This window comes from Paroedura picta, chromosome 5 (assembly GCF_049243985.1).
Source record: "Paroedura picta isolate Pp20150507F chromosome 5, Ppicta_v3.0, whole genome shotgun sequence".
Taxonomy (NCBI): domain Eukaryota; kingdom Metazoa; phylum Chordata; class Lepidosauria; order Squamata; family Gekkonidae; genus Paroedura; species Paroedura picta.
Genome location: NC_135373.1, coordinates 17,916,150 through 17,986,127, shown reverse-complemented (window position 1 = coordinate 17,986,127; position 69,978 = coordinate 17,916,150). Strand labels below are relative to the sequence as shown.

The 69,978-nt window shown below is 51.6% G+C and overlaps 2 protein-coding genes across 11 annotated transcripts; one reads left to right on the top strand and one right to left on the bottom strand.

Moving 5' to 3' along the window:
* The first annotated feature begins 2,974 nt into the window (after nt 1-2,974).
* Nucleotides 2,975-8,511, top strand: PAFAH1B3 (platelet activating factor acetylhydrolase 1b catalytic subunit 3). 5 transcript variants are annotated; one of them, XM_077336756.1, is made up of 6 exons: nt 2,975-3,175; nt 4,141-4,238; nt 5,991-6,080; nt 6,195-6,311; nt 7,692-7,814; nt 7,917-8,511. In XM_077336756.1, the coding sequence occupies exons 1-6, from the start codon at nt 3,001-3,003 to the stop codon at nt 8,181-8,183; spliced, it is 870 nt and encodes a 289-aa protein (XP_077192871.1). In that variant the 5' UTR covers nt 2,975-3,000; the 3' UTR covers nt 8,184-8,511. The 5 variants fall into 5 exon arrangements, with proteins under 5 accessions (XP_077192871.1, XP_077192872.1, XP_077192873.1 ...); XM_077336757.1 differs by lacking the exon at nt 2,975-3,175 and adding an exon at nt 3,288-3,345; XM_077336758.1 differs by lacking the exon at nt 2,975-3,175 and adding an exon at nt 3,474-3,622.
* Nucleotides 8,512-12,735: 4,224 nt separating this feature from the next.
* On the bottom strand, nt 12,736-63,711 carry CIC (capicua transcriptional repressor). 6 transcript variants are annotated; one of them, XM_077336749.1, is made up of 21 exons: nt 63,577-63,711; nt 55,951-58,533; nt 38,423-38,572; nt 37,843-38,059; nt 36,355-36,484; nt 35,918-36,103; nt 35,185-35,344; nt 34,911-35,101; nt 33,729-33,948; nt 28,668-28,768; nt 26,689-27,952; nt 24,390-24,610; nt 23,996-24,162; nt 23,681-23,874; nt 23,226-23,495; nt 21,458-21,933; nt 20,287-20,525; nt 17,839-17,993; nt 15,828-15,959; nt 15,405-15,536; nt 12,736-13,950 (listed from the first exon to the last, which is right to left on the bottom strand). In XM_077336749.1, the coding sequence occupies exons 2-21, from the start codon at nt 58,499-58,501 to the stop codon at nt 13,607-13,609; spliced, it is 7,500 nt and encodes a 2,499-aa protein (XP_077192864.1). In that variant the 5' UTR covers nt 58,502-58,533; nt 63,577-63,711; the 3' UTR covers nt 12,736-13,606. The 6 variants fall into 6 exon arrangements, with proteins under 6 accessions (XP_077192864.1, XP_077192867.1, XP_077192868.1 ...); XM_077336752.1 differs by having other exon boundaries at nt 17,839-17,990; XM_077336753.1 differs by having other exon boundaries at nt 35,918-36,100.
* Between the last annotated feature and the right edge of the window lie 6,267 nt (nt 63,712-69,978).

The window sequence follows — 69,978 nt, the reverse complement described above, 5'->3', positions numbered from 1 at the left end:
AGAAGGGGATGTGGGGGAGGGTGGAAACCACCAGTCCTGGTGCTGATGGACTTCATGCCCATTTCCTTTTGGTGCCTGGAGATTAGTGAGTAGGTTGGGGGCCCCGTGTGGCTGATTGAAAGAATGCAGTGCAAGCTCGATTTCAGGAAATTACACAGCTGTGAGTGTGGCTGAGCACTCGTTTTGGGGATAACAGACTTCCCTGTTTACTAGGGGGTGCCAGCTCCAGATCAGAAAATACATGGAAATTTTGGGGGTGGAGCCTGAGGAGGGGAGGGTTCCTATAGAGTCCACCTTCCAATGTGGGCATTTTCATAGTCAGGACATTCCTTTTTGAAAGACTCAGGGCTCTCGAATTCCTCAATTGTCCACCTAGCCGCTATTTTGGCTTCGAACAACCTTGTGGATGGCAAACCAATTTTTTCCCATCCAATGTTACGTATGTTTTTGAAAGGTTTAAAAAACTTGTTTCACCCAGACCTAGTCTGCACACAATAGATAATGCACTTTCAATGCACTTTTGAAGTAGATTTCCCTGTTCCACACAGGAAAATCCAGCTGCCAAAGCACATTGAAAGTGCATTATCCTGTGTGTGCAGACTAGGCCCCAGTTTCCCCTGTGGTCCCTCAATGGGGTTTGTCCCTTGTTTTGAGCCTTTTGAGCCTTTGACAACATCGGATTTGTCTTTTTTGTTGCACAAAGCAGCATTTCTGACTGCAATTACGTTAGCACTTCGGGTGGGGGAACTGGCAGCCATATCTATGGAGCCTCCATTTCTACAAGTGTCCAGAGACAAAGTGATTCTACGTCCTAGCATAGCCTTTCTGCCTAAAGTGGTCTCGAAGTTCCACCTGGGACAGCCCGTGACACTCCCTGTTTTCTTTCCAAGCCCATCTTCACAGTTTGAAAGACAGATGCACACCTAAGATGTTAGACGTTCTATTTTGTTTTATTTGGACAGAACGCAACACTTCAGAAAGGATAAGTCACTTTTTGTATGCTTCAAGGGTGTCAATAAAGGTAAGGCAGCGTCCTCTCAGACACTTTCAGGATGGATTGTTTATTTATTTGTTTAGATTTCTATACCGCCCATTTCTTGGCAGCTCTGGGCGGTTTACACTGAACATTATATAACTTACATGGAACATTATACAGACTATAACATCTAAACAACTTTCAATAAAGCATCAAAAGATTACAAAACCACATTTATAATATAAATAACAATTAACAGTAACATTGGGAGAGACATGGGTGGGCGTCTGGGGGGACCAGCAGGTGTTCTAAGTCGGTCGGCCTCAAGCAAATGCCTGGTGGAAGAGCTCCAGGCAATTTGTGCAGGCAATTTGGGAGGCATATAGACTTTCTAAGCTGAATTGCCCTTTGAAAGTTACCGCTCATTCCACCACAGCCCAAGCAACAGCAGCCGCATTTGCAGCGGGGCTCCCGATGTCTGACATCTGCAGAGCGGCTACCTGGTCGACACGGGGGACCTTTGTCTGACATTATTCCCTGGATGTCGACTCTACGAGAGATGCAACGGTGGGGAAAGCAGTACTACAATCAATACTGTGCATATAGCCCACCCCATCTCCACGGTGAGTGATCTTGCTATTCTCCCATGTGGGACTGCACAGAACCCACGAAGATGAAAACAAGGTTGCATTTACCTGTAGCTGTTGTTCATCGAGTGGTCTTCTGTGCAGTCACACAACCCTCCCTCCATCCCCGCTGGGCCGCTACATATTGATTGTCTTTCAGCAGCAAGGGGAAAGGACTGAGGGGAGATTGCTAGTCCCTCCCACATCACGTGACTTTGGGCGGGAAGGTCATTCTGTGAGGGGAAGTGGCTAGCACTCTTGGGAGTGTTTTGAGCTTTAAGTTAGCTAGTTATTTCTCCGTAGCAGAGTTTAGTACACTCTATAGAAGTGGTTCTCAACCTTCCTAATGCCGCAACCCTTTAATAGAGTTCCTCCTGTTATGGTGACCCCCAACCATAAAATGATGCAAGGGTCCTTTCACAGAAATTAAACCAAAACTGACCAATGGCGTGAAGATCCTTTGTGCATGGTTCTATATCAATTGGTTTTTCCCAAGTTTTTTCAGTTCAGTTCTGCCTCTTGTCCCACCATGTCCATCTTGCTCTTTTCCGCTGCTGCAGATGGATGTTCTATCTCAATCTACCCCGCAAGGCTGTTGTGTAGATGGTTGCCCTGCCGTGACCCCTGTGAGTCATTTGACCCCCAAAGGGGGTCCCCAAGATTGAGAACCACTGCTCTACATTAATCTATAAATACTATTATTTCATTACGTTCCAGGTGCTTTCTCCTTCACCAGAATGATTTTTAAATGCTGGGAGAGATGTCTCACCCAGGCATACATGGCTTTTTCCACCTCCCATTATTTCGGGGGTACAGTATTTTCATTGCAGTAAGCAATGCTCCCTTTGGCATGCACACACACCTGCTGAATTACTGCTGCCTTGTGCGTATATTAAAAGCCTATGAAACTCAATAGCATGGCTGCATTTTTTCTTACCAGAAATTAGCACTCCCAGGGAAATCGGCCAGTTTGAATTTTAAATGCATTTGTGGGGAATGCACCAGGCAGGTACAGCGTCCCAACTACTAATTTTTCCGCTGTCAAGAAGATTATTGGGTCTGATTGTAGTTATAATTTTGCAAGGAAGAACGGAAGGGAAAAGGGGCACGACTTAAATAGATATGCTGTTTCATTAACTATGCTTAGAGGTAATGTTGCATTTCTTTTCTTTTTTTAAGGCGACATTTAAGAGCACACGCAAGCAGACCCGGAACGACTGAAGCCGGTTTCCAGCCTGAAGTTTCTTCAGCTGCCTGGGGAGCGCCGGGAGGGCTCACGGAACAGCCACCTAAAAGGGGAGGGTAGACAGAACAGCCGCCATGGCGTAATCGCGAGACGATGAATGGAACAGCGGATCGAGTAGCCGGTACCATTCCCGCCGCGTCATGGGGGGGTAGATGAGAGAGCGCAGCCTCTTCCCCTCAACTCGCCCTGTCCTTTGGTTCCGTCCAAGCCGCAGCGGTAACCACTTCGAGCGCGGCCGAGACGGACTGCAGTTTGCCAGTGGGGGATCGCGAGAGCTCTTTTCGCCTCCGAGGATCCTCTCCCACCGATTCCTCCGCCCCAACCCCGGTGAGCATTCTCCCCCCCTCCCGTGCAGTGGTACTGGCTTTATACCGAGTAGGCACAAGAGGAGAACAAACCATTGTGTGTGGATAGGGGCGGGGTAGCGAGATAACTGGTTTTCCCTCCCTGGGGGATGCTCAGGCCCACCATTCGACGGGCAGTCGTGGAAAGCGAAGGTGGGAACTCGGCCGCCTCACGCGGCATCTCGGGGAACGCTGTAAATGTCACCCGTTTGCGCCCCCCCCCGTTGTTTGCATTGGTACTGGCCTTACGCATTGGCAGGGTAATTTCTGATCCTTAGAGGGACCCTACCAATAGGCGCGGGATGGAGGACCGGGCAGAACCATTATGACCACAGGAAGGGGGGAGGAGCCATAGAGGCATTGTTCTCTTGCGCTGCTTGGGGCTGCCCGGTATTCCTGACAGCGTTTAGGCCCTTTTCTCTTTAAAAAGGTAAACACCCCCCAATGGTAGATAGCAACCTCTATTTCTGAATAGAGCCCCATTGTGCACTTAGGCACAATGGAAGGTCTTCCCCCCCCCTCCGTATACCTGGAAAGGGATCCCCAGTGGGACGGGCGCGGGCGATCAAAAGAAGGGCGCGGGTGGATCCTGCTCTTCCTCGGATCCCCACCCTCCAGCCTTGCGCGCTTTTGCAAAACAGGCTTTGAAAACCCCGACGCTTCTCGCCTTTCTTTGAGGAGTGGGCCTGCCCGTTCTTTGTGAGGCTGAGAAGGGCTGGATTAAGCCATTCGCCTGAGGTGGGGGTGCGTCAGGAAGGTGAATAGGGGCAGCTTGGCTAGTCGAGATCTTTGCACCCATCGGCCGGCTGCAAAACCCAGATGCACTTCGGCTGCCCTCGTTTCTTTGCGGGACTGCCCGTTTTGCAGCTTGCGAGGTGGAAGAGATAGAGATGTAACTTGTATATATGGTTTGTGTTTTGGTTGTTGTTTTTTTTACCCTTCCTGCAGGAGCCACCAAAGGGACCATGGGTGACGGGGACAAGAACCCAGCCGCCACGCCAACCCCGGTCGTGGATGTCCATGGAGATGGGCGGTGGATGTCCTTGGTGAGATATTGCGCAGGTGGCCACTAAGAGGCCTACTTTGGCAGAAAAGAAGGCCGGGGCTAGAGAGGAGGGGGTCTCAGTCCCCCTTTCTGTCTCTTTTCCCCACACGCTCCCTGCAAAGAGCTGATCAGCAGCAGGGAATAAAGCTCCTGTTACTAGGGCATCTTCCAGCTCTTTTTGACCGCTTAGGTCAGGGGTAGTCAAACTGCGGCCATCCAGATCTCCAGCAATCGCTGGCAGGGGCTCATGGGAATTGTAGTCCATGGAGATCTGGAGGGCCGTAGTTTGATTATCTCTGCCTTAGGTCAATTTAATACAATTGCCACCATGGGCTCAGAACTAGGCTTGGGAGCTTTGGCATCCGAAGCGTCCGTTTGCACCACAGGCTGGTTCGGGTGCGAACAGCCGCTTCGGCCACCGAAGTGCCCAACCCAACTCAGAACTGTCTCTCCCAAACTTACCAAAGTCCCGAGTCCAGAGCCACCTCTGAAACCAACAAAGTTTTATTCAAGGTAGCTCTCATGTGCACATGCTCAGTGCTTCAGATCCACCGAAGAACACTTGGTTGGTCTTAAAGGGGCCACAGGACTCAAACTTTATGGTGCGGCTTCAGATCAACGCAGCAGCCCACCTGAATGTCATAAGAAGGAAGAGAGCAGTAGAAACCACCCTTCCACATCTCGGTCCCACCCGGACCTGGATGGCCCAGGCTAGCCTGATTCAGAAGCTAAGCAGGGCTGGATCGGGTCAGTATTTGGATGGGAGACCACAAAGGAACACCTGGGTCATGATGCAGAAGGGGGCATGCCCTTTATTAGGCTGACATTTCAAAAGCTTGGCGTAGAGGTTAAGGACGGCAGCTTCTAATCTGGCAATCTGGGTTTGAGTTCCTGCTCCTTTTCTACATGCAACCAGGTGGGTGACCTTGGGCTCCTCACAGGCCTGATAGTGCTGTTCTCTCAAGTGCTCACTCAGCACCACCCACCTCACAGGGCGACTGTTGTGGGGAGAGGAAAGGGAAGGCGATTGGAAGCCACTTTGGGAGTCCTTCTGGTAGAGAAAAGCGGCACATAAAAACCAACTCTTCTTATCTTGAACTTTGACAGTTCAGGGGAAGGGAACGTGACTGTATGGAAACACTTTGGGGAAGCAGCATTAATTGATCTAATTTTTTGGTCATTCCTGGCCCCAGGGCCTCGACCAGGGCCAGGGCCTTCTGGGTCCTGGCCATGACCTGGTGGAAGGAGCTCCTGGAGGAGTTGCAGGCCCTGCAGGACCTTCAAAACTGAGCTCTTCCGCCAGGTCTATGGTTGAGGCCGGTGTGGCAAGGAAGATCTGTATGCCCCCCCCCCTTCCAGAATAGAGCGGTTCTACCTGGGCTCCTCTTCCCACCCTCCTGTAGATTTTTATTGGGGGAATGATAGTTGAAAGTTAAAGAGTTTTTCCGCTGTATCTTTTTTTGTTATTGCGATTGGTTGGGTTTGCGTTATGTTTTTATGTCTGGGGGGTTTTACTGGGATTTTATTCAGACAATTGTAACCCGCCACGAGCCGTTTGGGAATGGCAGGTAATAAATCGAAACAATAATAATAATCTGCAAAAAGTTCCAGTTCTGCAGAGTCCACGGGTGCTTTAACCTGGCTGCTCAGGCTGCACCTTGTGTCCAGCCCCTTAGGTGGTTCCCCTCCTTGCCTCCTCTGTGGACATCACTCCCTTGACACCCCCCCCCCCCACTTCTCCCCTGTCCAATAGCACCAGCGCTTCATCGCGGACAGCAAAGACAAGGAGCCCGAGGTGGTGTTCATCGGCGATTCTCTGCTGCAGCTCCTACATCAGTTTGAGGTAAGGGAGCTTTGGGGCGTTTCCACACAAACCCCAGCCACCAGTGGGATGAGGGGGGAGGTAGAACAGGCGAGGGGCCTCCTGGCACCTGACGCTCTGTACTTCTCTTCTCAGATTTGGAGGGAGCTGTTCTCCCCTCTCCACGCCCTCAATTTTGGCATGGCGGGAGATGCGACCCAGAACGTGCTCTGGCGCCTGCAGGACGGGGAATTGCAACACATCCGGCCAAAGGTACGAGGCTGAATGGCAACAGGCAGGGCCAGGGGTGGAAATGATGGATGTCACGGGTAGGCAAAGCCCTGGCAGGATCCACACACCCAACAATGCTCTGGAGACCCCGTCCCCCTGCCCTGTGCTGGTGTCACATCAGGGTTTCCACCTGGGTATGACACTGGCACAGAGAGTGATGATGTCATTTCCGTCTTCTGCATTTCTTCCACTGGCCAAGACACGAGGGCAAGAGGGAAGGGACAGACTGCAGGGAGACTGCCCACCCGAGGAGGGTGAATAGCCTAGGAGGAGGCTTTCATTGCCCCCCCTCCCCCAAAAAAGGGAGACCAACAAAGCCAATGCAACTGTTTAAGGAGGAGGTCTGTTTCTGTTCTGCAGCCAGAGAATCATGCAGATTTGCTTGCAATGGTTTTTCCTCATTTATTCTCCCTCCAGAAATGAGGGGTTTGGGGAGGGGAATTGTTCTTTCCCTTTGGGAAGGGGAAATTTAGGAAATACATCAGTGACAGCTGCGGAGCACTATGACTAGAGCAGGGGTAGTCAAACTGCAACCCCCCCCCCAGATGTACATGGACTACAATTCCCATGAGCCCCTGCCAGCAAGTGCTGACTAGAGTATCTCACCTCCCACCCCGCAAAACAGCCTGAACAAACTAAAATAGCCCTCTGTCAGTTCATCTTGTTTAATTCTGGTTTTGTTCAAGGAGGGGGAGGGGCTGCTCTGCTTGGCACGCAGAAGGTCCCGGGTTCAATCCCTGGCAACTCCAGTAAGGAGGACCAGGTGGTCAATGCTGTGAAAGGTGGCTGCCAGTCTGGGAGCCGGGAGAGCAGCTGCCCGTCTTGAGGAGTCAATACTGACTTGGGTGGACCATTGGTCCAAATGAGTAGAAGGCAGCTGCATGGATGTGAGCTACAAGGAGAAACCGAAATCCTGTTTCACCATTTCCTTTCCCATCATCTAAGGTAGCCCCAGATAGCACTTTCAAACACTCCTGCACAAACCTGGGGCCTAGAGAGCCTGGCTTATGGAAGAAAACCAAAGCTGAGAATTGCCCCCTGGAGCTCTGCACCCGTTGATGTCTGACACTTTCAGAATGGGGTCAGATCCCTTGCTGCTGCTGGACGCCCCTTTGCCTGATTATCTGTGTCTCCTTCTGCAAAGCCTCTTGGGCTTTTAGCCCAAGGACCAATAAGGGGCTTCGAGGGGGAGAATTACTGGTGTAAAACTCAACAGTACATCTTGCACATCTTGGCAGCCCAGCCCAAACCTGCAGAAGGCAGACCATGGCTCTTGCATTAGGGGGATCTTGCACAGGGAAGGGCCGTGCTGAGCTGAGCTCCTAAAAGGTCCCTATTTTGCTTTCTTTCCTCCCCCCTTAGATCGTGGTTGTCTGGGTGGGCACTAACAACCATGGCCACACAGCAGAGCAGGTGGCGGGCGGCATCGAAGCCATCGTGCATCTGATTAATCAGCAGCAGCCGCAGGCCCGAGTGGTCATTGTGGTGAGTGCCCCTTCGGAGGGTGGACGTGGGCCCTCCCAGTGGGCACTGCGATTGTCCCAGTCCTGCCTTAGTCCCACCTTTGTCCCCTCTGCCTTGGTGTAGGGCTTGCTGCCACGGGGCAAGAGCCCCAACCCGCTCCGGGAGAAGAACCAGCGAGTGAACGAACTGCTGGAGGCCAGGGTCCCGCTGTTGCCCAACGCCACCTTCCTCGACGCCGACCCGGGCTTCGTGCACTCGGACGGCACCATCAGCCACCACGACATGTACGACTACCTCCACTTGAGTCGCCATGGCTACGCACGGTTCTGCCCAGCGCTGCATCGGCTACTGTTGAGCTTGCTGGGAGAACGCAACGCCAAGGCTTCTTGACCGCTCCGGTTCCCGCCGTCCAGGGATAGAGGGGCCCCCTCCCCGCTCTGGGCTGTGGGAGGACCAGAGGCACCCATGCGGAAGCTGGTGCAGGGCCTGCCTTCGGTCTTCCACAAGCGCAGGTCATCCAGTTAATTCTTCTCCTTCACCCACTTGACCAAATGGGATACTTTAGCCTGGGCGCTTGGTTCTTGCAACTGTGCAAGCTGCTGGGTGAGAGGGTAATGCCCAGAAGTGCACAGGCTGACAAAACCCCCGGGAGTTGAACGGAGGGCGAGTGAGAGCACGCTTGCTTTTGTTTACTTAATAAAAACGGTGCATATTTCCACTTGCGGTATTTTAAGTACTTCTCCCTGAGCTCCTGCCAAAGGGTTTCTGAGTAGTTAGATGCACATTGATACATGGGTGATCCTTCTGAACTGAATGATGCCTCTCCCTCCAAGGACAGAGGACATCTTGGATTGGGTAAATCTCACCACATACCCAGGGAGGCAGGACTAAAAACTTATTCCTGTTCCTGCCCCCTTTGTGAGTCACCTCCTCAGTTTTTTCTCCTGCCTCACAGGGAATGCAGCTAGTTGAAGGAGTTCTACCTATTTCAAATCAGATTTCCTTTGGACTACATTCTAATACCTACCTCACCCTTGCTACTTTATTCACCTTAATTCAGGCTCTCTTCCTTCTATCAAAAAAAGCCTTCGCCTGGATGGCTGGAGCTGTCAGCCATTTTGCGCCACTGGAAAGTGACACAGATTTTTTAATTAAGTAATTACTGACAGTTTAACGATGGCTGAGAATGCCCCCAGCAACAGCTTTTTATCGGAAGAGGGTTTAGAAGCCCCGATTACAGCCGTGGCTGCTGAGTCGTCAGTGTAAATATTTTACAAGTTTTACATTATTTTTATTGTTCAGCTCAACTTGTGAGTTCCTCCCTGCTGAGTCGTCAGGCCTGGCAAACACAGCCCAGTTGTGGGCTGCACTGCCCAGGAGGAGTGAGGAGGCCCAACTCCCGCTTGATGGGCCAAACCCATTTGGCGGCCTGACACAAAGCTCCGCGGTGCGAGGCAGAGACAGCCTTTGGTGCAAGCGGGCTTTCAGCAGGCGGCAGCCACCGGTCCCACTAAGCCCCCTGCTTCATGACACACAAGGGACTTGGGGGCCCAAGCATCTCTGCCTCCTGAGATTATTTCCATACTGAGACAAACAGTGCGAGAGGAGACCCAAAACCTCTGTAGCAGGAAAGGGGAAACTGATGACAGATACACACACACCCCTCTGCCCAGAAGAAAAAGCAAACAGGCTTTTAAAGGCACCATCCTTCTTGACAGATGTCACCTTGAACACCATAATATTTTCAGGCAGAGCATTGGCTTCAGCTTCCAGGCAAGCATTATGGCTGAGAAGCTCACATCAAGACTATAACAGAGATACTTCTTGGAGAAGCTTCAAATAGCATATTAGTGGAAACTAGATATAAGAGGAGAGTGCTCCCCAAGTATATTAGGAGAGGGGGATAATAGGATGTTCCAAAATTGTTCCTTCTGCACCCAGTGTACACTCCGCAGGTTTAGACAGGAGACCAGAAGGGATCTGGCTCCCAGAGTTTCAAGAGGGGAATCCTTCTTTAGATTCAACACACCAGGCAATGCTGGTCAGGAGAAAACCAACAAGGGCCTAACAGGCCCTGACTATCTTCGGACACTGGGGCGGGGGGGATCATCTTGCCCTTTTTCATGACCCCTGGGCTCAACAAAAAGCAGACCAGTAGGCCATAGATGGTGTAGAACAGGGATACAAGGTAGAATTCCACTCCCTCCCACTGGATCATTTAACAAGATCACCAAAAATCCAGAACCCAGAAAAGACCCGGACATTACTAGCAATGCAGCATGGTCATCTAGGCCAGTGGTCCCCAACCTTTTTATCACCGGGAACAGTCAACACGGAGGAGCCACGGACCGGTCCCAGTCCTCGGACCGGGGGTTGGGGACCACTGATGTAGGCGATAGAACTAGTCCCTACTCTAGAAATTGGTCTGGGAGTTTACTCCACATTCTTTACAGTCCCCAAGCCCAATAGGGACTATAAAGCAATCATAGACTTAACATGTTTAAACTGCCATATGCAGCTTCGGCATTTCCGCATGGAAATCCTCAGATCTATAACAGAGGCCTTGCAAGAAGAAGAGTTCCTCACATTCATAACAGACGCTAATCTGAGCATAAGTGTCATCCTGAACTTCCCCCAAGAAGGTCTCTCCAAGGGTCACCGAGTTGCCACACTTAGGAGACAAGTGGCTGCCCTAGCAACCATTGTTCCACACATCAGAGGGGTCGCAATTTCCAGACACCCCCACTTAGTTAGGTTTTTAAAAGGGGCAGCAGCTAAGGGTCCACCCTAGTCACATCGATTTCCATCCTGAAAACTAAATTGAATCTTGTAAGCTCTTACTAAAGCTCCATTTGGGCCTCTCAAGGACAATTCACAACAGACTCTTAGGATGAGAACATTTCTAGTGGCAATCATTTCAACTGGGAGGGCCTCGGAGCTGGGGGCTCTCTCAATCAGGAAAGAGTTGTGCGTGTTTTATAGAGACAAGGTAATATTGAGATTGGACCTTCCTTTCTGTCCGAAAGTCCAAATGAGATTCTACAGTGCCCAAGAAATTAACCAACCCATTTTTTGCCCAAAACCTAATACTCCAAAAAGAACAGTTATGGCATAATCTAGATGTAAGGAGGGCCCTGAAAGTGTACTTGTCCTGCATGGAAGGATTCAGAAAAACGGACAAGATGTTCACAGAGGTGTTCCCATCAAACATGGGGGGAAAGATGTCTAAGGCAGCTATTGCTACATGTCTGAAAGCCTGCAGCGCAGAAGCCTACAGGGCTCGGGGACAAAAGATTCTGGTGGGCATCATGACACACTCTGTGTACATCAGCCAATAATGCAGCATTTTCTAACCAAAGAGATCTGTAAGGTGGCCACCTTGGCCTCTATGTTTGTGAGACATTAAAATATGGACACGAGTAGTTCAGCAAATGCCACCTTGAGAAGTTTGGAGTTGGGAGACAATAGCCCACCCGGGATTTGATGGATTGCTCTGGGAGGTCCCACTCCAAGATGTCCTCCGTTCTCAGAGGAAGAACAATCTTTGGATACTCACCAAGAAGGGTCCTTCTCCTTTACCCTCCCTTCTGTTGTCACCCTCGTTAATAACTAATTGCAGATTTGTAATGATCACTGTTAGGATATGTTCAGTTATGTAAATTAAGCATTAGAAAGTCATGAGTTCTTATTCTACTATATGCTTACCTGACATATATTATAAGCATGTGTTAAGCAACTTGCTACAGCTTCAGTGTTTCATTCAAACTACCCTCAGCTGGATCCCTCCATGTCTGTTAGGGGTGTGCATCTGGCTCATCTGAGCTGAAAAAATACCTGGACAATAAGATAATTTTGGGGTATTAATTCAGCCAGATACTGATTTTTATTTTTTCTGATTAACGAAAGTATCTAAGCCCCCAAAATTTCAGGATTGCCAGATAGGTCAAGTTTAAAAGCATTTAGAGAGATTGCAGTCTCTTTAAACGCCTTTTACTTGAGTGCATTCCAAACTAAAGTTGCAGCTTGGAGTGGAGAAGGCATTTAAAAGGATCTCTGTCCCTTTGAATGCCTTTTTCCCCCTCCACTCAAATCAATGGAGGATGGGGGCATCTTTTTAGGGGGGCCTTTTTAAAACTGGGAGGAGTTAAGGAGAGACATCAGCAACTATGCTGCAGATTTGGCACCTCTACCTTAAAACACAGCCCCCTCCCCCAGATGGTCTCCCCTATGGCTATAATGGAACAAACAAAAAAAATGGGTTTCCTAAATAGTTACCAAATATAGGGATTCCTGATTAACAGGAAATGCCAACATTTTTTGGGTTCAACATACCCAAATCCAGAAACTACCTGTTTTGTTTTGGGTTTTTTGGCACACCCCTGGAAGATGCCTATTCCTTCTCTAGTGCTCAAAGGCTGCGACACTAGGCCTCCTTTGTGGCCTAAATGCAATCCTGGAAAAGAAACAGGAAGAAAGAAAAATCCAGGAGAGAGGAAAGTGAAAAGGTGATGTTACAATTTGCAGGTAAAAGAAAAAGAAGTCGCAAATACAGCTGTTCTAAATGGTGACAGCCTGGTGCTATACATGTGAGCTTTGAAACCTGTAAAAGTAAGAGGTGCACATATACATTCATTCTGCTGTTGCCAATTTGGGGGGGGACGGACAGATAAGAACTACACAGAACACCCCTGAAGCTGCTGCCCAAGTAGGATTCCTGAGACTCCTGTAGGCATCACCTATTCATCCCTTCAGAGGCACACAGTCTGAGACGATGCCTTTGACCAAACCAAAGCGGAAGAACCAGAACAGTCTTAGGGGGCCAGTTGCTAGCTCTTCTTTCCTCAGCTGGCCCTTGTTGCAGAGCTATACCAAAACTTGTAACCGAAGCAGACTGAGGTATGAGGGTGAAGAACCTGTACCTTTACAACTCTGCAGCCAAAGCGATTGTTAAAGAGCTTTAATAGCATGTGAGGTGGGGCCACCCCAATACAGAAGGGGTTACACATGGTCAACATGTGGCTTCGGCCACCAGCGTGCTCACGCTTGGGGGGGGGGAGCCCCCCGCCTGCTGGCACAGCTCTCCAGCCATATTGTCTCCTGCGCCCAAAGACCGTCTCTGCTCCCGGCTGAATTCGGGCTGTGCGCTGCCAAGTCAGTCTCCTCATCTCCCCAATAACTCTTCTTCACTCCCTGTTTTGACCACACAGGAAAAGTCACCTTCCAAAGCGCTCTCCAACACTGCCTCCTCCTGATCAGGCCTTTCAAACACAGGAATGAAAGCCAATTTCCCATGAAGGAGGCACATCCCCTCCCTCTATGCAGCAGTGGGTGGAAAGACTCGTCCCTCCCCCTCCCCAGTTACTGACACAGAAGCAACGAGTATGCATTGGGGGGGTGGGGTACAGTCTGAGAATATTTAACATTGTTAGAAGGAAGAAGGGGACTAGAATCTGTCACTTTACAGGTATCCGTTTGCCCACAACCTACTGCGCCCCCCACCCCCAGAGATCTCGGGGCCTCTCCGCCTAACGTCCTGGAATGGCTGATATCTCTTTCGCATCACCCTGCCCATCCGTGGGAGGGACCTAAAGGAGCCCACAATCCCCCATCCCACCCCCTAAGCAAAGTAGCCGGGGAAGAGTGTGAGGAGGCCAGGAAGAGTTCACACAGGACAAGGGTCACCAATACCCCCTTTGGGAAAAGGCAAAGTTAGCAGGGGAAGAGCGTGGGAGGGGGACGGGGGGGCAAAGCTCCGGGATCCCTCCCCCCGCAAGGCTGTTTTACATCTTGCTCAGCTGTTCATCACCAGCCATTCATCTGCCGCTGGTGCCACTGCCCTTGCTGCTGGTGCCACCGCCGGGCGAAGGCTGCTGGTTACAGTCCCAGGCACCAGCTGTGGTGGAAGGGGGGGCTGGGGGGGCTGCAGCCTCTGCTCCACCTAGTGCTGAGTCCTGTGCCAGAGCCAGTTCCAGAGGCTGCCCTTCCATGGAGCTGCCGTGGCTGGCGGAGCTGCCGGGCTCCGGTGTGCTGGGCGCCTGCTCCGTAGGGGTGGCCGCCTGCATGATCTTCTGCCGCACCTCTCGGATCTTGAGCTGCAAGCAGACCTTGGTGGGGAAGATGTCGGAGTAGCGGGCCTGGAAAGCTGCAGTGGCTTGAGCTGTGGAAGGAGGACACGCCAACCGTCAGCACCATAGCAGGAGGAGGTGGAAAGCTGGCAGATCACCCTATGGCCCATTATGCACAGCCGCCGAAACAGCGATTTCGGGTCACATATTAAATGCAGAGGGGGAAGACGCGAAGCACACTGGTTATGCATGGGACGGGGCGCAACGGCAGCAAAACCCAGAGTAACCGATTATGCACGTGGCGATCCCGGCGCCACCTCTGGTTGCGCCCCGGTCACCCGGAAGCTGCGCTTTCTTCCGCGTTTCGCTAACGCGGCTTTTTAGGCGGCATGCACCGAAGCTGTGGCCGGTTGCAGCCGGCACCGTGCATTATCGGTGATTTTAGTCATCGCCATTCCACCCCAAATGTGCGTTATTCCCCCCGTGCATAATGGGTCTATGAGCAGCCCCACCCTTTGGGTAGAGAAAAGCGGCATATAAGAACCAACTCTTCTTCTTCTTCAAAAGTGCCAACGGAAGGTGGCATCACTGCCCTTCCACCCCTACCTCTCCAGCTATGTTTCTGTTACAGACTGCCACCCAGAGAGGTGCTCTCAGGCAGTATCCCAGAGTATTACGTATTAGGATCAAGATGGGTAGCCTTGTTAGTCTGTCTGGAGCAGGAGAAAAGAACAAGAGTCTAGTAGTCCCTAATAAAGGCTAACAAAATTTGTGACAGGGAATGAGCTTTTGTGAGTCACTGCTCACCTAAAAAAAGATTCAGGTGGGTAGCTGCGTTGGTCTGAAGCCACAGATCAAAATTTGAATCCGTTTTCCTCCAGCCTCGCATATAGAAAGAGGTTAGTTCCTAGGAAGGGCTAGAGTCAAGATGCATAAATAATTGGGCAATAAATCTAACAAATGTTGTCAGTCTTGAACAGGGGTAGTCAAACTGCGGCCCTCCAGATGTCCATGGACTACAATTCCCAGAAGCCCCTGCCAGCATTTGCTGGCAGGGGCTCCTGGGAATTGTAGTCCATGGACATCTGGAGGGCCGCAGTTTGACTACCCCTGGTCTTAAAGGTGCAACTGCAGTCTTGCTCTATTCAACAACACTTGGAAGCCCCCGCAGTGGGACCAGGGCTGTGGTATAACATCTGGCATCAAGTCTCTGGGCTCTCCTGTAAGAACCATCAGGCAGGAAGCGAGACCCTGGAGAGCTGCAACCAGTCTGAGTTAAAAGCATCCAGTTGTTGGGGACATGAACAGACATCTCTCCCAAATGCGCATCTACTCTGAGAGCTGTTGCCACTGGATAGGCAACGCTGACTTTAGTGGTACAATGGGTTTGAATCAGTGTAAGGCAGCTTCCCGCGTTTGGCTTAGAAGCCTTTTTTAAAAGGTGGGGTGAGGGGAAGGTTGACTAAAAATAAACCACGCATGCCTTGGAATCTGGTTGCAAAAGCCACTCTGGCCCCCAGCCTCCGTCTGAAATCATCCTTCGTACCTGAAGGGAAGAAGCCATGATCCTGAAAGAGCTGCATGACCAAAGCTCTCCTCTGGTCTAAGGTGCGCCGGAGCGACGAGTACGGCACCTTCTCGTACTCCAGCTCTCCGAGTACATCGTCAGCATCAGTGCCTGCAAGAAGACAAGGACTGCTTAGCTGGAGGCTGCTGTAAACAGGAAAGCTCTTGTGAAAAGTCAATTGACTTTTGGTGCTCCAGGGCCACTGGCTGTCCATCTCTCCTCCCAGGACCCTCTGAGCTCACCAGCCTTCCCACATCTTGATACTGGGCAGGTCGTAATTGTTGACCAGGTTCATAATGAGCTCCTTAACAGTCTTGGCAGGCGGGAGGGAACAGCTTAGCTTCCAGTGCAGCCCCCAGTCCTTCCTCCCATCTCTAGACTCGGGCCTCTTTCCTCGCCTACCGGTTTTGTCGAAAGTGAAGATGTCTCCCTCGCACTTGGCACTCTTGGGGGTGTTGGGCTCTGAACTGCAGCTGGAGCGACGGCGCATCTTCCGCTTGGGGGAGATGGGATCCTCGGTGGAGGAGTCAAGGTCTGAAAAGGAACACAAGGCCCTCTCGAGTCAGCAGGCCGCAGAGAGAGAGACAAAGAGAGGCATGCAAACCCTGCGACAAAGGAAAGCCAACAAACATAGCTCCAGATGGGCCTGATGTCACCAATATCTTTCTCTTACGCTCCCCAACAGTCATCCAAAACACATAACCTTTCACTTGTCTTATCACAATGGTAACTCTCTTCCTCTAGGGTGGCATTTTGCAAGGCCACTCAACTTGGCTGAGACAGAACTTGAACTCTGTTCTCTGAGATCTATTCTCAGCCACAAAGTAACTCAGAAAGGTGTTGAATCCACATGGCTTAGTCCAGTCTTGCCCCACTGAGGGCACAAATGTCACTAGTTCAGAAACCTTTCCACGAGCCCACCTGCTTACGCATGACACTGCAGTTCCCTGTGATGCCCACACAAGGTTGATCTTCTGTCAGGTTACCTATCTCCTTTCTCGACTGGTCCTCTGGAGCAGGGGTAGTCAACCTATGGTCCTCCAGATGTTCATGGACTACAATTTCCCATGAACCGCTGCCAGCAAACGTATGGACTACAATTCCCCTGAGCCCCTGCCAACGTTTGCTGGCAGGGGCTCATGGGAATTGTGGACCACAGGTTGACTACCCCTGCTCTGGAGGATATTCTTATTCTAACACAGGCCACCTGCACATGGCTACAGACAGGTCCGGTTGATTCTAAGCAAAACATCCTGTGTTATCCCAGACAGCAGGCACAGAACCTTATAGCCGAACAGGTAAAGAGGCAGAGAAGGACTGCCCTGAGGGATGCAGTTCCAAAAGGACACGCACCCTCTGGCTGAGCCTGGTTTCCATTCCATGGCTAATGCAGTGCCTACACAGAAAAGGGGCTTCAACTGTTACCTAAGAGTGTCGGGAATTCTGATGGAGGACAAGGAGTTTCCCAAGGCCATATATGCTCTGGCAAGGGACTACAGCAACAGCTCTAAGGGCTATCTCACACAACCAATGGGAGCATGCCTTACTTCCAGCTCCACATTATCCCATTAATGTGGAAACGCAAGACTATCCTCACAACATATGAGATCATGTATGCCTTTTTTCTCTTTTTCTGAACTTTTGGTGGCCGACGTTTCTTCACAGCCATGAGGACTAGAGAGCTGGCCTTTTAAGTTCACTCAAGTGGGAAGCCATGTTGGTCTGAAGCAGCAAAACAAATTTAGAGTCAAATTTAGAGTCCGGTGGCACCTCTGAGATCAAGAAAGGCTTATTCAGGGTATGAGCACATGAAAGCTTATACCTTGAATAAACTTTGCTTGGTCTTAATTCACTGTATTTTGATTCAACTTCCCCCCCCCCCATAGGTCCCTCGGTGGGCAATAAAACATTGTAATAATGATCTAAATCAGGGGCAGTCAACCTGTGGTCCTCCAGATGTTCATAGACTACAATTCCCATGAGCCCATGAACATCCCAATTCTCATGAGCCCATGAACATCTGGAGGACCACAGGTTAACTATCCCTGGTCTAAAACACATCACTAAAACCTGTTCAAAGCCACAGATCTCCCTCCCTTGAGGACCAATATCCCATTGCCCGGATCACTCAGCTTCTCCCGCCTTACCACTGTAGACTGGCTCCTCCTGCTGTTTGCCCATCCCTTTGCCCCCTTGCCTCGTAACTGAGCCGAGCCTAGATCTTCCACCTCTCTGTCAATCATGTTTTTATCCAGCCCCTCTCGTCAGAGTTGAACTGAGGTCTCCTGGCTCCCACCACACGTTCTCGTGGGACAGTCCCCAGGACGCTTTCCCCTCCCAGATGGTGCTGGATGTTCCGTGTGGGCTACCCCTCCACCTGCCAGGTCTGCTCAGGTCCAGTGGCTGAGCTCACCAGTTGAGTTCTTGCGTTTCTTGCGGTAGCTGCCCAGGATGGCTCGGGGTGAAGTGGCGAGGGACTGCAGTGTGGGCGAGGGCAACACCTCCTCCGGCTTGAATTCGGGAAGCTCAGCAAACCGCTCCTCGAAATCCACCTCCGACAGAACCCTGCTGGGGAGGGACAGGGAGGGTATGGGTCACAAATGCATCTACCCTGCTTCTCCTGGGCGGGCCCATAAGGCTTACCACCGTAACTGCCTGCTCGGCACTTCGCCCCTTTGAAATGGGGCTGCCCACCTTGCCAGCTCTCAGGTCTGCTCTCCATCAGCGCCACAAAACACTGGATCACTTGACAAATGACACAAGACTGAGCAAAGCAGGCAGGACTTGAAACAGACAATCAAGGAGACTAGCGTGGGTCCAAGAAAAACTGTTATATGTATTGGCTTCTGGAGGCAAGAAAGCAGCACATAGGCACATTAGGGAAGCAGGTGAGGGATTAAGATGAGCAAGATCATGTAGGCATGAGCAGTGCAAGAAAGAGCCATTGTGTTCAGGTCAACAACGTGCCCCTGAAGTCGCTACCAGCCACATGGGTTCAACACCCGACAAAACCTGATTCCTTCAGGTGGGATTCAGGTTACGGGAAGATGTGATTTTGGCCAGTTACCCCTTCCAACTTGCAGACCTCTAACTGGCCCTGTGTGCCATTCTTGGGGGTTTCATGGGGGAGAGGAATTTTTAGCCAGTTCTCCCTTTCATTCCATTCTTGAGGGGTTTCTTGCTGTGCAGGGAGATCAATGGACTGCAGTGGGAGGTGGAGAGGAGGAAAAGTTCTGCTCCACTGATGAAAGCATCTTCCGTCTGCGGAATGTTCAGTCTACGCTGGACCTCCTTTAGTCTTGTAACCATCCTGCTTTCATGGAACCCTTTTTCCACCCTGCCTTGGACAGCAGGACACATACTCACTCATGCAAATTACTGAACAGATATTTATTTTCATTTCAGTTTTGCAGTTTTAGCCCACCCTTCTCTAGAGGCTCAGGGCAGGTTACAACAGAGTTAAAAACATGCAAGCCACATTTATAAAATCACAATCAAATCATAGTTTTCCATTAAAATACATTCTTAAAAATACAACAATCTCGAGTTACCAATCTTAAACTGCTTGCCCTATATTAGTGCTACAATTAAATGAGAGGAGGAGGTGGGGGCAGTGCCTGTCCGTTCCTACATGAAATTGGAAAATGTAGGAATGACTGAAGGATATACAGACAGGGAGATCAGCAGGAATTTTAACGTCCAACAGGCCTCAACCATACGCCTGCTGGAACAGGCCTGTCTTACAGGCCCTGCATTCCCCGGAAAACACTTTGATCTAGTAACACCATAGAATAGAATCATAGAAACATAGAGTTGGAAGGGTCCTCCTGGGTCATCTAGTCCAACCCCCTGCACTATGCAGGACACTCACATCCCTATCGCTCATCCACTGTAACCTGCCACCCCCTTGAGCCTTCACAGAATCAGCCTCACCAATCAACTGAGGATCCTTGGCCCTAAACAAATTCACTTGGCCTCATCCAGAAATTCACTTTCACCTCCTGCCTGGTGGAATAAGCTCCCCAAAGACATCAGAACCCTGACGGAAATTCCTAAGTTCTGCTGTGCCTACAAGTTGGAGCTCTTCCACCAGGCATTTGGTTGAGGCCAACCAAGAAAGCAGATTAGACTGCACATAAACTAGGCCTCCCTCCAACTCCTCTCAATCTAGCTGAATTGCCTATAAAACCATACAGACTGATACAGGCAGCAACTCGTTTAAACTTTTAAATTATTGTTTTATGTACTATTATATTATTAATTGTTGTTTTATGTTCTATCAACTGTTTATTCTTTGTTGTACATGGCCTCGAGAAAGCTAGACTGTGAGGGGTGGTTATAAATCAAATCAAAGTATACATAAATGATAAAAAATAATATCCTACGGAGCCCTGATCTCACCAGGCCACGGTCCACCAGGCGTGGCCTTGGTTGAGACCGCTTTTAATTTCCTCAGGGCCAAGGATCTTAAGCAGGTTTGAGTGGCTTGACCTAAAAATTGTTTGGGAGATGTAATGTTGGGCTGTGACACTGCTCCAGGGTGCAGCCTGCAATTCCCTCTTCCTGCCTGCCTGCCTGCTTGCTGCAGGGATCTTTAAGATACCACTTGCTTAACTCTTCCTTCCATCTGGGGCAGAACAAGGGAACACCAGCAGGAATAAAGGCTTTATGGGTGGAAGGTCCCCAGCTCAACTTGTGACATCGCGAGTTCAGCTGTTGTTAAGGAGGGCCCCAGGAATTGATTGCCCATTGGAGTACAGGGCCAGATGGATCAAGAGCTTGACATGACTCTGCCCCAATAGGGCCCAAGCTCAGGCTGTTTGTCACCAACCAGCCTGCCCCCCAGCTCCCCATCACTCACTTGTCAACAGCATCAAACGTTTTCTTCAGTGGAGGAGGCCGGACTTTCACTTTCTTCCCCACAGGCCCCTCCTTTGGTTCGGGTCCTTCAGGTGCAGGGGCTGCTGCTGCCACGAGTGCTACGGCCACACCTCTGGAGCTCTCCCCAGAGCTCGACAGGCCAGGGCTGTGGGAAGAGGAGCCTGAGGCCTCAGAGCGACCCTCCGCTCTCCAGTCAGGGGAAGTGGGGAATTTCAGAGCCTGCAGAAGAGCAAGGGGAATGCCGTTGAGTGAGACTTGGGAATGGTCCTGGCAAAAACTAGAAGCAAACAGTGAGAGAAAAACTGGAAGGAAACTACTCAGGTAGAATTTGTATTCATAGAGTACAATGGGAGCGGGAAGCACTCGAAAGCTGGGGGGAAACAACTTAATCTGCATTTCAGAGGGTAGCTGTCTAGTTTTAAAAAGCCAAATGTGAGTTTAGTTGCACCTTAGAGACCAGCCCTCTGACAAAGGGAGCTTTGAGTCTTGAATTCAGACCACCTGAAAATCTTGTTGGTCTCTAAGGTCCTTCTGGACATGAATCTTTTGGGGGCAAGAATCAAATGTGGCCAGCTGATTTATGGTAAATCCATAGAGCAGGGGTGGCCGAACTGTAGCTCTCCAGATGTCTATGGACTACAATTCCCATGAGTCCCTCACAGCATGTACTGGGCAAGGCTCATGGGAATTGTAGTCCATGAACCATGGACATCCAAAGACTCACAGTTTGGCCACCCCATGCCCGTAGGGTTCCCAAGGCCAGTGACGTCCAGACGTGGTTTGCCATCGCTTGCCTCTTTGCAGGGAACCTGGATTTCCTTGGTGGTCTCCCATCCAAATACTGACCCTGCTCAGCTTCTGAGATCTGATGAGAGATCAGGCTACCTGGGGCCATCACATCCAACCAAATCGATACCCATGACTCTTGGCCAGCCTAGCCTTGGTGTTAAAAAAGAGACTTCGGTAAGCAAGAGACAAAGTTCTGCAACCAGGGCAGAGGGTGGAGCAACAGGGAGGCCTTTCTGAGTGTGATGCACAGAGAGGACTGCAAAGATGGTGCTCTCGACTGGGATGACTACGTGTAGTGGCTGCTGAGGGGGCAAAGAACAGGGGGGAAAGGCATCCCGGCAACGGCATTGGGGCCGCCTTACCATCTCAGTCCCTTTGCTACTCGGCGGCAAGGCAGGCAGTGGGTCACGGACCACTCTCTCCTCGCTGGACCCAACCGAAGCTTCCCGCTGGTTCCAGGCTTCGGCAGTTGCCATCTCTGTGACCGGCGGCTGCTGGGGAGACGGGGGAGATACTGGCTCCCAGGAATCTCGCTTCAGTTCCGGGGGTTTAGCTGGCTCTGCCGGACTCTGTTCGGCAACCCGAGATGCAGGAGAAGGCGGCGGCTCTTGGGGTCCTGCGTCTCGCAAAACCCGCTCCCCAGTGCCTTCAGCCTCCCGGTGGAAGCGCGTCCCTCCAGGTTCCTGCTGCTGCCCCACAGCGGGGCGAACCAAGCCTGGCGAGGAAGCCGATTCGTAAGAGCCGACGGGGATGCTGGCGATGACGGCCTTCACCTTCTGGGGAGGCTTGAGAGGCGGGCGCTGAGGCCGGGCAGCTAATGAAGGGATGACCTGGGTGGCTGGAGGGAACAAAGGTGGGGGAACGGTCACAGAGAGCCACAGTCAGCCAACATGTCTATCCCATTGGTGTCTGTCCCTACCTCCTACCCACCACATCCAGGAGCTAGGCTTGAGAAGTGGGCTAAACGGAATAAAATGAAATTCAATAGGGACAAATGTAAAGTTCTGCATTTTGGTAGGAAAAAACAAATAAACCAATACAGGATGGGGGAGACTTGTCTGGGCAGTAGTATGTGCAGAAAGGATGTAGGAGTCTTAGTAGACCATACATTGAACATGAGTCAGCAGTGTGGCTAAAAAGGCAAATGGGATTTTTGGGGCTGTATCAAATGGAGTATCGTGTCCAGATCATGGGAGGTGATGGTACCGCTGTACTCTGCTCTGGTTCTGCCTCACTTGGAGGACTGTGTTCAGTTTTGGGCACCCCGGTTGAAGAGGGATGTAGACAAACTGGAGCGTGTACAGAGGGCGGCAACAAAGATGATGAGGGGGTTTGGAGACCAAGACGTATGAGGAAAGGTTGGGGGAGCCTGGTCTGTTTAGCATGGAGAGGAGACGACTGAGAGGGGATCTGGTAACCATCTTCAAGTATTTAAAAGGCTGCCATGTAGAGGATGGAGCAGAGTTGTTCTCTCTTGCCCCAGAGGGACAGACCAGAACCAATGGGATGAAATAAATTCAAAAGAAATTCCGTCTCAACATCCAGAAGAAGTTCCTGACAGAGTGGTTTCTCAGTGGCTTCCTCGGGAGGTGGTGGGTTCTTCATATTTGGAAATTTTTAAACAGAGGCTGGATAGCCATTTGATGGAGAGGCTGATTCTGTGAAGGTTCAAGGGGGTGGCAGGTTAGAGCGGATGAGCTGTGAATGAGTTGTGAGTGTCCTGCATAGTGCACGGGGTTGGACTAGATGACCCAGGAGGTCCCTTCCAACTCTATGATTCTATGACTCTAGATGCACCCTGAGATTACAGACAGGCTCACAAAGCATTCAAAATTCAGCATGGGTTGTCTACAGTGGTCTTTTTATAAAACAAACAAAACCACCCAAGTTTCTAGCCCTTATTGGGCTGCACTGAAATCTCTGGAGCCAGAAAAAGGTACAGCAAGACTTCTAGTGGGTCAGAGGTGCTGTCGCTTCATAATCAGCAAAAACGGAGTCAAGCGAAACAAGCAAGGATCTCTTGGTTGCAGAATGGAGAAACTAACGTGGACCTTTGGTGCCGAGAACACATGATGATAAAACGGAGCTAAAGTGGCTTCCCTGCTGCAGTGGCTTCCCTTTTCCCCATACCTGAGGGGGCAAGGCTCTGGCTGGGACCTCCGGAGCTCTGGGAGCTGCCCCCCTTGGGCAGGATAGCCATTGGTGATGAGACGGTGGCGGTGCTTGTGGCAGCTACCGTGTAGACCATGCTGTGGGTGGGCGGCTGGGCTGGGCTGGTCCCCGTGGGACTGGGGTAGATGGCAGTAATGACTTGCCCCTGTCCGGTGCAGGAAGCCGGCAACTGGGGGCTTTGGAGTGGGGACACTCCCACTTGCCCCGGAGCCAACAGAGGGCTCTGACCTGAGAGGAGGCAGAACAGGAAGACAGAAATCAGATGGATGAGCAGAAATCAAACAGCCACATGGGAGGCCAATTCCATCACCACCAGGTCCAGAACTCCCAAACAGCATCTCCCCCCCCCTCCAATAGATCCACCCAGCCCTGGCCTCTCCACCCCCCACCCCCCGCTGCCTCCCCGGCCTTACCCGAGAGCAGTGGCTGCACAATGGCCTGCCCATTTGGCCCAATCGTCGTGAAACCCAGTGCCATGGGGGCAGGGCCCACCGAGGACTGAACGTAGGGGGTGGCAGGTGCAGCCGGGGGGGCGCTGGGCTGTGTGTGGGAGGCCGAGGTGCCCAGGGACAGGGGGTGCCCGGCCGCTGACTGCACGTAGGTGATCCTGGGGGCAGAGAGAGGGAGCGGGGGGAGATTTAAATGGTTTTGGCTGCTGAAACAGCACGAGAACACCCCCCCGCATGGTCCCAGAACTGGGTATGGCAGCTGGTGCAGCCAACACGTACCTGGTGGAGGAGGGCAACAGGACCTTCTGGGCTTGGCTTGGAGAGCCCACAACGGCTGTGGCTACCGTGCCCTGGAGAGCAGCAGGGCTGAGCGGGGGCACCAGAGCAGTGTTGTTTTGCGAAGAGGGCTGCGGCTGAACCACAGGCACCGGCGTGAGCTGGATGATCTAGGGGACAGAAGAAGAGACAACGTCAGCACCCAGCGAGACAGACTGGAAAGACACCCAACTGGTTAGGCATTTACTAGTTTAGTCAAGCTGCCCTCAAACACAAACTCTAGACAGGTCATAAAATTTGGGATCACCAGTCTGCACCTAAATGGGATGGCTCCCATCAGCTCCTCCCCTCTCTCCCCTCTGAGCAGTTCTCTGCCCCGCTGCCCACTCCCACTCACCTTACTTGTGGGCTGGCTGCCGTTCTGCACCGGCACAGGGAATGGTGGGGTCACCAGAGGCAGCTGGGCAGCTGTGGTGGTCCGCACAGTCACCTGGGGGGCTGCCATGGGCACCAGGACCTTGCCTTGCACCTGGAGGCCAGCGGAAGGGACCACCTGCCCAGGCCTGAGGTGGGCTGAACTTCCAGGAGATGGGGCTTGTACTGGAGACACAGACTGGACTGCAGCAGGAAGAGAGGCAGAGAAAAGACAGGGTTGGCTGGCGAATAGCTGAATCAGCAACACTTCATTCTAGCAACAGCCAACATGTATGAATGTATGTCTTATGCTATCTGCTCATTACGTTTCAAGGTTTGGGTTTTAACCTTTAAGGCCTCATGTTACAATATGGGTTTTCTGGGCCCTGCATCTATGAGGGACTGCCTCTCTTAATGTGTTCCCCAAAAAGCTCTTCAACTGAGCAATGCCAATCAGCTAAGGACCCCTGGCCCTAAGGAGATACATTTGGCCCTGGGCCCTGCCTGGTGGAATTTGCTCCCAAGAGAAATCAGGGCCCTGCCTGAATTTTCTGAGTTCCGCAGGGCCTGTAAGATGGAACTCTTCCACCCAACCTATGGTGGAGGCCAATTATAATCACACCTAAATCTCAGACCTCCCTCCCACCTCTTCTGCCCTCCCTTCCTCTTCCAACACATCCTAGTACCCAACACCTGGCTAGTTATAAACGATCAGTCCAGTACTCTCGACTGCTGCTACTGTGCCTACATTGTGGTTCAAAATTTTAATCTGTATTATATTGTTTTCTATGAATACGCTGCTTTTATTCAATTTTAGTTTCCGTTAGCCCCTCCAAGATGGTATGTCCGAGAGGGGCAGTATATAAATTCCAAAATAAATAAGTAAATTTTTGACTGAATCAGCCCAATTGGTCCATCAAGACCAGCAGTGGCTCTCCAGGGTCTCTAAAATCACCTGCGACCAGATCCTTTGGCTGGAGATGCCGGGGATCGAACTGGCAACCTTCTGCGTACCGAGCAGAGGCCCTGCCACCAAGTCACAGCCCTTCCCCATATTTTCAGAGGACAGTCTTCTCCAGAACAGTAGCTTGAGGTTTAGAGCAGGGGTAGTCAACCTGTGGTCCTCCAGATGTTTGTGGACTACAATTCCCATGAGCCCCTGCCAGTGTTTGCTGGCAGGGGCTCATGGGAATTGTAGTCCATGAACATCTGGAGGACCACAGGTTGACTACCCCTGGTTTAGATGACAGTTTTGCCCACACCGGGTTAGTATTATTTATTTATTGTCTCACCTGCACCAGGTTACAAGCAACCACCTTGAACAGGTATTCCAAGTTGCAGGATGCCTAAAGAGTTTCTATATTACCCAGGGCGTGCCAAAATTGAGGAAACATGTTACAATATGGGTTTTCTTTTGGAATTCAAAAACATCCTTGTTTCCCCTTGGGAGCAGAAAAACTCCAGGCTGGTTTTATCCAGTTCACAGCAAGATCTGGCAGATCTGGCAGTTGCAACTGCCCAGGCAAACTTCCTTCACCGGCCGGATCTCACCGGCAGGCCGGTACTAGAATGAGAAACCGCCCAGCCACTCTGTGCAACAGCAGCTCCAGGGGCTTCTGACAGTAAAGCCCCAGCCTGTGTTTCCTAACCAATAGTGCCAATAGTTCCTAACCAATAACACACAGATAGGAAGGGGGAGTCATCAGACCGGTGAAAGGGAAATAGGGCTGCAGTGGGGAGACCCACTCTGCTTAATGCCTTCTCCTATACATGCCATGCAAGGGTTTTGCCATTTCTGAAGCATGGCGCTAAGTCGATTTTGCTCTGCCAAACCGGCTGCCCCTGCTTAAAAGACACCCACGCGGGTCTTTCTCCAGGACCGGTTTCCCACCTCTAGGGCGAGGCAGTCAAAATGATCTGGCGAGCCCCTCAAAATGTGTGCATTGGCAACTCATATATTCTGCATGGGGCCAGAGCTTCTTGAGGCCCTCCTGCCCAATCTTAGGAACTGTACTGGGACACAGGGAAGGAGGCAGTGGGCCTCTAAGACTGACAGCTGCTCTCCAGGGTCTCAGGCAGAGGCGTTTCCCACCACCTACTGCTCAGTTCTTTTAAGTGGAGGTGCTGGGGATTGAACTGGGGACCTTCTGCATGCAAAGCAGAGGGTCTGCCGCTGAGCCACAGCCTCCTCCAGCAGACTTTTGTGGGATGCTAATCAAAGATGCACAGGATCAGCCCGCCAGGCGCAGAAAAGCTCCAAGCCCTGAAAACATCACACCTACCTTTAGGTGCTGAAGACACGACTGTGACACTGTTATTGCTGCTTCCCGGTGCAGGTTGGATGATGGGGATTGCCTGGGGAGCAGTGATGACCTTTCCGTTGGCCGGGGGTAGGGTGAAATGAATGCTGGTGGCTCCGGGGCCACCTGCCCCAGCCGGCACCTTCCCTCCGGCTACTTGCAGCTGCTGAGGCAAGGTGGGCAAGATGTACTGCACCTGGGTGATGCTGCCTGCCTTGCCCGCTGTCCCAGAGAGGATCCCTTGGGGCTGCAAGATGCTGAGGGGCATTGGACCATTCTGGCCCGGCCCAGGAGGATTCTGGGTAATGAACTGTACCGAGGGCTGATGGGTAATGGCAGCCCCAGGTGGCAAGACTGTCACTGGGATGCCAGCCCCTCCAGTGCTACATGGCTGCCCATAGCCCTGCGTCCCCACTAGAAGGTTGGTCACGACACTGCCCTGGCTTGGAGGGCCTTTGCCCACAGCAGCCAAGCCTTGCCCGATGAGTGGCCCGGCCACTAAATGAGGAGACGTGGCTTGGATTCCAGGCATCGCGGACGGCTGCGAATACTTCTTGTCGGCATGCATAAGTCCGATGCGCCCCATGGAAACCCCTTCTGGTTTGCCGCCACCATCTGAGGGGGGAGGGCTGAGCAACGGCGGACCCTCCCCTGAGCCACGTGGGAAGGGTTTGCTGGCAATGGGCACAGGTGTGCTGCTCACTGGCTTGACCACGTTCGTGACCACTGTGGAAGCTGTTCGGACCAGGCTGGGCGCCCCACTGTAGCCAATCACCCCCATGCCGGGAGCGCTCATGGAAGGAGCCGTCACCAGCACTGAGCCAGAGGTCAAGCGGGGGGCATCGGGCAGCAGCACAGCCTGAACCATGCTGCTGGGCGGGGAGATGACCGAATGTGGAGGCGCAGCCGGGAGCGGTGTCCCAGAGTCCGCAGCTGTTTGGGGGCCACCGGCGCTGTCTGCCCGCTTCCGCCTGTAGGGGGCCGCCGTGGGGTCGAAGCGCGGCTCCGGATGCTTTGCTGGGCTGCTGTGGGAACAGAGCCCACCTCGGGAGTCTTGGCTCTTGAAGGTGCTGGGCGTCATCTGAAAGGAACTGTAGGACTTGGAAGAGGGCTGCTGCTCGGGGCCGTGAGACGGAGGGGGCTCTAGGTCCGGAGGTGGGGGTGGACGACAGGGGGCAAAGGCACCGGAGGAGGGGGTCAGGGCTGCCGATCGTATCACTGGGGAGAACAGCTTACGCTCAAAGTCCTGCAAGGAGAAGTTTTACATTACAGATTACATATTTATTTCCTTACCTCGCACCCCACTTTCTCTTCCATGGAGACCCAGGGTGGCTTACATAATTCTCCTATACTCCATTTTATGCTCACAACAAACCTGCGAAGTAGGTTAGGCTGAGAGCGTGTGACTGGCCCCCGCAGGGTTCCACTGCAAAATGAGGACTCAAACTCAGTCCTCCCAGATCCCAGTCTGACACTCTAAACTACCACTCCCTACTTGGAGTAGTTACTGGACTACTGCAATGCGCTCTACTTTAGACTACTCTCGAAGAGTGTTTTGGCACTAACCTAGTGCAGGATGCTGCAGCTGGGAGGCTGGCTGGGGTCAGCTATCGGGAGCTCAGGACCCCAATATTACAGCAATTACAACGGCTATCGATCCATTCCAAATCCCAATTCAAGGGCTTGGTTTTGACATGCCAAGCCACACAGGGCTTGAAACAGTAATATCTAAAGCAGGGGTAGTCAACCCGTGGTCCTCCAGATGTCCATGGACTACAATTCCCATGAGCCCCTGACAGCATTTGCTGGCTCTTACTGAATGTCTTCTGAACACCTGAAACATCTCAAAGCACCACAGTAAATATTACTTCTTCGTTTCAATGTCCTCTTTCCTTCACTCTGTATGGTTCTGATCTCCCCACAGCTGCTGCCATTTTGCCCTAACTTCTGAGCCCCCTCACCTTGTTGTCCGCTTCGTCCCCCAAGGACCCCTCGCTGTCACTGTCCGTCACGCGCTCCTTGCATTTCAGGTCAACGTCAGCTGGGTTGAACCCGTCTTCAGCTGCAGGGAATAGAGCGACACAAGTCAGCAGGACACCCTGGCGCCCCCCCATCCCCCACCCGAAACTCTGCAGAGGAGAGAGAGGCTATTATCCCAGAGATCAAATTACTGCAGACCTGCAAGTGTATTTAATGCAAGCATAAGCATTAACACAGCAGAACGACAGCCGCAACTCACTGGGAGGTCTCTAGAAGATGGCCCTTGGTACAGAAAAGCAGCTGAGCAAACTGGGAGCCAGGAAGGTGCCACAACAGTGGCAGAGAATTTAACCAGGACACAAGGAAACATGGAGAGAAAGCAATAGCCAGAACGCAGACCACAGGGGGGCCTTTTTCCCAACCTGTGTCACAAGAACTTGGCTCATGCGAGGATTTCTGCCAACTCACCACCGGGCTGTGTGTTTTTTAACCAATAGTGCAAGCACGTGTATTGGGAGGGGGAAAGTCATCAGAAGAGTTGAAAAGAACATGCAGAGGAAGGGACTTGATGGAGAGGCGATAGCCACTTTACTAACTCCCTTCTCCCACCCATTTCTCTGTGGGAGGGCGAGGGAGGAGTTTTGCCACTTTTGAAGTGTGAAGTACATTATCCTCTGCCAATCACTGCTGCTGAAAAGACGCTCACGCTGCTCTTTCCCCAGAATTGGTTTCCCACTTCCAGGAGGACTGGGCAGTCAGAATGGCTCTTGTGGTGCTTCCAGAGCATGATCAGGTTAGGAGGTCTGGCAAGCCCCTCAGAATACCTGTGTGGGCACTTAAATATTTATTTATTATTTGATTTATTATTTGATTTCAGGAGGTGGCAAACAGTGATGCAGATGTTGATATAAATGGGTGGGGAGCCCAGCAGAAATTGGCAATAATTCCTGGCCTCAACCACAGGCCTGGCAGAACAGCTCTTTCCACAAACGATGCAAAACAGAACTCTTCAGGAGGGCTTTCTGCACAGGCAACAGGGCCATGCTGTAATAGCAGGTTCAAAAATGGCATTGGCAAAATGACTATGGCTTGTATCAATATTTCCCAGCCTAGTGATCGCGCCCCCAAAGTGGGTCGTGAAACTTCTGAAAATGGGTCCTGGGACAGCCTTCCCTAATGGCCCTTTGCATCATTCTTTCTCTCCACATCTTCCGAGTCTTGCCTTCTACCACCCTCTGGGATAAAGAGTGGGAAAAATCTACCCAGCATTTAAGAACTTTACAGTGGCAGCTGGAAGGAAGGGGGCAGGAGAGGCCTCTTGTCTGAGAGCAGCTGCACCCTTTGCACAATGTCTGTTGGCCACTGTAGAAAATGCAGTCCTGGACTAGAATTGGGTCGCCATTGTACTTGGGGGTCACTACACCCAAAAGGTTGCAAAATACTGGCAGTTATGATTGCATTGCTACCTAGCCCTGAGTATATTCCAGACTGGGTAGTTTCTACACTGTTTAACGTACCATGTTTAAAAATTCATGGTATGTTTCACCTGTTTGAGATTTCAGTTTTGTTTTCAGACATCTGTAGCCCCAACCCTATTACACTACTCGTGAGATATTCCATCCTCTGACTTGCGCTAGGTAATCCACCTTGAATCTTAGGGAGAAAAGGAGAGTATAAATAATCTAAATAAATATATAAATGGCAGCGAGGGGCAGAGTTGTGACTTCAGCAAAAACAAACAAACTTGCAGCACTGGAAGGGGGGGGGGGCTGAAAACACAGGACAAAATAAGAAGGGGAGAGAACTGCCTGAGCGCATTGGTCAGATTCCACCTGGAGTACTGTGTGTAGTTCAGGAGGCATCACTTCAAAAAGGATGTGCACAAAATAGAGAGGGTGCAGAGGACAGCGCCAGGGATGATCCAGGGCCTGGGGACCAAGCCCTAGGAGGAAAGGCTGAGGAACTTGGGAAAGTTCAGCCTGGAGAAGAGGCCATCGAAAGGTAATATGACTGCTATCTTAAAGTATTTGAAAGGTTGTCACACAGAGAAGGGCAGTGAAAGGTTCCTGTTGGCAGTATAGTACAGTACCCGCAGTAATGGGTTTAAACTATGTGTAGAATGATGTTGACCAGACATTAGGAGGAAAAATGTTCACAGTCAGTGTAGTTCAGCAGTGAATTTGTCTGGGTAAGGAAGTGGTGGGCTCCCCCTTACTGCTAGTCTTCAAGCAGAGGCTGGACGGATACTTTTCATCAATGCTATAGGCTGATCCTGCATTGAGCAGGGAGTCTAGTCCATGGCTTCTATGGCCCCTTCCAACTCTGTGTTTCTGTGATTCTAAAGGGAATCCTCTTGATTACTAAGTCACCTTATCGAGCTGTCCTATGAGTCTTACTGGAATGTTCCAGGACAGGCTGGAGGCATCGTGCGCTTGGCTTCCTACACAGGTATATAACATCAGGTGCTTAACAAGAGGCAGCCAAAAGAAAAAGGAAAAAAAGAGCAGTCCTATAAAAATTTCATGACCCCTTGACGACTCTAACCTATGGGTCAAAGGCCAATCATTGATGTAGGAAAAACATTGCTTTATATTTGCTTCGGATAAGCAAAAGCAGCATACAGGCTGTGAGAGCCCTAATCTGGATAGCACAGGCTAGCCCGATCTCATCAGGTTTCTGAAGCTAAGTAGGCTTGGCCACGATATTTAGATGGGAGACCCACCAAGGCAGTTCAGCATTGCTATAAAGAGGCAGGCAGTGGCAAACCATCTCTGAATGTCTCTTGCCTTGAACACTCCACAGGGACACCAGAAGTCAGGAAAAAAAATTAAAAGCATGACATTCCTGAAATCCCCAAATATTTTTAGAGTATAAGGCATCTGTGGGGTGGCTCCACTGGGAATGATGAGAGACTTTTCTGCTCTTCTAAGCTCCCTGCCAGTCCTAGATTTCTGCTCCTCTGCTTCTACCTTCCAGCCTGCCAATATCTCATGGGCAGCACACTCCTCCCACCCCCACCTAGCTTGATGCTGCCCTACTTAGAATGGACATCAGTAGACTCCCATCTCCGGCAGGAGGGAAAAAAGATGTTACTTCTTCCCACTGCTGCTAAACTGAGTTTGTGTGTCTAGAAAAGGAAATTCCATTCATTTATTAAGCGTAATAAAATGTGCAGCGTTAGGCTTCCAAGGAACAAGCGTAACTTGGCACTGTAAGCCAAGATGGGATGGGGATTCTTATCAATTACAGTCTCCGACTGCTGGCAGGGCTACATCAAACTTAAAAAAAAAATCTAATATAATTCTGCAGCTAACATCAATTCTACAAATACATTTGCTTATTTTTATTCTGCTTCTGGCAGTCAGGCACTGGAAAAGGAGCTAGGAAAGGAATGAGAAACCAGTTTTCTTTAAATCTGGCCATCTTTGTCTACTCTCTAGGGCAGGGGTAGTCAAACTGCAGCCCTCCATATGTCCATGGACTACAATTCCCAGGAGCCCCCTGCCAGCATTCGCTGGCAGGGGGCTCCTGGGAATTGTAGTCCATGGACATCTGGAGGGCCGCAGTTTGACTACCCCTGCTCTAGGCCAGGGGTAGTCAAACTGTGGCCTTCCAGATGTCCATGGACTACTATTCCCATATTCCCCTGCAGCATGGACATCTGGAAGGCCACAGTTTGACTACCCCTGCCCTAGGGCTTTCACTGAGCTATCTGGACATTGCTCACATTTCCTTGTTTGCAAATCCTAAAAATGCTTCTATTCTCAAGATGCTAAAACGACTGTCAGTGTTTTCCTGGTCTGTATATCTCCATCTTTAATCCAGCAGGACACCTGGGGACATCTTAGCTGAGGTCTCCCCCAACCTTCCCCTAACCATCAGACATGAAATGAGTTCGGAAGGAGTTGGAAGGCCAGCCGATGAACAACTTTTGTTTCCTGCTCCTGAAGAGCTCCATGAAAATCTGCCTTCCCTCGGTTTATTGTGATTTATGAGATCTAATAAAATATGCCAGTTACTCAATTTATTTAGCAAGAACAACGGGAGAGATATGCAGGGGCAGAGGCCCAACCACCTCAGGAAGTAGCTTTTATCCCTGGCCAGCTTGGTCTCTGGAGGCAGGACTTAACCCAATACTGAATGACCTTTTGTTCATGTGAAAAGAACAACCAGGTAACCAAGCTACAGTTCAGAAAGTATTCAAGAACTGCACAGGTCTTCTCACGAAACAAGAACAGTCCAACTTCAAGCAATAAATGGAAATGTTTGAGGCAATTTCAATTCTGCACTAAGGGGAGGGACTGTGGGTCAATGGTGGAACATCTGTTTGGCATGCAGAAGGGCCCAGGTTCAATACACGGCAAACCCAGTTAGTAGTGACCAGGTAGTAGTGATGTGAAAGACCTCAGCCTGAGACTCCGGAGAGTAGATGCCAGTCTGAGTAGACCAGGCTTTCAACCAACATCTTGTGAAACTTGCGGGGTTCTTGATGGCTCTGGAAGGATTTCCTGAATGGGTGGGAATTAATGTTTAATGTATTTTTAAATGTGTTAAACATTTATTGGGTGGTATAACCATATATGGTCATGTTTGACCTGACCCGCCCCTCCCAAAATGGCCAATGATGGCCCTGGAGGGGAAGGGGAGGGGCCCCAGGTGGGTTTGTCCACAGCTCTGCTTCCCAACCATATTCTGCATGATTGTGCCACTTCTGGGGTTTCTCAAAGCCTGAAGAATGTTTCAGGGGCTTCTCAATGGTCAAAAAGTGGAGAACGGCTGGAGTAGACAATACTGACCCTGATGGTCCGATTCGGTCTAAAGCAGCACCGTGTGTTCATGTGTTCTTGCATGTCCTTGCATGTGCCCTGTTAGAAATCAAAGTGTTTTATCTACTCTCAACTTCTAGCAGGGTTAAGAAAGGGCATAATCTGGAAGCGGAAGGCCATACTGTTTGTAGGAAAAGCTAACACTTCAGTCGGATAAGCTGTGATCTCTCCTAGTGTTTTTGATGGGGTGGGCAGCAGGGGGTTGAGTCTCCTTACCAATTACATCGTCGTCGCCCTCCTCTTCGCAAATCACCATGCGCTCTTCATCGCTGGTCATGTCCTCACTGGTAGTGCGCTGAGATCGGGAGGTGCGGGAGGGGTGTGGGAGCAGGGGAGGGCGGGGTCCTTCACCTGGGGTGGCGAAGGGGGACCCCGAGGGGCCCAGCCCCCCGTACTGCCCCTTACCGCTGACATACGGAGACTGCCCTGAGCACATCTGGAATAGAACACAAGTTACTCCTTAGGCCTGCTCTGCATCATCAGGTGGGAACAACCCCGGCTGACACCGTCTGCATCCCAAGCACGACCACCCATCTATGGCCAAACAAACACAAAGAGCTTTTTTGTACCCTGCTTTTTACTACCCAAAGGAGTCTTAGAGCGGCTTACAATTGCCTTCCATTACTCTCCCCACAACAGACATCCGGTGAGGTAGGTGGGGCTGAGAGAGCTCTGAGAGAACCATGACTGACCCAAGATCACCCAGCTGGCTGCACGTGGAGGAGGAGTGGGAAATCAGACCCTACTCTTACACCGACCCTACTACTACACCGAGCTGGCTCTCTGCACAAGACACTTTTCTCATATCCTCCCCACATGAACCTAGCAGAAACAAGGTCTACAGTGAATAGATTCCTTCCTTCACTGAGATAAAGAGGCCCCCTCCACCCAACTTCACTCCATATTACTTAGATTCGAACTGTGTTCAGAACCTGCACCTCTCAAACCCTCTGGACAGGTCCTTGCTTCTAGAAGCCCACTTGCTGACATATTACAAGGAAACGTTTACAAGGACTGTCTCCTCCCATATGTTCTTGTGCACAAATGACAGGCATCAGGCAGCCATCTGTCAGCTATCCCACTTAGGGTGTCCTGTCTGGCCTCAAAGAGTGCTCAGACCTCTTCCATCAAGGCTAGGCTTTGTGGAACAGGTTCCCTGACAAGGTGGTGGGGAGCCCTCTGTGCAGATCTTTAGGAGGCACTGCAAGGCCTGTTGGTTTGCCAGGGCTACTGAGAAGGTTGGAATTGGCAGACTTAGTTTAAGACGACTTGGACAGATTTAGGAATTTGCAATTTTACTTTTCATATTAAAATAAAAATGCTTTAAACGATTATCACGGGCTGCCTTGAACCGTGAGGCAATGTATAAATGTTTTCATTAATAAACTAAATACATACCTGAGTGAGCTCCTGCAGCACCTGGCTGTCGTGGTCGCTCTCCAGCCCATGCACCCCGCTATGGGAGAAGGCCCGTGGCCGTTGAGCACCAGGCCCGGACACAGGCAGGATCCGTTCCCCATGGCCATGCCCAGATCCCACGACCCCCGCTTTACCCTCAGGCCCAAGCAATGCCTGCATCTCCGAAGGGCCTGTGAGAAAGGAGAAAGAGAGGTGAGAAGAGAAAGGAGGAGGGGCTTCTGAGAGACATCCCAGTAAAGAGGAGGGTACTTACCTCCCGGCACAGCAGCAGTGCCTGTCTCTGACATGCTACGTTCTCGCATCTCCTTGGTGCATCCCCCTGGACCTGCGGGCTTCACATCTGAGCTGGATTTTTTCCTGTCTTTGTTACACCACTTCCAGTCGGGGTGTGCTTTGAAATGGGCTTCTTTCACCTGCAATGTGAAGGAGATGAGGGCAAAGAGAGGCAGGGAGGAAAAAAAGGAGAAATTGCTGAGCAAACTGGGAACAGCTATCCCCAATGCTGTGCATATGAACACTGAAAAGTTAAAAACCTTTTGTGCCAAAGCGAACACAGTCCTTCAACAACGAAAGCTGAATAATGGAACTGCATTTATTACGTAAATAAGAGTAAGATGTACACTTGGTTCTAAGTTTAATCAGCATCGCAAAGGGGACACAAGGAATTACGCAAAGCGATGCAGCCCTATCTCTGGCTCCAGGAAAAATCATCAAGTGTCCCTCTGGCTTTTAAAATTTCACCCTTTTCTGCCATAAGGGTTGTATTTCTTAGAAATATTAAGCAAAGGCCAGTGTTCCTAAAAAACTCAGCTCTAGAAGCAATACTATATTATGTGAAGCTTCCAGACAGCCCCGGGTCTGTTATCACACCTCACTTACAAGCACACGATCTGCTCACACGGATGGCATACAGCACACCAAAGCAGGCAATGGCACTCCTAAAGTGAATTCAGACTCTCAGGGACTTAAATCTGGAGGGACTGTACCTGGAAGGCTAGGTCGTGGTATTTCTGCTTCTCCTTGGGCCCCAGCGCGTACCACCACTCTCCCAGGATCTTGCTGACAGTACGGTTGTCCTGGTTGGGATGCCGCTGATGCACCAGAGCCCGATGCCTCTTGCTAAAGATCATGAAAGCGTTCATGGGCCGCCGAATATGATCTTTCTCTCGCTGCTAGGGGGGGAAAGGGTGATGTTTATTATGCCATAGCCAGTACCAATCTTAGCTATTCTCTGGGAGATACCACCAGCATACATGCATGAATACATTCATTTTTAATATTGCCCTTCCAAAGGGCTCAGGACGGTTTACATCACGACACAACAACAGAAGGATCGATGGACTGTCTGGCAGAGCATTCCATAAAGAGGAAGGAGGACCATCCTGGAACATGAAGGCGGTGGCAGGAAAAGAATGGCACCTACCTTATTAGGACTGCGTCCATCCTTCTCGGAGGAGGAATCCCGGTCCTTGGGCAGGGCGCTTAACGACTGAGTACGACGCTTCCCAGGAGGCAGAGGGAGTTGGATCTCAGGAGATACAACAGACAGGAACCTACAGAGTAGATTTGAGGGATGGGGTTGGATCACTGTCTGCTAGCCAATTCCCAATAGCTCAAGAAGTCCTCATATCATCCAGCTGCTCCCAACATCATTGTTTCTGCCCCCACTTCAACTATTTTATTTATTGATGATTTATTTAAAGCATTTTCTGCTGCCTTTCTACCCAATCAAGGTCCTCAAGGAGGCAAACACGGAAACGTCTGAACAATTAGAAAAAAAAATTAAAATCAGAAAATAATCCAAATAAAACACATAAACAAACAACACTGAAAAGGGGAGGAAAGCCAATAACTGTTTCTGAAGGTGTGCCAAATAAACAATAAAATCTCCACCCGCTGGTGGCAGACACCAGTAGAAGGAAACAGACATATGTCTTTGAGGAGGAAGTTCCAAATTCTGGGAGCCACAACCATGACCTTTCTTGGGTGCCATGCATCTAATTTCAGGTGAAGGGGACAACCGAAGCTAGGCTTCCCAAGGTGACCAGAGTGAATGACTAGGGTTGTGAACACGGTCCTTAAAGTATGTAGACCCTAGGCTACATAAACATCAGTACCAGCACTTTTTATCGGTCCAGACAAAAATTAGGAAATGGGCCAAGACTGGACTGATATGGTCCCTACAACCCACTCCAATCCACATCCTGACTGCAGAATTCTGTACCACCTACAGCAGGGGCTCATGGGAATTGTAGTCCATGGACATCTGGAGGCCCGCAGTTTGACTACCCCTGACCTACAGTGTTTCCTCCCAGCTGTGCTGGTGAGTGGCTGCTCATGAACGCAGGAAACCCCATTCAGCAGCAAGCTGGAGCCGTGAAGGGCCTTGCACTGCCACCCCTTGAAGATTACAGCAGTTCTATTCAGCTCCAGATGTGAACTGCCTCACTCAGGGGAGGAGGAATTAGAGAGAACATTGATCACCTGTCCTTTCTGAATATTTTTCAAAGGCAGACTCATATAGAGTTTGTGGAAGTAAGCTCACCTAGATGTAACAAGGGCACGCACCACGTAACCAGAGCACGCACTACATACCAACACCTTGAACTGACCCAAGAAGCAGGCTGCCACATTCACCCCCAGCCTGGGTTCTCTCCTGGCTACTGCACTTCCAACCCAAGTCTTTGCTGGCCTTGCACCGCCAGCTACTCAAGTGTGAGTCAGTGTGAGACAGCAGGTCCCAACACTGCCATGGACTTACTGCACGGTCCTGGGCAAGTCATCCTCTCTCTGACCCATTTTCCCATCCATAAAACAGGAGCCATTGCAGCCTCCTCTGTGAGCACAGGCAAAACAAAAGCCAACAGATACAACAAAAATGGAAAGACAGAGGATGTGTTGCGGTGCTTACGCATCATCATGATCGCTCTCCGTCTCACTGTCCAGACGTGGGTGCCCGGGAACATCGTCGTCATGCTGCGGGGGCCCACTGCCCCCTCCTGGCGTCACTGTCAAGGGTTGGGGAACTGGGGCTGGGCTGTCGGGGTGAGAGGTGTTCGGCCTTCCCATCTCAGCCCCTGAAGACGCACCAGGAAGCTCATGAGCCACTGCTGCAGACTCTGGAGGCTCTGAGAAAGCACACGTCAGGAAGAGATTGAATGAACGACAGAAGAGCAGCAAGAGGACATGCATGCTAAGGAATCCCATATTGAGGAGGGCATCCATGGCTTAGTAGCAGAGCATCCGCTCAGTATAAAAAAGGCCCCAGATTCAATTCCCATCATCTCCAGCTAGAAAGATCCGGTAGCAGGTGATGTGAAAGAGGACTTGGAAAGCTAGTGCCAGTGCAAGTAGACAAGACTGATCCCAGATAAAGCAGATTTGCATGTTTATATTCCTCTATTGTCCTAGTCAGTTGGCTCATTTCCTAAGGTGACACCCTAGTGGGAATTAAGCACCTGCACCCTGCCCTCTTACACTCAGAGCCTTACCTTTGTTCTGATTGGATGTGGAGGGGTGACTGACAGGCTGCTGGCCTTCACTGGGCTGTACAGAGGAATCCGGTTGGCTGGGAGCCAGAAAGGGGACCAGGGAGTGCCAGGGGAAGACAGCCACAGACCGTGGCTCCACATTTGTCCACACTAGAAAGTGAGAAAAGGAACAAAATGAGTCAGGCTTAGTGGTGTGGGATTCAATACAGAACAAAGGGGGGGGGGGTTAGACCAGGAATCCAGACACACACTCTCTCTCTGCACATACACACACGCGCACACACCAACACTCTTCTTCTTTCTAACATTATCCTTCCATTCATAGGCAAGATGTTCTTTTTCTGGTGATGTTCCCCTCCAGTTGCAATCTGTGTCATGCCTTATCGCTAGTCATTTCAGTCCCTGGGGAGGGAGGGGGCAGTAGGGAAATTTTCTGCTCCGCCTGCCAGGAAGCAACCCCGGCCTCCCCCACCCTTCCCAGCTGGAAGCCAGGCAAAGGAATTTTACAGCTGCAGGAGGGGAAAGGGGGGGGGCTGAGGGGCCCAGCTCACTCAGACTCCCACGCTTGCCGAGGACAGCCAAGCTCCTTGGCTTCATCCCAGCCAGGGTGCCTGTGAGCATCCCCAGGAGTTCAGCCTGCACAGGACAAGAGTACACTAACACACACAAACACACAGAAGGGCAGCTCCGCCCCTTTGAAAATTCTCTGTGAATAGGGAGAGAGGTCCACATCTAGGCACTGCTTGCAATTCACTTACCTATTACATGGAGCAGACTAAGAAACCGTTACTTCCTGTGCCCTCCCCCACCTGAGCAAGTATAATTTCCTTCTCGGGGTATCCAGGAAGTACAGAGAAACAATGAAGACAGCGTAGCAGCCCCTGCTGCACAGACAGCCTATGAAACACCTGGGTCCTCTAGTTTTGTGAACCCCCACCCTACACCGTATCAGATGTACGATGCCCAGTCCGATAAATCCCCATGGAGGCATTTCACTCACATTGCAGCACTGACAACTTTTCAGTCCACAGTCCTGACAGGAATTAAAGACGGCAACCAGGAGGAACAAACCACAAGGCTGCGCTATCTCAAGAGATCGCCAATGGTGTGGCGCCATCAAAAGGCGAGTTGCATACATACACGCTCACAAGGCACCGAGGGCTCCTACAGCTAAGCAGCACTGGACCCCCGCTGCAGATCAACAACACTTTCGCTTTTACCCCGACTGCCAACACAGCAAATTAAATTGGGAAGAAAACATGCACCCCTAAACAGCTTTGGCCGCAGAGCTCAGTTCGACAAAGTGTGCTAAACTTGCAGCCAACAGCCTGGTGGGAGGGGGGGAGACGTAGCTCACGCGTCCGCCCTCCTGCATGAAGTCACTGCTCCCCGTAACGTGCGTGTCCTTGGGACACTCAGTACAACAACAACTGAGCAGCCAGAGTTGCCATTTATCATCCTTTTTCTCAGGACATGGCTGAACAGCTTCTTTGACTGTTGTTTTACTGAAAATTCCGTCAGGGAGGTTTGTCTATCAACTTGTTCGAAAAACGAGGTATTAAAATCATGGAAATAAAAGATTAATTGTGTGCATGGGGGGGGGGGAGATCTTTGCTTCTTCCAAGAAGCAGCCCACTCCAAAAGAAACACTTACCTACCTTTGGATACAATGTCCCTTCCCTATCAGACTCTCCCCACCTTTTGCACTCCTGGATGATCAGCCGCTCTCCCCCCCTCCCTCCTTCCCGACCCCCCCCCCCCGCAAAGTTAACTCAATTATTAAAAGCCCTGAGTGCATCGTGGTCAGAGCTCTGCCGGGAAAGGCTGGCTCAGTGGCTTCCTGTTCTCCGGCGGGTGACCACATCCCTGTGCAGGGGGGGGGGGGAAGGATGGGAAGGAAAGGGAGACAGCTAAAGCAAGGGCATGAAACATTAAGACCTCCCTCCCCCTTGCCCATGCTGTTGTCTGCATTTGTGAGGAACAAAGGTTCTTGAAGAACCAGAACTGGGAGGTCACACACTCCAAACACAAATTACCAAGTTGAATCCCATCAGCACCATCAGCAAAGCAAAACTACACAAGACGTGTGTCAAAGAAAGCACAGAGGCGGTGTGGGGGGGGATGAGGTCCCAGGCTGAAGCCGGCACAGTGAGTCCAAGACAAAACCCAAGAGTCTTAACATCCTGCACTGGCCATCAAATGGCAAGGAGACAGAAGTTCTGAGCTCAGATATTGGCAAAAGGACTGACCAACCTTTGCAAAAGGACTGACCAACCCTCTGTCAGCTTCAGCGATGGGTCTGAGTAAGAAAGTGAATCAATCTGACAGGGTGGCCGAAATGCAGGTAAGAAGATCTAATCTTTTTCTCTGTGCAAAATCAGAGTTCTATAAAAATTTTGTACAACAAACAGCAACTGCGGGGACTCTTTCACAGGCCACTTCTTCCCTGCACAACACAACTGCAAAACACGCACCCTGGCCATTCAGGCATCTTCCAATAAAGAGTGAATGTCACGGCAGTGGCCACAAGACAGCTTTGGTAAAATACTATATGCCCAAGTCCCCACCCTACCGGCACGACAACCTCAATTTTTAGAAACTAGATTCTGCTCCCAAGTTTTTCACAGTATCCCTGATACCCAGAAATGTAGTAGCCGCCTATTGTGGTGCCAAGAACGTCACCTGCTAAGTTTGCATATCTCAGGCCGCTGCTGAAGACACACAGATTCCCAACCAATAAAAACGTGGCAATCTCAAACCCAACACTTGCTCTTTGTTTTAAGGCAGAGCTGCCCAGAGAGAAGTAGGAAGGCAGCGCTGAAGCCCCTCCTTCAGCCAACCAGCCTCCTAAAAATCTAAGAGGACCAAAGCTGACATTGTTGAGAGCGTAGGATCCAAGACACTCTACTCCCTCCTCTCCTTGCAATCACGCAAAATGCAAAACCCAGCAAAGTCAACAGAGTCTTGAACCACAGACCCCCCCTCAAAGTCTTGACACAGAATAGGTGAAAGGACATAAAAATCCTGTTGCACACTCCGAAATCACGTCAGGTGAGGACACCTGCATCCCACATGTCTACATACACGCACGCATCTTTCAATTACTACCATAAACACATTCAACAACTCAGTCCACTGACCAAACATGCCCAGCCCCCTGTGTGGCAAAGAAGGCAACGACGCCGGGGGTCTTTCTGTGGAGAACATCCCGAGCGAGGAGCGTTGAGCCGTTGTCTTGACGACAGATCAGACTGCTTCTGGATATCTTCTCAGAGGCCTTGTGTGGAGAACATGCTCCCCTCTCTTCACCCCAGCCCACCCCAGGATGGAGGAGTGAAGGCAGCTCTCCCAACAGGCCGGCAGAGGAGTCCACAGCTTCAGGTGCAGGCAGGTCGGCTGCAGGTCGGCAAAACAGCTCCCCCCTTGGAGTTAGGGCAGGAGATGCCACACCAGAGACCACCACAGATGGATGTCAAACAAGCCACCACGTGTGAGAGCAACAGGAGGGGGGGGAGATAGGGGAGAGGACTCTCTGCTCTGCTCCTCCCTACAGGGGGAGCGTCACTCGGGAAGCAAGCATGGGAGAAAGCTAGGCAAGCATCTTCGGGGGTGGGGAGAGGCGAAAGGAGGCAGAGGGGCTTGGCACGCATGCAAAGAGAAAGGCGAGACCCATGGCTCTAGTTTGCAGGACCGCTGGCCTCAGAGGAGCGTGGATCGGCGGCGGCTGCGGCGCAAGAGTGGCCCGAGCGAAGTAGGCGAGAGAGACACAGAGGAGGCAGGGGAGGAGGGGGGAGCTGTCCAGCACCCCGCCTTGGGATCCAGCTGGAGCGCGGTGTGGGGGGAGGGACTTCCCGAGGGGGCGAGGAGCAGCTTCTCCCGGCCGCCAGCGACTGGAGCTCGGCAGGATTACAGTGAGCGCGCATGGAAGCAGCGGCGAGACGAGGGGCTCGCCGTGATAGGGCGGGCGGAGGGGGGGGGGTTGTCCGGCTGTTCCGCCTTCCCGGTCGCCCGCCCTCCCTCCTCCTTAGGGGGGTTGTCGCTGGTGTCGGCGACAGGAGGAGGCTCGCTGGCTGTCGCGGCGCCTCTTGGCGAGGGAGGAGGAGGAGGTGGGGAAGGGGAGGGTTGAGGGGGGCGAGTTGTCGCTGCTGCTGCTGCTGCCGACGACGACCCCCTCCCCGCCTGTCGCGCCGCCGTCCTACTCCTCCTCCTCCTCCTGCTGCTGCTGCTGCTGCCCGGTTTGTAACCAAACACCATTCACTCCCGCCCTTTGCTTTCCCCTCAGCCGCTCGGGGCTACGAACAAGGGCGGCCCCCTCCGCCCGAGCCTCCTTCCCTCCCGCTCCCCTCAGAGCGCCGTCACGCATGCCCAATTAGCCTGCGACGCGCCATTGGCTGCCGCCACGCCGGGTCATTCACATGCAAATGAAGGTGGGGCGCCTTCCCCCTTTCGCCGTCCCCCTCCCCGGCCGCGCGCGCTCTCTCTCTCACACACACAGCGAGAGATCAAACAGACACCGCCGCCTCCCATTGGCCGCCTCAGGAATGTCAGTCATATGCAAATCAGGGCCCGCTGAGCGCGAGAGGGGAAGGAGGGGGGCCAAGCGGGGAAGGGCCGGGAGCGCGGGATCACGAGGGAGAGGTCGCCCGGGATTGGCCGCCGTTTACTCCAGTCTTGGCTCCTCCTCCCTTCTCCTTCTTTACTCCACCGCCTCGAGGCCGAGAGGGAGGGAGACCACGCCCGAGAAGGGAGGGGGGAAGGAAGGGGCGAACGCCAGACTGGGAGGAGCGTTCGGGAGGGGGAAGGGATGAAGGGGGGGATTTAATCTCAGCTCGCCAAGAAGGGAGGGGGCAAGGAAGGGGGAATGCAGCGGAGGGAAGGAAGGAGGGGGGAGGCAAAGGAGGGGCCGAAGGGGGTGAGAAGCCGAGGAGGAAAAGTTGCAAGGAGAGCGGACCGGGGGGGGGGCAAGGAAAGCGAAGTGCGTGCTTGCGGGAGGAGGGGGGGGGACTACAATGTCCGTTTTGGGGGTCCCTCGATGGCGCGGCTAGTTGCCTGCGGTTGCCAACTCCTGTTCTGGACATTAATGAAGATTTGGGGAAGGAGCCTTGGGAAAGCGAAGGAGAAACGGGCGGGGGAGGGGGGCCCAGTGCCCACCCTCCGTTTAACTCCAGAGGACCGGGATGGCTACCATGGGGAGCCGTTGCTGCCCCCCCCCCACCTTCCCTCTACCCACACTGTATCTGTACATTCTTCCTGACCAATGTAGTTCTCTCCCCCAACCCTGCCCCGTTCTACCCACTCATCTTCATGACCACCTTCAATGTGCACGCACACACACACACACGAAACCTTGGCACATACATGCGAAGGTGAGTGCAGCATTTAATCATGTGCACATCAGTGTACATCTCCCTAGGTACATCCTGACAACCCAGTATACCCAGGGAAGTGGTGAGCGCACAGAGCTTTGGGAGGGGGGAGATTGAGATGGGTACCGTTTGTCAGGTGCTCATGTATGTGCGGGCCTGTCCTTTCACTCGCACATGTGTGTGTGCAGCCACCGGAGCGGCTGCAGCTGGCAGGCAGCCCAGTACGGCTAGGGATTAAGAGCTTGCAGCACAGATGCATTCCAGGGATGATCCATGCTTCTTGGGGCAGAGTTGTGGGAAAGTGGGGAGGGGAAGTGAAGAAAAGACAGTGAAGGTCCCTGCGCTACAGGGTACCCCCTTGCCTCCTCTTCTAAGGCCTGCCTCCTTCCCCTCAGCTCCCCATGACTCATTCTCTTCCCCTCCCTCCCCACCAAGCAGCCTGACTCAATGCTGCCCCTGCTCACAGCTGGGGGTGGGTGGGACGCAGTCAGCCTTCTTCCCACTACTGGCAGCCAATAAACTGGGAGGTGAAGTGAGGAGACGCACAGGAACACCCCCACACAGCCGCATACAGGACTCTGGGCACAAGGCCAAGGTTGGGCGTGGATCCCATTGTTGAGGGAAAGGGAGGGGGAGAGAAAGAGGGCACAAATATGCCACTCCCAGCACGCACCGCACTACACCATGGGCATGTGTATACAACTGCGCACAAAAGCACTGCCCACACGGCCCACAAACGTACACCCACTTGCGAGCGTACGCCTGTGCGCCTACTTCTCTCCGCTCAGGGATGCTTCCCCTTGTTTCACGCACAAGGCGGAAGTCCACAAGAGGCAATTTAACCTGTGTGTGACCACATATGCTGTGCGCACATTTGGGACTTGCTGCTTACCCAGCCAGGCTTGCTGCAAACACACATCTCCCCAGTGATAGCAGAGTAAAATAGAGAGTGTGTGTGTGTGTTGTGGGGGAGAAACCCAACAGTATTCAGCCATGTGCTTCCGTTTCAAAAAGCAGGAAGTTCGCGGGAACAATGATGTGGCGCCACCATGCGCATCATGCTCAAGTTCACAGACCCAAGAGAGACAGCTACAATGTTTATTGCAATGTCTGTGCTCCATAAGAGGCATTAGGGGAAGAGTAGCTCAAAGTGGCTTAAGAAGCCATCGCTGGAAAAGACAGAAATGCTATGCAGAGAGGAAGACCCTAAGCGAGATGGACTAACTCAGTCAAGAAAGCCATGGCCTTTGGCTTGCAAGACCTGAAATAACCTGTTAATGGTTGGGCCATCTGGAGGTCATCAACACATAGAGCAGAAGAGGCTGAGCTGTGGCTCTCCAGAAGTCTATGTACTACAATTCCCATGAGCCCTTACCAACATGCAGGCAGGGGTTCATGGCAATTGTAGTCCATAGACCTCTGGAGAGCCACAGCTTAGCCACCCATCACAGAGTCACCAAAAGTCAGAGGCAATTTGATAGCAGTTCACACACATACACCAAGAAGTAGTAGTAGAAGGAGGAGGAGTTGGTTCTTATATGCCGCTTTTCTCTACCTGAAGGAGTCTCAAAGCAGCTTATATTCGCCTCCCCTTTCCTTTCCCCAAAACAGACGTCCTGTGAGGGAGATGGAGCTGAGAGAGCCCCGATATTACTGAAGAAGGCTGGTTCCCATATGCCACTTTTCTCTACCCGAAGGAGTCTCAAAGCGGCTTACATTTGATTTCCCCTTCCTCTCCCCACAACGGATACCCTGTGAGGGAGGTGAGGCTGAGAGAGCCCTGACATTTCTGCTCAGTCAGAACAGCTTCATCAGTGATGGGGTGAGCCCAAGGTCCCCCAGCTGGCTGCACGTGGGGGAGTGTAGTATCAAACCCATCTCGCCAGATTAGAAGTCCGCACTCCTAACCACGACACCAAACGGGCCAAGTCTGCCCAGATCTTCGATGTACAAATCCAGCTTCAGCCTTTTGTTGCTCAGCCCTCAAGCGCAATATTTTCCCTGGAGTGATATCCAAGAGCTGTGCATAGTATGGACAGACATATTATGAAGTTGCTGTTCTGGATTTTTTAAGAAACTTGTGGCATTAGATAATATGGTGGCGGATGAATGATTAGGAACCCCCTGCTCCAGCTGATCCTAGCTAAAAAGCAGAAGTGGATTCAGATGATGTTGGGGGAAAAAACACCTGAGGGGCTTAGCCCCCCACCACCACCACCACAGGAGGTGAGCAAGGGGGACCATCCCCGTTCATTTGCCACTTCCACCCAGAACTTGCCTTCTGCCCTCCCTCCCACCAGGGATAGCCCAAAGAACCCAGCTCTTCTGAGCACCATTCTTAAGGACACTGAGGGTAGTTAATGCAGACACCCTCAGGTCACTCCCGCAACATGAACATACAGTTTAGGTAGCACTACCGCAATGTGGTGGGAAGTGTGGCAAACTGAGGCTCTGGCCAACCTCGGTTCAAATCACCACTTCCACCTTGGAAGCTTGCTGAGTGGGACACAGGGCCCAGTGCTAACTCAGCCTGGCCTGCCTCGGGGGATTGTTCTGAGGAGCAATGTTCTAAAGCAGGGGTAGTCAAACTGCGGCCCTCCAGATGTCCATGGACTACAATTCCCAGGAGCCCCTGCCAGCAAATGCTGGCAGGGGCTCCTGGGAATTGTAGTCCATGGACATCTGGAGGGCCGCAGTTTGACTACCCCTGTTCTAAAGGGAAGGGAAGGGCAATGTTTTAAAAGCCACTTTGAATCCCAACTGGGAAGAAATCTGGGATATGAATAAACAAGTGCAACACAAATGCGCAAGTTCCCCATCCTATCCATGAGCTCATGTTCAAGCAAGTCACTGGAAGATATCCCAAGGCTCTCCCAGTATCAGGGGACCTATCGGGGCTGTAGCCTCTGCTTGGCATGCAGAAGTTCATCAGTTCAATCCCCAGCATTTCCAATCAAAAGGACCAGGCAGGAAGTGACATGAAAGACATTAGCCTGAAACCCTCTAGAGCCCCTGCCAGTCTGAGCTGGCAATCCTGACCTCAGTATAAGGCAGGTCCATGTGTATTCATGTGTATGTGTATTTTCTGCTTTCTAGAGGAGAGGCAATAGTAAACATGGGTACTCTGTGAAGATGTGCAGTAGGCCCTCTTGAAATGTTCAGGCATACGGGTACATGCTCTGCCTTACTCTGTTTTCATTCTGCTTTTCCTGCAGCCTGTTTAAACTGTCTTGTAAAAGAAAATTCCCTGCTCAGAGTCATGACTGAAAAGCCTGAACCCTGAGGGGTAGTTTTCTATGTGCAGGGATTTCTTTTTAAAAAGGGGGGGAAGTATTTAGTCTTATGAGTCCTTGCACATGTAAACCATCTGTGTGAGGATAACACTGGAGTTAAACCGCTTTACAAACCTTTTAAAATGAAAGCAACTCTTCTTACAAATGTTATACAAATTCCTACCAGGAAGGCAGTGGCGTCCCTGTGCATATACACAGTTGCCTGATTCCTTATGCTGTTGTGGAGAGGTTAGTGCAACGTCATGATCCACACCCACTGGGGCTGCTCCACAGGGATGGTGCTCCACCACCAAATATGGCCACAAGCCTCTGGCATGAAATGCACTTGCCAGGAGGCTCTGTGGACTATACCAGGGGTCTCCAACCTTTCTGAGCCTGTGGGCTCCTTTGGAGTTCTGAAACAAACCGAAGAAGGGCACCATCCTAAAACAGCTTTTGCAGCAGGCGGGGCCAGCTGACAAACATCAGGGAGCGAAATTATGCATAACTCTCCTGCCAAGTCTTCCACCTTTGTGTTAAAAGGAGGCCTTTTCACCTGTCAATCAGCCAGTCAGAAGTCCTGCCGGGAAAGAGCCCCACCCACATGGCAGGCACAAGGAAAGGTGTTGGCAGGGGATACCTGCACTATGCAAAGCTCAAGTAAATGGGATATTTATCAAATGATTTACGCGCAATGTTTCTGCATGGCACTGGTTCCAGGAAAAAATTGCATCTATGCAGTATGCTCTAAATCAGGGGTAGTCAAACTGCGGCCCTCCAGATGTCCATGGACTACAATTCCCAGGAGCCCCTGCCAGCATTTGCTGGCAGGGGCTCCTGGGAATTGTAGTCCATGGACATCTGGAGGGCTGCAGTTTGACTACCCCTGCTCTAAATTCACTTTATGCAACCATCCTTATGCATGGGTCGGCTGCTGTCAAATGCAAAGGAAAAACATCTTCCCCCCCCCCAAAAAAAACAAGCCAACTACAAAACACGACACACTCAGGGAAATTGGCTGAACCCATGCCAAAGAGCTCCTTGGTTCATGCGTGTCTACTGCGTGTTGAGAGAGACACACCTCATTCATGTATCACAGATTGATCGTGATTCAAATGGGTCGCCGTGTTGGCCTGAAGTAGCACAATAAAATCAGAGTCCAGTAGCACCTTTAAGACCAACAAAGATTTATTCTAGGCATGAATACATCTTTGTTGGTCTTAAAGGTACCACTGGACTCTGATTTTGTGTAGATGGGTCATGGTGAGAATTGGCAAAACTCAGCTGCCAAAGAAAGCATGAAAGCACCTGTTGCCTCCCCCTCATTGGAGCAGTAAAAACGGTGCAATGTGGGAGGTGGCCCAGAGCCAGCTTGCCCCATCTCAAAAGGGGACGCCATGCGAGAACACATGCACGGTGCCCCACCACAGAACCCAACCAAATCTATGAGGGACATGAGCCCTTGACCCACAAGACAGGGCATGCAAGAAGTGCACCTTGCATTCATGTGGTGCCCCGCTGTGAACAACAAGCCCGGCGCACTAGAACATGTGGGTGCGCTAGAGTTGGCATGGCTACAACACTTCTCGGGAGCCATACGGGCACATGGCCTCGAGCTGTACGCATCCAAGTTAAAGGAGAGGGGGGAAAAACCCACACAAAACAAAAACACCTCTCTGGATCTGGTCCCTCCCCAGAGCTGTTAAAAATAGAGCACAGGGCTCCAGGCAAGCAGCAAGGAAATTGTAGCCTTGGTTACCCGTTGCCAAGAGATATTCGTGATGCTGGAGGGAGTGAGAACTTTGGGAACACAAGAACCCTGCCACGCTCCTTACGTCTCAGGCGTGGGCACTCTCCCCGAAGCGAGGGCATTCCCATCTCTTCACATATCGACGCGCTTCAGGACCGGACACGTCCAGACCTGTGCAAGACCAAGCATGTATACCCTTGGGACACAGTATTTTGCACACACCCGCCCTTTACGACCAAACAAGCGCTCCAGAAAAGCGATCCCAAGGTGCAGTGCAACGCCCAAGCATGCCCCGTGGGTAGTGGAACATGGCAGAACCCCAAACCCTTCTCATAAGCCCTCCAGAATGCTGAAGAGGCACGCGGCGAACCCAGGGACCGGGTGGCACGGAGGCGAGGCCATTGTTTTGCCTTAGTGGACTGAAACACTTGAACCGTGCCTATCGATTAAAAAAATCCCAAGGCAGCTAACTAAAATATTGGACAAAATTGCAGTATGCTATACCATAAAAAAGGACCAAGCGTTTAAATGGCGGGGGGGGGGTGACCCTCAACTTGGCACCTGAATGCTAGCAGGAGAGAATCAAGATGGATGAACTCTCTTTCACTATTTCAGTTCTAGGGTTGAAAAGCCACATGGGAAAAGCCACATTTTCCTGGGGAAGAATCTCAACGCATGGGGAAGCTCACAAGCAAGCAGACTGTCCTGAAGGCATCCAAAGTATTTACGGCTGTAAAAGGTCACAGTCAGCACTGTGAATCAGTTTATGGGCAGGAGGGTAGACTGGCCATTGCATTCACGGGGAAATGGCCCACTGGCCCCACTGCCCTAGAGGGCTGCTGGTGGCCAAGAGCAAGCACGGCCAAATTCTAAAACGGGGGTCCCCAACTTGGTGGCTGTAGGGCACCCCGGTACCCACAGAAGCCTTCCTTTGTGCCTACCAGGCTCCTGGCCAGCAGGACTTCTAAGGGACTTGAAAAGATTGTTTCAGAGACCTTGAAGGGTTGGTCTCAGTGCCAAGTTCTACCATGCCTGGACCTCTGAACAAACACTTGCAGTGGGAGCCATCCCGTTTCTACCCACCGGACCAAGGGCAGGCAGTCGTTCTGGCCCAAACTGTCCCCAGAACGTCCCTGCCTGCAAAAATGTCAGTGTGCCAACAAAGATAATGGAGGAGATGAATTATATACCTGGGCAGACATGCCTGGGAAAACCCTCTGGGTGGTGCCAGCAGCTTGGAGATTCACCCTGGACTCGTCTGGCACTGTCTGGTTCTAAGAGGCAATAAAAGGCCCCGGCCCTACTCCCTGCCTTCAGCCTCACTAATGGCTCCAGCACCGCTGCCAGTGCCTTGGCTGCTCAGGCAAAGAATGGGCTCTGGGCACCAAGACAAAGGGCCTGGCGAGCCGCTGGGGGCTGGCCTGCCTCACTGTCCACCCCTGCACTAGAAGCAAGATGGCAGCCCTGGGAGAACCAACACAAATGTTAATAGCCCACAAACAGGCCTCAGCCCTGTTTGTTTGTGTTACGGTGAACACATGGAGACCCTGCTGGCGGGGATGCACATCGGTCTGTAGGGTTACCTACCTCTGGGTGGGACCTGGGGATCTCTGTCTATTACAACTGAAAATAGCTTCAGGTGGGGAGCCACGTTGGTCTGAAGGAGAGTTGGACACTTCGGTTGCTTCGGGCTTCCATGATTGCCAAAATGTCCAAAGCGCCCAACCCTATTCTGAAGCAACATGACAAATTGACACCTATAAGGCCAAGGAAGTTTAATTCTGGGTAGAAGTTTTCCTGTGCATGCACCTGGCATCTGATGAAGTACACAGGCACACAAAAGCACCTACCCAGAATTAAATTACCCAAAGGAGTGTCAAAGTGGCTTCCAAACTCCTTTCCCCTCCTCTCCCCACAATAGGCACCTTCTGAGGTCGGTGGGCCTGAAAGAGATCTAAGAGAGCTGCTCTGCAAGAACCACCCAAAGAGAACAGTGATTAGCCCAAGGTCCCCCAGCTGGCTGCCTGTGGAGGACTGGAGAATCACACCCAGTTCTCCAGAATAGAGGCTACCACCCTTAACCGCCACACCATGCTGGCTCTCTTTGTTGGTCTTAAAGGTGCCACTGGACTCAAACTTTGCTCAATTGATCTCCAGGTGTGTAAGGTCACTTTCCCTGGTGGAAAATGGCTGCTTTGGAGGGTAGACTGTGGAACATCATACCTTACTGCAGCCCCTGTGCTCATCAAACCCCACCTTCCCCAGACTCTGCCATGGGTTTCCCATCTGGTTGTAAGCAGGACCTGACATCCCATCACTTTGCAACTTAAACTGAGAACCAGGGATGGGATATATATGCTGTGTATTTCAGCTGTTCAGCGGTATAGGCAATGAGTACATGAGAATTACTCAACACAGTTTTTGTAAAAAATAATAATCAGGTGTATACTAGACACAGGTTGTTACACACATTTGCTGTAAACGGTGGCACAGGGCTCTTGTCAGCCCCATTTCCAGTCTACACTAGACACAGATTGTTATTGCTACAACTTGTGGACAAGGCGCCTGTCAGCTCCATTCCCACCTTGCCACGTGCAGCTCACCTGAAAGGAATGGATCATCTTCCCATTTAGAAAAGCTTCCCAGTCTGTTACCCCATGCTAACTTTTACTTATAGAAACACAGAGTTAGAAGGGGCCACACAAGCCCTACGATCCCCTGCTCAATGGAGGCTCAGCAACCAAGGAGCCTTTCATGTCCCCTCCATCCCCCCATCCCATCCACCAGGAGTAAACCAGCCATGCTCAAGCAGACCAAACCCCAGTGGCATAACCAGACTAGCTCAGGCGCCTGGTCCCACCTTGTTCTCCAAAACCCTCCCACTGCTTTTAACATAGAAAAGACCAGAGCGACCGCTGAGGGCACTCGACAGATTCAGACAGGAAACCGGCTAAGAGTTGCTGGGCGGACGCAAGAACTCTTCGGCAACAGCTAGATCATTGTTCTTTTATGAGCTAGCAATTCCAGCTCGGGCTTGCCAGCTTGTGGACCAACCAAGCCGAAGGGAAGCTCTGGCCATGTATGTACCCGGGGCTGGTGACCTGCAGGAAACTTGAATGTCTTCCTGGTGGTCTGCAAAAAAAACAGGAAGTGCTTGGACCCAACCCCGACAGGCCACGATTAATGGGCAACATCCAACTTGGCAGGTCACAAGTTGTTCAGGACTGTGACGCACCCCCCCCCCCAGAAAAAACAAAACAAAATGTGAAGCAAGAAACACAGAATACAGGATCCTTCCACCTGGCTCTCCTCTCAGGGGCTGGCAGGCTAGAAGAAGAGTTAAGGTTTTATACCCCACTTTTCACTGCCCAAAGGAGTCTCAAAACGGCTTCCAATCACCTTCCATTCCTCTCCCTACAACAGACACCCTGTGAGGTAGATGAGGCAGAAAGAGCTCCGACAGGACTACTCTGTGAGAATAGCCCTAAGAGAACAGTGACTGGCCCAAGGTCACCCAGATAGCTGCATGTGGAGAAGAGGGGAATCCAACATGGTTTGCCAGATTAGAAGCCGCCACTCTTGAACCCAAACACCACTAGAAGAGAGTTTTCAATAGGGCCTAAGAATTCAGAGTCAGAAATACCAGCCATGGGCAAACATAGTGTGGCTTTGGGCATCTGTTCCCCAGTATATATTTCTAGTAAGGCCTAGGAGGAGGAGCTGGTCTCATAGATTAAGTGCCACTCACCACTTAACACCCACTCAGGCCTGCTGTCCCACTTCTGACTGCCTCCTCCTCCAACCGGCTTGCCTGTGTGTCCAGCAGTCAGCCAATTGCCTTCCGACCCCCACCCCTGGCCACCCCCTCCTCCTTCCCTCTGAGGCTCAGAGGCTGCAGATCCCTGCTGCGTGAGAGCTGCCCCTGCTGGTGAGTTTCCTGCCTAGGGCCTCCCGCCAGGTCCTGGGGGGAGGTCCTGGGGAACTTTTCCAGGTCCTGGGGGGAGGGAGAGGCCATCTACAAAGTTCTTCAACCCCAACCCCCAATCTAGCGCCCATTGTACTCCTGAATGCTACAAGCTTGGTCCCTAGTGTATTATAACTATTAACTGGGTTTACTGAGGCTCTCAAGCAAGTCCCAGCTCTTTAATTTAATGTGGGAATTATGCACAAGCCTAAATCTCTCCCATTGAAAAGCGTTTAAACTTTGGGGCTAGCCCATGAGACTATGTAGGCAAGTGCCTCAACAAAAAACAAAAAGAGAAGGTACAGAACCAAGGGGAAATAGATGATGCTCACAAGTTTGCAAGCTAAGATGTGACCCCATTTTGGAGGGGGGGGGAGGAATGCAAGAGGAAGGGTGAAGGAGAAGCAGAGGCTATAGAACAAAGCCCTGGGAAAGAAGTCCATTTTTGCTACCTTGAGCCAAGAAAAAGAAAGTCAGGATATAAACTTTTAAATTAATAAATACATTTCCAAGCAGGGCTTAGAGCAGGGGTAGTCAAACTGCGGCCCTCCAGATGTCCATGGACTACAATTCCCAGGAGCCCATGCCAGCGAATGCTGGCAGGGGCTCATGGGAATTGCAGTTTACGGACATCTGGAGGGCTGCGGTTTGACTACCCCTGGTTTAGAGAGTGGAGATACCAACAGGCAATTGATTACAAGGAGGCAGAGAGGATGAGAACATGGAAGACAGCTCATATTATAAGGTCCTTGTACAGATCTATAGTGCAGCCTCATATGCAATCCTGTGTACAGTTCTGGTCACTAGATCTCCAAAAGGACATTGCAGAACTGGAAAAAGGACAGAGGAAGACAACCAAGAGGGTTAAGGGGGAGAGAACACCTTCCCTGCAAGGAAAGGCTGAAGAATCTGGGGCTTTTCAGTTTACAAAACAGACAATTAAAGGGGGGAGAGATATGACAGAGGTTTATTAACTGATGTACAGGGTAGGGTGAGTTGATAAGATAATTTTTTAAAACACGGAATTATCTGCCTGAGGATGTAGTGATAGTCACATAAATAGACAGCTCTAAAGAGGGATTAGGCAAGTGCATAGAGACAGGTCTATCAGTGGCCATGAACCATAGTTCCCAGTGGGAACCTCCATGTGTCCTCTGAACCCTAATGTCAGCAGGCAACACCAAGGGAAGGCCTCAGCCTCCGTGCCTCATTGTTGGCTGTCCAGAGGAACTGGGAGAGACAGGCTGCTGGACGACATGGGCCACTGGTCTGATTCAGGCGGGCTCTTCCTATGTTCAGGGGATTAGCCGCGAAGAAGTATCTGCACAGCTAAAAGAAGGGGGAGGCACGATGGAGAAGGGAGATCACGAGGGGTCAAAGCATGTGAAGAATTTTTAAAAAAACAAACAAACTGGAACAAACCCAAAGAGGAAGCGGAAACTAAGGAAAGGGGTGTAACAAGAGAAATTTTGGCAGGATGAGATTCAAGGGAGGAATAAACGGCAGAGGAGTTAAAAATGAACTAAAGAGCACGAAGCTATGAGCCAACTTCCTCATGACAGCATTCCTAAGAAAATGCCATCATATGGCTTGGGCTGCAAGGGTGGGCGGGGCGACAGATCTAAGCACAAATGACCCTTTTGCCCTCCCTTGTCTGCTAGGTATGAGTCAAAACTCTGCCTGTAGTGCTGCCTGTAGTCTGCGGACTGGAGGAAGGCAAAAAAACAACCCCCAAAGCAAAAAACACTCCTCTGTTTGACTGACTCAACCATGTGAAATCTCTGTTCCCACGTTACGGTTTTAATTGCACTTTTGGCTTCCAAATCTTTGATACATCTGCTGCTCCCCCAGCAACCCTGCAAAGTGGGCTTGCTTTCCCCCTGCTGCCATCAAGGAAGGGAAAAAGGGATGTCACTTGCCAGAGACACAGCTTCCCACCCTCCCGAAGGCTCACGGCCAAATTGCAAATCAAGCCTCACAGGCCCAGATCAAATTCTCTGACGACCAGGTTACCAGTAAGCAAGAATTACTTAATTTTTTCAAGATTCAGCGGGGTAGTTGCATCCAGAAAGGGATGGCACAAAGTTTGAAACTAGGGGTACCTTTAAGACCAATGAAGTTTAATTCTAGGTCAGGGGTAGTCAAACTGCGGCCCTCCAGATGTCCATGGACTACAATTCCCAGGAGCCCCCTGCCAGCAAATGCTGGCAGGGGGCTCCTGGGAATTGTAGTCCATGGACATCTGGAGGGCCGCAGTTTGACTACCCCTGTTCTAGGTATTAAGCAGAAGTGTATCTGACAATTTATGCACGCCCACAAAAGCTTACACCAGCCTTTCTCAGCTTTTTTACCATTGAGAACCCCCTGAAACATTCTTCAGACTTTGAGAAGCACCAGAAGTGGAGCAAATGTACAGAATATGGTTGGAGAGTATAGCTGAGTAAACGCCCACCCCTTCCTGACTGCTCCAAGACCATCACTGGCCATTTTGGGAGGGAGGGCAGGTCAACATGACAATATATGGTCAAATCGGCCAATACATTTTCAACGCATATAAAAAATTAATTCCCGTCCATTCAGGAAACCCTTCCAGAGTCGTCAAGATGCCCTGCGGTTTCACAAAACCCTGGTTGAGAAAGCCAAACTTATACCCAGAATTAAACTTCATTGGTGTTAAAGGTGCCACTGGACTCCAACTTTGTTCTGTTGCTTTTGTCAAGACGGACATTCTGTCTTCCTCAGCTAGACCCAATCTGAAACTAGAGCAGTTTTTGCAGAGTTGCTCACCTGTCAGGTGTAAGAAACTGAGTGGATGCTTGTATCAGAATTAATTCCAAGAAGAAGAAAATTGGTTCTTATATGTTGCTTGCCTCTAACCCAAGGAGTCTCAAAGTGGCTTACATTCACCTTCCCTTTCCCCACAACAGACACCCTGAGAAGTAGGTGAGGCTGACAGAGCCCTGATATTACTGCTTGGTCAGAACAGCTATCAATGCTATGACAAGCCCAAGGTGACCCAGCTGGCTGTACGTGGAGAAGGAGCAGAGAATCAAACGCCGCTCACCAGATTAGAAGTCAGCGCTCCTAACCACAACACTTCACAAGACACATGTGCAGAAGCATGCATACCCACATAGATAAAAGCCTCCCCTAGTAATTCACAGGAGGTCCCTTACCTGTGCCAGGTCTTCCCATGATAATCTCTTTCTTTGGAGCCGGGTGGCTGGTGTACTCTCCCGGAACGATGACGGGCAAGAGGGCGGCTGGAGAGGGATGGAAGGCGACAGGCTGGAAGGGGGAGGAGACGTTGAAAATGGGCGGGGCCTGCTCAGGGGCAGAGCTTGCGCTGGGTTGGCTGGAAGGCAGAGTCCGGCCCACGTTAATGGGCACTGGCATCTGCAGTTGTCCCTTGCCCGTCAGGTGTTCCTTGGAGCCAGCTTTGCCCATTCGAGGGCTGCCCACCCGGCCCTCCAGAGGCTTCTCAGTGAACATGGAGGGTAACGGGACGTCCGGGTTGCGCACAATGACAGGGGAGTCCCTCTGCACGGCAGGCACTCGGCGTACGGTGGGGCTGGGGTCAGAGGTCAACCCAGCAGGCGGCGGCACCAACAGCAACGGAGAAGCCTGCTGGGAACGAGAGGAGAAAGGCCCAGCGCCGGCAGGTGACACGGCCCGGAAGCCGGCAGGCGTGGAAGGGGTGGGCGTGTGCGAGACAGACTCCACCCCCGAGTCGAGGCTGTCTGTCTTATGGAAGTCGTTCGCCGAGCCGGTGCTGCTGTGGTGGGAATCGGCTTTCCGCTTGCCGGGGCTCATCGGGACTGTGAACGTCAGGTTGGTCTGGAAGGCGGACAAGATGCCCGAGTGGTGGCGCTCCCGGGGAGTGGCGTGGTGCAACATCTCGGGGCTCAGCACCGCGCCCCCGACTCCCTTGGGGGTGCTGGCGCTGACGTGACGGCTGCGGGCGGCCGCCCGTTGGATTACAGGAGACGCGTTGATGGGGCTGAAATTGGCCGGACGGAAGCCGAAGAGCGGGGAGGGAGATGGTGAAGGTGCGGGCGAGAAGGGGGACTGGTTGGAGACAGGGGAGAAGGAGGGGGTGCCGGAGCGAGAGCTTCCCAGGGAGACCAGCATGACGGCTGCCTCGCACTCATCAAACTCAAACCTCGACAGGTCAGCCGGGGCCACCAGGCGGGGCCGCGAGTCCCCTCGAGCGCTGCTGGTCTCGCTGTCCCGAGAGGTCTCGTCCCAGTCGAATTCGGCGCTGCCTTCCCGAAGCCCGCTGGCCCGTCCCTCCGACAGGCTCTCCATCTCCTTGGTGCGCATGGAGAGATGGCGGGAGCAGTAGCCCCGGCGCTGCGACTCCTTCATGCAGCCCTCCCGCGAGCAAAGCCGCCGCCACTGCTTGCCGTTGAACTTCTTGCGGATGCCGTTGGGTGTGCACACCACGTCCCCTTTCTTGTACTTCTGCTGGGCGGCCGTGAGGGGCGTGCGGGAGCGAGAGGAGCCCGGAGTGCTGCACTTGTCGACGGACATCACGCTGCTGCTGCGACTCCCGGTCGCTTCTGGGCTCAGCAGAGGCGACGGCTGTTCAGGCAGGCGTGGGAATGCAGGGGACTTGGGGGGTGACAATATCTGAGGGGGTACGACCACGGACTTTTCCTCTGCCCGCACCCCAGCACTGATCTTGGAGACCTCGGCATCTTCCGGCTGCTTTGGCTCCGGGCACGGGAGAGCCAAAGGCCCCTCTTCCTCTTCCAGCAAGGGTGGGGGCTTCTCAGGTTGCTTGCTATCATTGGGAAAGGATTCCAACCTCCAAGGGGGACGCAGGAGACGCAGGGCGGAGCGCGGTACCCAGGCCGAGTCTTTATGTGCAGTGGCGGTGCCGGGGAGGACCACCGGGTGGGCAAAGAGTACTTTGTACGAGGGCGGCTTGGCGCTCACTTCAACCACGGTGCCTTCCTGATAGGCCGTCTCCTCAGAGTCCACACAAGCACAGACCGCCGTGCCCACCGCCAAAGCAGCCGGCGGTGGGATGGCATCCAGGACCACATCCACGGCGCCGGAACCCAGCGCCCCTTCATAGTAGGCCATGACGCGGTCGGCAAGGAACTGCACCCCCAAGTCCTGCCCCCGACGGATCTGCTTGACGATCGCTGGCTGAAAGACCCCGTCTCGCTGGGCTAGGACCTGCTGCAAGCGCAACTGCCGCAGGTCATACTCACTTGGGGGGGCTGACCACAGGTCCCCCACCCCTTTGTCATTCTCATCGGCAGAGTGCTCGCTGGCCGTGTCCGTACTGGAGGAGGGGCAGCGCCTCGGTTCGTCCTCAGCAGGTGCTGCCAGGCTCTCGCTGCCGTTGGATTCCTCGCCCCCCAGGTACTTCCTGCAGGGCGCACGAACTTTAAAAGCGGCCGTCTTGCGGTTCAGGGAGGCCTCTGGCCCATAGACCTCCACCCCAGGTTCTCCCTCGCCTTCGGGCAGCTTGTAAGGGTCGTCGTGAGCTCCCGCCAACTCCCGCAGGCTGGGGTCCATCTTCACTTGCATGCGCCGGGCCCCCACAAACGCCGGGGGCTGATCAGGAGCCTCCTCCCCACTCCCCTCGTCAGGTTTCGGCCCCTCCTCGTGGGTGGTCTTACGTTTCTGAGCCTTGGCCCGCGTGGAGGGCGGGGAGCGGCTGCTGCTGCTGCTGGAAGAGGAGGAGCTGGCAGCCTTCTTCGCCGGTTTCATCTTCCCTCCAGGCTGGGTGTGGTCTTGAGGAGCTAAGGAGAGAAGCAGAGAGAAAGGTTAGAAGACACGTCTGGGCTCATCGCTCGTAAGTAGAGGCTGTGGCTCAGTGCAAAATATCACCTTGGCATGCACAAGGTCCCAGGTTCAATCCCCAGCATGTACAGCTCAAAGAACCAAGTAGGAGATCATGTGAAAGGCCTATGCTTGAGACCGTGGAGAATCCCTGCCAGTCTGAGTAAACAACAGCGGCCTAGCCACACCGAAGTTCAGAATATGTTGCATTTATGTTTTTGGCTTGGTGACAGAACATCCCATTGATTTATTGAAAATTAGGTTTTTATACTGCTCTCCCAGCAAGCCAGCTCAGGGCAATGTACAGAATTATATAAAACACAACATTAAAATGGATTGAAAGTTTTAAAATCAATTAAAATAAATAACGGCAGGTTAAAACAGCAGCAATTCTTCCACAGATTGTCTATTATAAGGACTGGAATTCTCCCCAGGCTGGTTTGGGAGTGAATCAATATATAACTAGATGGACAAATGGGCGGGTGGAGCCACAAACAGGTAGATAAGTAGGTAGATAGAAAGTCCCAGATTCAATCCCCGGCATCTCCAGTTAAAAAGGAGCAGGCAGGAGGTTAAAAAGGAGCAGGGGAAGACCTCTGCCTCAGACCTTGGGGAGCTGCTGCCAATCTGAGCAGACAATACTGACCTTGATGAATCAAGGGTCTGATTCAGTACCAGGCAGCTTCAAGCATGTCCACTACGATCATACGGCAGCCCTGAGCCCTGAACCCCAACTCTGCACTGTCTCCATGTAAAAAGATCCGGTGGCAGCTGATAGGAATTGGTCTCCCCCTAGGACCCTCCGGCTGAGACCTTGGAGAGCCGCTGCCAGTCTGGGTAGAGAAGACCAACCTGGAGGGACCAATGATCCAAATCAGTATTTGGCAGCTCCTTCTGTCTGTGAAAGAGAACCCCCCTTGCACACACCAAACATACCAAAGCAGACCAAATTAATTGACAAGGTCAATATTGTCCACTCCGGTTGGCAACTCAGGTAGAGCACTCTCATCCCTCTGTGGTACAGGACTTAGAAGCAGCCCACTCTCATCTGGAGAGCTGGGATTGATCCCTGGGGCGGTTATCACTCTCTCAGAACACTTTCGGGCCCACCTACCCCACAAGATGCCTGTTGTGGGGAGGGGAAGGGAAGGGAAACGTGACTATAGGGCTCCTTAAAGTAGTAAAAAAGTGAGGCATTAAAATACTCCTCTTCTTCGTGCCATCTGCTGCCCGATGTTTGAGCTAGAGATTGAACCAGGCACTTTCTGCATGATAAGGAAACCTCTAGCACTGAGCCACAGCCACTCCATTAGGAGAGACAGGAGATCCACATATTATAATCTCTTCCCATCCCCACCCCACCTTACCCCCCGCCCATCATTCTCATGGCCAATGAATAACCACCCACAAGACTGCACAGGGAGGGATAGACTTTCCTGGGGACAAGATTCTTGTCTTTGTCTATCATCTTCTTGAAAACATTAGGAAATGGTCAGCAAGTGGAGAGTTACCCATTGATGGAACCTAGGCCTAAAGCCCTGCATACAAGAAGTACAAACGTTTGGTCACACAGAACACTTTGGCAGGGGCTCAAAGAACAAAGGAAGCATCAAGAAAACTGTAACTCACTTGCAGCATTTTTTTTGTAAGTTAGGTCCTTTGTGGATGTATATTTGGCTCAGCCAGGGACCATGCTGTCAACTGAGCAAGAGTTGAGGGCCAGAAAGCTTGGCTCCACTTACCCTGGCACGGCCCAGAAACAAGGAAAAAAGTCTGCCTCCTGTCCTCATGGAGTCAACAGCCACATGGGACCTTATGGAGCCCTCACCACGCACCACCCAGGGCAGAAGGAGCAGAGAGGTTGCTTGAGGAACAAGCTGTTGCACTGACTGAACCCTTCGTCTGCTGTCAGTAGAAGAAGGGGTTAAAGAGTCATCTTCCCTTTGGCTCACACATAAAATAAACCCCAAATCCAGATTAAGAAGGGAGGGAGGAATCCTTTCCAACCGAGGGCTAGGACAGGGCCAGATGGCAAACCCTTCCAGCCAGATTTGTGAAGACTGCAAGCTACCAAATGCCCATCCTGACATCAAATAGCCTTTTTAAAAAAAGAACAAATATTTAATGGTAAATCTAAATACTTTGATTTTTCCAAAGTATGCTCATTCATGAGCTAGGCCTGGAGCACTTCTTCGCAGTATCACAACTCAGAAGCACCCTGAGCTTTGCAGGCCTAAACTGGGACAGCCGTTTGTGGGAAGTTACCATCTTCCCCATGGGGGAGGAGAGACGTGAAAAGTCGAGGGAGCCATTTACTGGGAACACTCCCAAGGAATTCCCCCACACACACATACAAAGAAACATTCCCAAGTCACTTGCTGCCCAAAGATAGGAAGGGTGCAAAGGAATGCCAAAGGGATCACAAGCCCTTCAAATGACTCAGTCAAGCAGGGCTTCATCCAGCTTTCCTCCTGTCTTGTCCCACCCGCACCCCTCAAGAAAAGAGAGGGAAAAGAGAAATCCCAGAAAAACAGAGGGAGGCTCAACCATCTAAAGGTCTGGCTATAGAACATTTTGAATTGTTTTTTTTTTTTTTTGTTCAATCTCTCTACCACCACACCCTCACGCAGGGTGCCGCCCTGCCAACATCAAATTCTTCAAGAGAAGATCATCATCCCTAATTCTCCATAGCCATGATGTTTTCAGCCCCTTGAAACATCCCTTCCCCACACACACACAATTTCCACTCCGGGTCATTTCTAAAACCAAAAGCTTTCGAAAACCTCTCGACACATGCACCCTTATTCTGGGATGGAACGGGGAAGATACTCTGTGCATGCTTAGAGGTGCTCTTTGTTGCTGCTGCCTTCCCTTATTCTTGGGTCCAAAGCCTGGCATTCAGAGTGCAGGTATCATTCCTTAGCACAAATTCTGTATGGTCAGTCCTTCCCTTCTCATCCTCACTCCTTCAATGCAAGCATTGTTTGGAAGGATTTTCTTCGCTGACTCCATCTTTCCCCCTTATCCCATATCACTGTCTTCTGCCGACCCCTCTAGAGTCAACAAGATGCAAACATTTACAACACACAAACTCGTCTTCCGAGCCTGAATGCCCCATCACCTCCCTACAGGTGTCCTTATTCCTGCCCAAGTGTATGTGTGTCTCTCTCTCTTCTCCAACCCCCCCCCCCAATGTACTCCCCTCCCTTCCCTCCTCCTGCACCTCCCTAAGACCCTCCCCTCTTATGCAATTCCTTCTCCGCACACGCACTAGCCAGGCCTTCCTCCCGATCAAGGCAGAACAGGCACCGGGATTGCCAAATGCCACCTCACAACTACCCCGTTATATTTATGCTCCCCCCTCCCCAAATGCCCCTTGGCTCCAAGCCCACGTTCCTGGGAACAGGGGAGGGGGCCACAAAGTTGCAGTCACTGTCTTGGGAGCCATGAAATCGGCCCCTGGCTCCAGCCTAGCCCCCTTTGCGGGGGGGCACCGAACTAAGTTGCAGTGCATTGAAAGTGGGCAAGAGACCCCCTAGACCCTCCCCCATTATTACTGTCAATAACGGAGTTGGTATCTCCCAGAACCCAACTGGGGCAGCAAAGTTGGTGCATTCTACCGCAGTTCTGCAGGATTCTTTGCAGATGTTGCCCTCCGAGGGTCTTCCTATTGCCCCCTCCGTGGGGGGGGTACTAGAGTTGGTACCTCCCAAACCCCCTTACCTGAATGACTCCCTTTCCGGGGAGTTCAGTAAAGCCGGAATCTACCCCTGTGCAAGGTGCCTTGGTACAGTCCAATCCTTCCCCCTCCCCCCCCCCGGCCTCCGATGGTCCAGCCCGAGCCCCTCTCGGCCCCTCCGAGCCCCTTTTACTCCAACAGACAAAATGGTGAATGAATCTGGACCAGCTGGAACCGCTACCCAATCAGCGGCCACAACTAGGTGACAGATTTTCACGTCGACCAATCGGAAGTCGGCAGGGCTTGCGCATTAGCCCACTTACCAAGACAGACAGCTGGTTAGGCCTATCCGCGCAAAGAAGGGGCGGTTGCCTCTTGAAAGTATGCCTGCCAGTCTCTGGAGAAGAGCAGTTACAGTAGCCTATCGCGAAACGAATGTGAGAAGAAGTAGGCGATGCTCTACATACAGTACCCAATAAGAAAACAGAGGAGGAGCCAAGCATATAGAACTTGTTTACCTGGAGCTAGGCGAACAGGAAGCGTTAGCTTCTTCGTGCCTCATGGGACATGTAGTCCTCAAAGACTTTTTCCACGGCTAATTAATCTGTTTAATGTTCATGCCAATGTAATTCCCGGAATGCCCCACGAACAGAACGGAGCAAGCCAGAAGACGCAGTGCTTTATGGGACACTGACTTCTCAATACAATTCCCTGCTGAGGAGAGATAAATCTTGCCAAGGCAAAGACAACAATTCCCATCTCGCTTTGCGGTAAACCAGTAGACCCGCTAGAAAAGTACGGCTCAGAAGCCCTCACGGACCTCGTAGTTCAGCTACCGTCATGGACGCTAGGAAATTTATACAAAAAGAACTACAACTCCCAAGAAGGACCGCGAACCAGTTCTTCAGGGCGGCTGCCTCATGGGGCTGAGTATTCAAGTATTCAAGACCGGCACTTCGCCCCTCATAGGAAGAGGAGGACGGCGGCCGTAAAAAGACTAGGTCACCCATCATGCTTTTGGAAGCAAAGCGCCTTAAGCAGGCTACGGGCCCGCGCAAAGCCTTATGGGATGGGTGGTCCACCGAGGCATTCCACCCTGTAGGCTATCCTGAGGAGTCCCCCCAGGAAAGACTACAACTCCCATAATTGCTCTCTTTGGTTACTCCTCAAGCCCATCCCCTCCCCCCCGAGCAGCAAAGTACAACTCCTGAGGTGTTTGAGTGGGGGGGGGGGAGGATGGACTTCGTACCCCTCTTCAGGTCCCCCTCCGCCGAAGGGTTATTTGAATGTAATTTGCATGTCATTAGCATATTCATCAACTCACCCGCCGTCCGCTCCTGGCCTCTCTTGCCCTGGCCGGGGCCCCTCTCGCTTCCTCTCAGCAACAGCGGAGCCGCCGCCGACAGCGCCGCGGCCAATCAGCGACCGGACCGGGATCCCCTTCCCCACGTGGGGCCGAAAAGGCAGGGCCGGCGACAGCCAATCCGCGGTCGGGGTGGCCGAGGAATGAGGTCACCGTGACTTGCTCGCATTGGTGGAGACGCGCGGGGCTCGGAGCCAATGGGAAGGGACCTACCGCAGTACGGGGACAGGCAAGGAAGACTCGGGCTTCGGGAACGTGCGGACGCGCTTCTTTGGGGGACTCGTCGCCTCCTCGCGCCTGCGCGCCGGTGTAGTCCACGTGCAATGTTGCTCGCACCCTCAGCCGACCGCGAACGCCCCCCCCCCCCAACGCCGTGCATTGAAACTTGAGTGTTTTCCGTGCAGGTTGTCTTCCCCATATGGGGGGCGGCTCTGGCGCTCGCTCGCGCTTCCTTGCCTTCAGGGGTGGGCAAATTGGCCCTCGAGATGCCCATGGACTACAATTCCCATGAGCCGCTGCCAGCGAATGCTGTCGGGGGCTCATGGGAATTGTAGTCCATTGACATCTCGAGGGCCACAGTTTGGTCACCCGTGATTCTAGACTTTTAGATCACAAGCCCCCACCCATTAAGGGCGGAACTAAGATTTCCCTCTGCCGCCCCCCCCCCCCCCGCCCAAGTTTCCTTTCTAATAAGAGCCAAGCAAGAATGCTGACCGTGGCACTATAGAAATAGTTCCTGAGTTCTTTCCCTTTGGGAAATTCCCTTCCTCACTGACTCATCCCTTGGTGCGAAGAATTTTGGGGCCAGACGGAGTCCTCTTAGCTTTACTGGGTGTCGTCGTGATCCCACACAAACTCCAGGGTCGGGGTCTGCAGCCTTTGGAAGCCTGGAACCTGAGCCTTCCACTGAGGACCCCTAGATAAACTTCCAAAAGTACATCGGAGTGTATCAGAAATGTGGATTCTTGGTTGTCTGGCCCCTGTTGTAGAGACTGGGATCCGCAGTGAGCACTGGGTCAATTCTATTCTGATTGGGGGTTAACGCCTGAAATGCCTTGTGGGTGCCCCTAGAAGGGGTAGATTCAGAACAGTATCGGAATGTGAACTGCAGCAGTACCTTTTATACTCCCTACAGCTCCTAGCACCTCCCCACATTTCTGGCAGGTTTGTTCTGAACATATTTGTTTTATTTTATAGTTATTATATTTAAACTCCCTCCCCCCACAGTATCTTGGGGTGGCAAAGAAGAGTTGGGCTTAAAAACCTGTAAATTAAAGAATAAAACTAAAGAATAAAAATACTTCTTAAATACCCTATTGATCTCTCAGTTTCTCCATAAAATCGACAACGGAACCCCACCTTGTTGGTGCCAACATGCGTATAATTGGGCAACCTGGGCCCGTTTCCCTGGGTGGAACAAAGCTAATTTGTTTGCTGTTCCACATCTTGAGGGCGCAAAGTGTTTCTGGGCATGCACAAAAAGCCTTTCCTTTCTGGCATGAAATGACTGCTGCTCAAAGATGTTTTGCGCATGTGCTGAGTTATAACCCCCTTTCAAAGGCAACCTTCTGTTTGTTCCCTACTTTTCTCCAGGTCTCACAGGTTACCTAAAAAATGCCAATCCGCAATCTGGTGTGCCTGGACCAATGGCAGTTTGATGTCTGACATTAGATCAGGGATTCCCATCCAGGACCTCCAGCTGGGGGCTGCATTCTTTCCCCTCCTGCCTAAATGGACTTGGCCACAAGTTAGAAACTGGCTGCCTCCACCCATGGGGCTTGATGGGTACGCTGTGGATGTAAAAATCAGAGGGAGGAAGTCAGTTGTGACGTGCTATGGCTGGTCCAGGCTGTCTTTTCAGCTCCTGCCCTTCTTTCCGGCCTACATGAGGCAAAGCCACCATAGTAGTAATAAAGGAGGGTGGAGGGAGTGAAAAAAGAGCGAAGGGTGTGGATCAGGGGTAGTCAAACTGTGGCACACCAGATGTCCATAGACTACAATTCCCATGAGCCAATGCCAGCGAATGCAGTCCATGGACTGCATTGTAGTCGATGGACATCTGGAGAGCTGCAGTTTGACTACTCCTGGCGTGGATGCTTCTGCCACTTCCGGGGCTGTTGCAGGAAGCTTACATCACTTTGGGGGGTCCTCGAAACCTGAATATTCATTTTAGGAGCTCCTCCACAGTCAAAAGGTTGAAAAAGGCTGCACTAGATACTTGCACGCAGCGGCAGGAGAAACTAAAAATAGCATCAGCCTGTTTTCTACAATATGCCAGTTTCATGTATGAAATCAGTAACACAGGACAGAACATCCTTGAGTTTTTGTGGGGACTGACATGGCTGCTCTTGAATGCATGAAGCTGTCTTATATGAAATCATACCCTTGGTCCATCAAGGTCAGTATAGCAGGGCACAGTTCCATTGGGTACCAATGAAGTCAGCCAACCAAAAAGCAGCCCTTGTCTCCAGAACAACTGATCTCTATAGTCTGGAGATCAATTGAAAAGCAGGAAAGCTCCAGGCCCCTCCTGGAGGTTGGCAAAATTTGGTGAGAGACAGTTTGGTGTAATGGTTAGGAGTGCGGACTTCTAATCTGGCGAGCCGTGTTCGATTCTGCACTCCCCCACATGCAAACAGCTGGGTGACCTTGGGCTCACCACAGCACTGATAAAACTGTTCTGACCGAGCAGTGATATCAGGCCTCTCTCAGCCTCACCCACCCCACAGGGTGTCTGCTGTGGGGAAGGGAATGGGAAGGCAACTGTAAGTCGCTTTGAGCCTCCTTTGCTGCTGCACAGTGCCACACCGAGGGGGAACCTCAGCCATGGCATGCTATGGCTGCATGCTATAGATCTTGCATATACCAACAAGAAGTAGCAGAAAAGAACTTTTACCGACCTTTTTGTTGTCCCAGCAATGCTAGTGGGTGGAAAAGAAGCAAGAAATAATCCAGGAATGTCATCCTCCAGATGGGACCTGAGGATCATTCCTGAGGAACACCCAACAACGTGAAATCATAATGCCAGACATAGTTAACATTAGGTACCCTCGGGGGGGGGGGTGTGATGTTGCTATGAAATTGGGGGAAAGCAGGGCTTTTTTTTAAGTAGATATACTTTAGTTTTTAAGGTCAGCATCAGCAAGGATCACTCGTGTACCGGTTTGCAACGGTTTCGGTAAGAATTCGCTCAAAATTCTCTTTCCATAGTTCCCGAGCAGCCATTTTGGGAAATGGCATCCTCAGCCGAGCAGAACCCAAATCCAAGCTGTCCCTGTTTTCGTCTCTTCTTGAACAACACATACGACGGCTCCAGATTTCCTGCGTGTGCAATGATATGAGCAATGCCTCTCCGATGCAAGCACTATTTTAACACCCATCTGCCCATGCACCAACAGACATGTTTGCCTCCAAGGAGGATTCACGCTCCCTTCCCCTCCCGCCCCCACCGCCTCTCCTGGATTGAAATTTGAAATTGGAACTAAAATAGATCAATTCACCAAGTCCTGGTCATACCGCGGGTGCCAATACAAAGCCATAATCCAGTCAAGGAGGGCGTGCGGCACACAGAGGGTTCTTTTGCCTCCCAATAATGACATGAAACTCATGTGGGAAATGAATCAGAACCCCATGGTGGGGTTTGTGTGCAGTTAGAGCAGGGATCCCCAACCAGGGATCAGTGGATCACCAGCGGTCCGAAGGAGCTCCAGAAGGGCTCCGTAGCCTTTCCCCTCCTGCCTTAACGGATTTGGCCACAAGCTATGGAACTGGCCACCTCGGTGCATAGGTTGTGGGTGTAAGAATCAAAGATGGGGATCAGTTGTGGTGTGGTATGGGAGGGGGGGTTCTGGGCTGTCTTCTCAACTCCGGCCCTTCTTTCCAGCTTGCATGAGCCTGTGCTGTAGTAGTAGTAGTAGTAGTAGTAGTAGTAGTAGTAGTAAAGTCAGGAGGAGGGAGTGAAAGAAAGATGAAGGGTTATTATTATTATTATTATTATTATTATTATTGATTTATTTCCCGCCACTCCTTAACCGGCTCGTGGCAGGTCACAATTATGTAATTTCCAGAGGTGTGGCAGGGAAGCATGGCCAGCCAGCATAACCTGAAGCCTGAACACTTATTTCAGGGGCTCTTCCGGGGTCAGAAGGTTGAGAAAGGCTGGGTTAGAGGAATTATTTTGCAAGAGAGACCCTGTGGTGTAAGGGTCAGAGAGTCGGACTAGGATCGGGAAGACTCCAGGCTCAAATCCTGTGGAAGTTTGCTGGGTGATCATGGGCCAGTCACTCCCATACAGCCCAGCTGTTGCTGTGAAGATAAAACTGGGCAGAGGGGAAGGACGCAAGCTGCTTTGGGACCTCATTGTGGAGAAAGGCAGGGCATGAATCGAGCAAAAGAGGCCAAACCAAAATAAACAATGGAATAGTTTCATATTTTAAGGAATTGTGATTAGATCTTCTGCTCCATGGCCAAAGGGCTAAGGGGTCAGGCTCGGATTTGGGAAACCCTGATTCAGATCCCCGCTCCATCAAGGAACCTTGGAGGATGATGAAGCAATCGCATCCTTTTGGCCTCCCCTACCTTGCAGGGTTGTTGCAAGGGTAAAGTTGTAGAGGGAGGTAATAATGTCAGCTCCTTGGAGGAAGGTCAGATGGGATCCCCACACTGCTGGCCTAGTCACATCCCTTCTGCCAGTTTGTGAGGATAATGCAGAGGAGAAGAGAACGGCATGATCCACTTTGGGGCTCCATTGGGGAGAAAGTTGGGATATAAATGAAGTCAATCTATAATAATAAAAAGAACAGTGTGTAGGGGGAGGGATTCCTTCAGAACGGGGTCAGAAAGAGTTAAATTTCCCCTTTGCGAGTAACCCCCAGGCCTGCTTTTTGAACGATGCTGGGGGGATACCATCACCCCTCCGCAGCATCGCAGGTCCTGTGTCCAAAGATGACTTCTGAAATCCGTCTCCGATGGCCTGGAAGCGGGCCCTTAAGGAGGAGAGGGACTCTTGAGATACCAGAGCAATCTCACAGGGAGAAGGCTCAGCAACGCGTGGTACATTGATGCAAAATAACCAAACCAAGCAAAACAGTGACTACTTAGGACTGTTTTTTAAGAATAAGCTCACTCTTGAGTTGTACAGGATTCTTCCCCAGGCAAAACAGGGGTGGGGGGGAGAAGAACTAATCCTAGAGTACAACAAGCGGAGTGCACACCCAATGTGCATACTTCTCATTTCGGAGACAAAAGTGACCTCATCCCTTAACGGTGTATGTGTTTTTTTCCATTGATGAGCAAGAAGTTCCAGCGACCCAAGAGGCTAAGATCTCCATTAGTGATAAAGAGTTTTGTGCTGCTCAAAGGCTTGCTTGCTTCTGCCCCCACAAAAGGTAGCCCGCATTGATTCAGTCCTCAGTGGGAGACCAAGTCTATGTACATGTCCAGAGCTTTTTTGTTAGTACGTGACATATTGCAGGATTGGGCCAGTGGACTGGAAACATTTTCTGGGGCCAATCCTCGGTGGGCCTTGGACGGCATGGTAGCTTCGAAGCCAAGGATGGTGGTAGTTCTTGACATATCTGGGCTTTAAAATTAGGAATAGGAGCCGGGTGTCAGGCTAGGATCTAGCAGAGCCAGGTTCGAATCCTTACTTTGATGTGATTGCTTGCTGGGTGACTTTGGGTCTTTCATTCACTCTCAGAAGGTTCTACCTTGCAAGGTTGTTGTGATAATACAATGGAAGACAGAACAATGCAAGCACTTTTGGGCGCTGTTGGAGGAGAATGGTGAGTGGGGGGAAATTAATGAATGGAGAGTGTTTAAGGAGATTTGTGCTTTTGTAAGGCAAGTGAATTCTAAGGGAACAAACTGAAAAAAAGAGGAAAGACAGCCTTCTGATCACAGGGAGAATTCATCAGTCTCAGATGTTACCCCTCTGGATGTTCTTCCAGATTACTCCACATACAGAGACACAACAGAGAGCCTCTTCTTCTGGGCCTCTGCATCATGGGACCATTGGACACTTCCAGTTCCATAAATGCAGTTAAAGAAGTCAGATTTATTCATTAACTATTTCTTGCATGGCGTGTGTCGTATATACCCAGGAGATCCAAGGATGGTCGGGCAGCCAGGCTAGGGACATTTGGATGCGGTCTGCCATTCTTGAATCCGGGTCATGACCCCTAGTGTTCCTTGGAGGAGGAATTCTCCAAATTCTTGGTGGCCTCCCATCCAATGGCTATTCAGTGTCGATCCCACTCAGGCTTGCCTGGGCTCTCCAAGTCAGGGTTAGCAAAGTCCCAACTGAGACAAAATCGCAAAGTCCCATGAGGATGAGAGTTCGATCCCAGCAGCAGGCTCAAGGTT

Bases quoted from the DNA above. Each gene is read 5' to 3' on its own strand.
- PAFAH1B3 (XM_077336756.1), top strand. From the start codon at position 3,001: ATGAGAGAGCGCAGCCTCTTCCCCTCAACTCGCCCTGTCCTTTGGTTC. The intron at 6,081-6,194 runs GTAAGGGAGCTT...TTCTCTTCTCAG, and splicing joins AGCTCCTACATCAGTTTGAG to ATTTGGAGGGAGCTGTTCTC. The intron at 7,815-7,916 runs GTGAGTGCCCCT...GCCTTGGTGTAG, and splicing joins AGGCCCGAGTGGTCATTGTG to GGCTTGCTGCCACGGGGCAA.
- CIC (XM_077336749.1), bottom strand. From the start codon at position 58,501: ATGAAACCGGCGAAGAAGGCTGCCAGCTCCTCCTCTTCCAGCAGCAGC. The intron at 38,060-38,422 runs GTAAGGCTCTGA...GTGCTTTCTCAG, and splicing joins CACATCCAATCAGAACAAAG to AGCCTCCAGAGTCTGCAGCA. The intron at 36,485-37,842 runs GTAAGCACCGCA...TCTACTCTGTAG, and splicing joins GAGAGCGATCATGATGATGC to GTTCCTGTCTGTTGTATCTC.